The sequence below is a fragment of the Rattus rattus genome, chromosome 7, assembly GCF_011064425.1.
Source record: "Rattus rattus isolate New Zealand chromosome 7, Rrattus_CSIRO_v1, whole genome shotgun sequence".
Taxonomy (NCBI): Eukaryota; Metazoa; Chordata; class Mammalia; order Rodentia; family Muridae; genus Rattus; species Rattus rattus.
This window is the reverse complement of record NC_046160.1, coordinates 28,318,660-28,390,748: the sequence shown is the minus strand read 5'-3', so window position 1 is coordinate 28,390,748 and position 72,089 is coordinate 28,318,660. Positions and strand designations below refer to the sequence as shown.

General features: G+C 43.8%; 1 protein-coding gene and 1 pseudogene across 1 annotated transcript; both read right to left on the bottom strand.

The window, feature by feature from the left end:
* Positions 1–2,179: 2,179 nt before the first annotated feature.
* Positions 2,180–4,650, bottom strand: LOC116905607 (annotated as a pseudogene).
* Positions 4,651–11,995: 7,345 nt separating this feature from the next.
* Apob (apolipoprotein B) lies at positions 11,996–50,580 on the bottom strand. The gene is made up of 29 exons (XM_032909188.1): positions 50,393–50,580; positions 50,015–50,053; positions 48,892–49,007; positions 47,637–47,782; positions 45,483–45,636; positions 44,650–44,805; positions 43,228–43,352; positions 42,462–42,547; positions 40,743–40,962; positions 39,773–40,000; positions 39,414–39,534; positions 39,161–39,307; positions 38,206–38,417; positions 37,737–37,974; positions 37,105–37,281; positions 35,611–35,802; positions 33,706–33,873; positions 33,041–33,252; positions 30,093–30,275; positions 29,379–29,500; positions 27,547–27,757; positions 26,838–27,013; positions 26,526–26,713; positions 25,544–25,689; positions 23,637–24,010; positions 15,656–23,122; positions 15,007–15,121; positions 14,721–14,904; positions 11,996–13,831 (listed from the first exon to the last, which is right to left on the bottom strand). Exons 1-29 carry the CDS (start codon positions 50,472–50,474, stop codon positions 12,296–12,298), a joined length of 13,521 nt encoding a protein of 4,506 aa, XP_032765079.1. The 5' UTR covers positions 50,475–50,580; the 3' UTR covers positions 11,996–12,295.
* Positions 50,581–72,089: the final 21,509 nt, after the last annotated feature.

Below are 72,089 nucleotides of genomic sequence, written 5' to 3'. Positions count from 1 at the left end.
CTCAAAGGTGCTAGCTTTAGACAGTCAGGGAATGTGCTCGCTTCGGCAGCACATATACTAAAATTAGACAGTCAGGGAAGCATGGTATTATCAAACACCATGGACTTAAGCTTCTCAAGCAAACTGACAGTGGTTCTCAACTCGTGGGTTGTGACCCATTTGGGAGGTCAAACAATGCTTTCACAGGGGTTGAATATCCAGATATCCTGCATATCAGATATTTACAGTATGATTCATAACAGTAGCAAAATTATAGTTATGAAGTAGCAATAGAAATAATTGTATGGTTGGGGATCACTACAACACGAGGAACTGTATTAAAGGGTTGTAACATTTGGAGGAGGGTTGGGAACCACTGCTTAAAGACTTCAGAGAAAGGGGGAGTGGTGATAAAAACTCCAAGAGATGAATAAAACCAAAGTCCATACCTAGGTGTCACTTTAGGACAAAGGAAATAGAGGTTGCCAAGGCTGTGACCTGGGAAGGTAGGGACAAGGAAGGGCTGGTGGGGACAAGGATAGCTCTAGGACTTGGAGTTGGAAGAAAGGAAAGAAGGCTTTTTTCTTTTTTTTTAAACAACCACTACCAGCTTGGCTTCCTCACAGGGCAGAGATAAACTCTCCTTGGGACCAAGTTAGCCTCATAGAACTCCCCACTGCCCCAAACACACACTTGAGAGGAAACTATAAGCTGTAGCAATTTCATGGAATGGTTAATCATTTTTTTTTAACTAGGGGGGAATTCGTTAATTAGTACAAGAATCAATAGTAGTTCTAGCAATTGAAAAATAAGGCTCAATTTTTAAAAAAATAATTATTTTATTTATTTACATCCCAAATGTTGCCTCCTCCCTCCCAGAGTTCTTCACTCCATGACCCCTCCCCTTCATCTCTGAGAGGGTGCTCCCCACTTCACCCACTCCCAGGCATCCCCCTTCCCTGGGGCATCAAGTCTCTACAGGATTAGGCACACCCTCTTCCCCAGTGGTTAATCTTTCAGTGGTCAGACAGTACATACTGGAGCTGAGTGAAATATCTTGGAGGCATCCATAGAAGGAATTGATTGTTTCAGTAAAACCTGCAACCGTAAGCCCTAACTATCCAGTCAGGCAAAACACTGGAGACATCCAATAACATCCTAGAGGGAGCCCTGGGGATGGTCTGGTAGAGACACAGTTTGGCTTGTGTAGCAGCGTGAGTCAGGATGACAGAGATTAATGTAGTTGGGTGTGCAAGTGATCAGAGGTGGCGTAAGGACCAAAAGATGCTTTCTGGGAGTCCTGTAGGATTTTCCTCAAGGCACAGAAAGGAGCCAGTAAGGAAGTGTAAGACTTTAGAGAACACAGGAGAACTCAGGTCTGGCCAGATCATCCGGAACACATTATTATTCTTTGAGTCACCATTTTGCAAATGAAGTTCCCGAGGATCAAAAGGGTGACAAGGGTCTCCCAGGGCACTTCAGCTAATTAGGTGGCAAACTCAGAATTCACAGCCAAGTCTCCCTCTTAGGGGCGATCCACTTCTTGATCCATTGATCACACTGATCCCTGGATTGCTGTGAGTCCTCATCTGGATCTCTCAAAGTTTGAGGGTAACCTCCAGTCTCCCATGGAAGGCCTTACACATTTTCATTTTTTTTTTAAATTGGGGATCTGTTATCTTTTTATCTAATACCCTCTATTTTAATAGCTTCCTTTTTTTCCCCTCCCCATTAGAAGAAATGTAGAAATAAAGACGGGCAAAGAATGGCTTAGAAATTCAGTGCAGAAACACGGTCACATGGATACGATGGGACACAGACAAACCACTCAGGGAGGGCAGATTTTGAAAATGAGCTCAAAGTGCCAGAGGGAGGGACAGACGCCTGCAACCCCAGCTTCAAGGGCCTCACACCTCACCATTAGGTGAAAGTCAACTCTGATATGCAGGGACACAGGCTCCCTAGGCTGAAGGGTGAGGGGGACAGTGCTGTGTTCAGGTGAGAGCTCCCCACTGGTCTAGAACAAGACTTGCCTGCAGGGGTTTGAACTGTGTTAGGTTACCCAGGCTGGTATTCCTCACTGAGCCTCATGCTCCCGGAGACAGCAGGACCCAGAAGGGTAGAGAGGGATGGGTTTCACAGTTGTGCCATGACTGCCGGGAGGCTGCTGTCCAGCAGGAAGAGCTTTTCACCGAGCTCCATGTTCTGAAAGCTTGCATTGAACTCCCCTAAGGAATCTGTTGCCCTTCTGGATCTATACAGCACCCATCGGCAGTGTCCTAGTGAAACAGCGGCCCTCCCTCAGTAAACATTCAGCGTGGTGAAGGCTAGCACACTCAGAGCTTCAGGAAGCCGGGTTCGTGTCCTCGTCACTGTGCCCCAATAGGTTTTGGCGCTTTACCGGTTGCTGGTGAGCACCGCTCTCTGGGGAATTTGGGGGACGACATTGTAAACATGACTTCTTGGCCTGATGGTGGCAAGGCTTTGTGCTTGAGTGGCTTCCCACAGAGAGCACTGAGGTAGATTGGGGAGAGCCCCCCATGCCACCATCCAGGGGGCTTATGGGACTTGAGCTGCTGACGGAAGAGTAGCTTGAGGTCGTGATGTTCTTGCCTGGATCTCCCCTGTTGCAGGGAAGGGTCCAGGGAGCTGAGGCTGGAGGTGTCTGGGTGCCTGGTGCTGGGTGGATCTTGTCCTCTGGCCAAACCTCCTCATCACTGGACTCCTGGCAGCAGTGTTCTTCTGGGTTCAGGTAGACCACAGTGACATCAAGGAGTCCACCGGAAGCTGTAACACCCCTCTCCTTCTCACCTTCGCTCTCCTGGTCTCCCTCATAGCCAGAGCAGCAGTCCAGGCTCCAGTCCAGAAGGCTGCCTAGCAATGTCTCCTCCTAGTTCCATAGTTCTGCGGTGGGTGTGGTGACAAAGCTGCCCCATCCTCCTGAAGGCTGTTCTCTCACTTCCGTTTGTTTCTCCTCCTGGAGGGTGAGCTGAGGAAGGTGTGGATCTCCCCTGAGCTAGGGAAAGATGGGGACTCTGGTCTCTCCTGTTTCACTTTAATGTACTGCACAATTCAGCATAGCTCAGTACCTCTTCCTGGCTGATCTCCTCATAGCACTTTTCCTGAAACCGCTGTTTCACGGCCGTCAGAGAGACTTGTCTGTAGTCTTTGGCTGCATCATCATCGAAACACTTCTTATGAAGGCCCAAGACGCAGGGCGTGGGGTCACTGTAGGAGAACCCAGTGAGGTCCCACAGCTGAGTGGTCCAGGGCTGTGTCTGTCCATGCATCAGTCTGGCCAGGAGCAGGGCGGCAGAGGCCAGGCAGGCTGGGGCGTAGACAGACAGGCTGGTGTGCAGCAGGGTGAGCTCACAGAGGAAGCTGCACAGGTATTGGGTTCTGGGTGTGACAGGGACCAGTGTCAGCAGGACCTCTTTATAGTCAACCACCGTAGGGATCCGAATCTTCCCTTCCAGGGCGGAGATGATCTCCCTCTTCACGCGTACCAAGTCCTCGTACTTATATGTGTTGTCTGTAAGCCGCACAGCCTCTCTAATGGTCAGGATCTCTTTGCTGATGAACCGGGTACAGATGGCCATGCAGGCGATGCCCAGAAGCTGGAGTTTGTATCTGGGGACCAGTCTCCTCTGCAAGTACCGGCCTACACACTCCACTGTCAGGTGAAGACACAGGCTTGTGAAGTCCTTCATCATGGCAACTTCACCAACCAGCCGATTAGAATGTACCTCACGGTGTCACTGAGCCCCTTCTGCACAGAGAATATCTGCTGCTTGTTGATGGCCTGAGAGGCTTGGAAGAGCTGGCAGACCGACTCACTGAAGGCCGTCCCTTCTAGTCCAAGCTGGCTTCCACCTGCACGGGCTTTGGCCAAAGCCGGCTGTGCTTCCCAGCAGCCTTTGCCAGCGTAGTCCCTGAGTTTCCGGAAGCTGTGGAGTCATCGTTCAGGATCAGACATATCCACCTTTCTGTCACTTTCCCAAAGGAGGTATGAGCTGGCCAGGCATCCCTGATGAGCAGACTCTTCAAAAAGGTTATGAGCCTGCTTCCTTTTCTCTTCATCCCCAAAAAGATTTAGCACTCTTCCCAAGCACTGTAATATGGAAGCTTTATGACTTCTTTGTAATTGACACTCGGCCCTGAGGCTGTCATGGACCATGGCCTTGCAACAGCTTCCAGACACTGACCATGGTGGGCAGATGGAGAGATGAAGGGGTCTGAACCCATATTCAATCTCTCGTCCATGCTGAAGAAGCGAGAGGCCTTCAGACCATTCACTTCAGCGTGGGCCTCGTCTGACACAGACAAGCCTTCATTGTAGAGGCAGGCGATCCCCAACTTCACAGCAGCTTCAAATTTCCCCCCTTTCAGCAGCCCCTTCAAGAGCTTTAGGTTCTGTGGAGAAGGCCACAGCTCTGGGAAGCTGGCAGATGCCCACACATTGGCATGGTTGTCCACCAGGTACCTGAGGTGGGAGTGGACAGCTCGGACAGCAGGGACATTCCCAACAGAAAGCTATTTCAGGATATGAAAGAGTATGTCTTCTGGGAGACTCAAGATGGTTAAGTTCCTGGGTCTTCTTTTGATTCTTAGCTTAGTAGGGTAACAGAAACACTTGGCACACCTACCATGGATCACACCGCCGCTCCCCATCACCGAGCCACACATTTTCATTTTAAACCTGAAAGCCTAGGATAATGCCTGGCCCAGAAAATAGATTTGCTAAATGCAACCAAAGAAATGAAATAATTTCCCCTTGAAGTGGGGAGTTTGTCCGTCCAACAATCCAGGTGTCCCAGGGAAGAAAAGACAACATGAGGTAGTTTGTGATTAATGTACGCCAGGTACTTCAAGATTTTTCCTATTCTTTCTTTTGTATAAATTAGCCTATTCATTAATATAATTTAGCTAGTAGCATGATAACCACTCAAGGCACCCCCCCCTCAGTACCAAAATGAAGCCACAACAGATCTCCCATCCAGCTGTGTATCTTCCCTGTTCTTTCTCCTGTAACCCATCCTGAATCTTCAGTTTTTTGTTCTCTGGTTTTAAAAGTGGACTTTAAAAGTCTTTGGTTTTCATTGAGTTTTAACTTTATTCTGTCTTCTGAGACTTGCCATTTTACTCTGTATCATATTGGTACGACTTCTCTGCATCACTGTAATTGAACTTACACATCATTAATTTTGATCGTCGCCACTGGGACATGATCCATTTATCTTTATTCTGTGTACCAGAGTTGACATTTCTTATCTAATTCCATCTTCCCAAGAACTCTAACAAAAGAGAACCACCTTCATTTCCTGGGAAATCTATTTTGCAATCTATTAGCAAAAGTAAGTTAGATAATTCATGGATGAGGTGAAACTTGAATTTGTCATTTGATCTTTTTCCTGAGCAAGTGGGGGGTGTACTGCCTTTTTGGGTCTTTTTTTTTTCTTTTTTACTATATGCTCAGCATAGCTATGGGGTGGCACTGAGCCCTCCCTCCACAGATTCTTCTGTAAGCGTCTAATGCACCACACCAACATCCTAGTGATACAGCTCTGCTTAAGCCAATCTAGTACTCTGTGAGGACCTTGGTACCCTTCTAGATGGGTACCAAACTTAACTGGAGGAGAAAGGCATGAAGCAAAAAGGACCTTTGCGGGGGATGTTGTGGAATATTTGTGGATCTGGTTCTTCACAGAGCTACTCTCCCTTCAGGTCAGTGTCTGTTTTAGTGTCTCCACTCTGGTAGCTCCTGGGCTATTCTTGTTGTATAGCTGATGCCCCAAGTTGAAGCTCACAAAGATAGGGCCACAGGCCTGTAGCTCAGATGCCTGGTTATCCCCAAGGTTTGAATGGTTCCTATGATTCCTCTACTCTAACACTGAACTAGATAGTGCCAATGGGGACTGGACACAGGACCAGAGCTTAGTGCCCATTGCTTTGAGTCCAGTGAAGCTCCTCTCAGATCCAGGGAAGCAGGAACCAGTTTGGAGGATAAGAACAGGGCTCTCAGCCTAAGGAGACACATGTACCTGCCCCACCAATGTTTTATGAGGCTCTGGAATGTTATTTGTTGGTGACCACCCAGCCATCCCACCAACAAATGGAGAACCCCAAAGGGAGTTGTAGTGACCTCTTAATGTGAGACAGCCTACAAAGGGATGAGCTAAGAGGAAGGGTCTGTTTCTGCACATTTATCTCCGGTTATTAGACACTTTTAGAGGGAACATCTGTTTGTCCACTCTGGCTCCCATATTGTAGGCCCCACTTGAAGTCTGTTTTGGCCCCTTCCCTGACTGAATGGGGACTAAGTCATAAATCAGAACCAGAAGGGGGCCCTAGAATGGGTTGCGAGAGGGGCTTTTAGTCCTCTCACCAAGGAAGGTAGACTTGAGGTCTTCATCTGCTGAGTCTTCAAATGACAAGACAAAGAAAATGGAGATCACACAAAGGTACCTGGTGGGCTCAGTCCAAATGGATCCATTCAATACAGGGTCTACGCTGGGTACAATGCGATGGGCTTGAGCTGAGCCTGGGAGTCAAGTCAGCACATGGCTTGTGGTCATGCAAACAAAGCTCCGGGGACCTGGGCAGGGTGCCATTATTTGATTCCTCCTTTGATTTAAACCTTGGATGTTTGTTTTATAAGAGGAAAATCTGTGATTATAGGAGGACTTACCACATCACCTCACAGTATGTTCTCAGGAGATGTACAAGGTGAGTCACTTGCTGTACAATTGTCCAGTTAATTATACAATGAGAAAACACTGTGTTTTCTTGTTAATTTTCTAAAACTATGCATGATCAGCGTTAAGTTGTCCCCATTCTGTTGGCTGTTGTTCTCCAGCGTGCATCTCTATCTTATCCCAGTAGGAAATTTCCACTTGAGCACAGCAGTACAATTGGAACCTACTGTGTGCTCCCACAGGCACTGCATGGCTGTGACAGTCTCTGTCTGAGTCCGTCACCTGCTCCTGTAATCTTCCTCTCATCAACACTCTTTCTGGTTCTACTTCTACAGGTTACACAGGTTCAAAATGTCTTAACTCTGAGGTCTGCCTTGATTATCGCTGTGGCTTGAAGTAGCCCTAGAGTTCTTGTCCTGGATCTCCAAACTAACAGTATTATGTAAGGGTACAAACCTTATAAATAGATGAATCCTGTTATTAAGGGAGTTGGTTAATTATAAAAAGGGAATTCTACCCAATTTCCTTCACTCCTTTGTTCCTGGGTTCCCTCCTTCCTTCTTTCTCCTGCCTCTCTTGCTCTTTCCTTGACTCTGCTTTTCCTTCTGCCATGCCATGACAGTGCTGGCTAGTTTTTATGTCATTTTGAAACATGCTAGAGTCATCTGAGAAGAGGGGACCTTAATTGAGAAAGATCTTGCATAATATCTATTGAAGGCAAGAAAGTGATAGACTTTCTTAACTAGTAATAGATGTTGGAGGGTCCAGGTAGGTGTTGCCATCCCTGGGCTGGTGGTTCTGGGTTCTGTCATGGGAACTGCCTTGAATGCATTGGCACAGGACACAAACTGCTGAACAGAACACCAAATGGGACCTCATGAAACTGAAAAGCTTTTGCAAGGCTAAGGTCACAATCAACAGGGCAAAAGGGCAGCCTACAAAATGGGCAAAGATCTTCACCAACCCTACATCCAATAGATGACTAATATCCAAAATATATAAAGATTGAAGAAGTTAGCTATCAACGCTACACTCCACAGACCCAAAGAAGCTAAACAAGAAGGAAGGCCCAAGTGAGGAGGCTTGAATCTCACTTAGAAGGGGAAATAAAATAGTCATGGGAGGGAGGGACCTGAGTGGGAGAGGGGATGGGGAGTGGAATGGGGAGGTTCAGGATCAGGTGTGGGGAGAGACAAGGAGAGAGGGTCAGAGGGCCAGGAGAATGAATAGTAATCTGCAGCTGGTGGGGGTGGGGTGGGGACATCTCAGGGACATTCCAGAGACCTGGGAGCAGGGAAGCTCGCAGGAATCTATGGGGATGACCTTATCTGAGGCTCGCAGCAGTGGGGTTATGGAACTTGAAAAGTCTACCTCCTGTAGCCAGGCAGAAACTCCAGTGGAGTGATAGGGACATCAACCCAGCCACAAAACTTTTGGCCCAAAATTTATTCTATACACAAGGAATGCAGGGACAGGGGGATGGAGTAGAGACTGAGGGAATGACCAACCAATAACCATTCCAGCTTGAGATCCATCCCATGGGTGAGCACCTATTCCCGGCATTATTAATGATTTCTGCTATGCTTGCAGACAGGAGTCCTAGCATGACTGTCCTCTGAGAGGCTCCACCCAGCAGCTGACTGAGACAGATGCAGACACCCACAGCCCAACAGTGGATGGAGCTCAGAGACTCTTATGGAAGAGTTGAGGGAAGAATTGGGAGCCCTGCTTGATGCCCCAGTGTAGGGGAATGTCAGGGCGGGGAGGTGGGAGGAAGTAGGTGGGTGGGTGAGGGAGCACCCTCATGGAATCAGAGGGTGGGGGTGGGGGTTAGTGAGTTTCTGGAGGGGAAACTGGGAAAAGGGATAACATTTAAAATGTAAATAAAAAATCCAATAAAAAAATCTGCATTATAAGAAAGAAAAAAGAGTGCCCCAAAGGGGATAGGAACTCCACAGGAAGACCAATCGGCTCAACTAACCTGGACTCTTGGGGGCTCTCAGAGACTGAACCACCAACCAAGGAGCATATACAGGCTGGGCTGGTACACCTCTCACATAAATGCAGGAGACGTGCAGCCCAGTCTTTATGCGGGTTCTGTGCAAAAGGAGCAGGGGCTATCCCTTAAGCTGTTGCCTGTCTGTGGAATATGCTCCCCAAACTGAGCTGTCTTGTCTGGCCTCAGTGGGAGAGGATGAGCCTAGCTCTGCAGAGACTTGATGTGTCAGGAGAAGGGAGTATGAGTTGAGGGACTGTGTGAGGTGGGGACTGGGAGGGGGCAGCAATGTAACATGAATGTATATAAAGTGATAGGATGTAAAGTGAATGAATGAATAAGCAATAAAAATTATTAAAAACAGGGTACAGAGCTAAACAGAATTCTCAACAGAGGAATCTCCAATGGCCAAGAAGCACTTAATGGATTGTTCACCATCCTCAGTCGTCTGGGAAATGCAAATCAAAACAACTCTGAGATTTCATCTTCTACCTGTCAGGATGGCTAAGGTCAAAAGCCTCAAGTCACAGCACACGCTGGCAAGGATGTGGAACAAAGGGGAATGCTCCTCCATTGCTGGTGGGAATGCAAACCCGTACAACCGCTTTCAAAATCAATTTGGCACTTTCTCAGGGAAAACGGGAACAGTTATATCCTAGGACGCGCTATATCATTCTCTGGGCATACCCAAAAGATGCCCCACTATACCACAGGGCCACTTGCTCAAACTATGTTCATAGCAGCTTTAGTCACAGTAGCCAGAAACCTAGATGTCCCTCAACCAAAGAATGGATAAAGAAAATGTGGTTCATTTACACAATGAAATACTATTCAATTATTAAAAACAAAGACATAGATTTTGCAGGCAAATGGATGGAACTTGAGAATATTATCCTGAACGATATAATCCAGATCCCAAAGGATATGCATAGTTTGTACTCAATTTTAAGTGGATATTAGCCATAAAATACAGGTACCGTGCTACACCGCACAGACCCAAAGAAACTGGGTAATAAGGAGGGCCCAAGGGAAGATGTGTGAATCTCACTCAGAAGGGGAAACAAAATAGTCATCCAGAGGTGGATGGAGAGAGGACTGGATAAGAGAGGAAGTAGGGGATATCAATTAGGTGTGTGGGAAGGGGGATGTGGGAGAAGGCTGGGAGTGAGAATGGAAATTGGTGGGTGGCATCTCTGGGATGAGCTGGGGCCTGGGACTGGGGAAGCTATGGGAGTGATCGTAGCTGAGATTCCTACCAGCAGGGAATATAGAGACTGAAGTGGTCACCTCCTCTAGCCAGGCAGGACTTCCAGAGGAAGGAGGAGGACATCGACCCACCCACAAAACTTCAACCCCAAATGTGTCCTGCTTACAGGAAGTTCAGGAGTAAAGACGGAGCAGAGACTGACGCACCAGTCAACCAATGATTGCCCAGCTTGAGATCCGTCCCCTGGGAGATACCCAACCCCTGACACTGTTAATGATGCTCTCCTACGCTTGCAGACAGGAACCTAGCATGACTGTCCCTTGAAAGGCCTCACCCAGCAGCTGATGGAAACAGATGCAGAGACAAACATCAGGCCAAATTTGGGGGAGTCTTCTGGGTGAGTGGGGGATATAGTTGAGTGAGGTGGGTGGGTCAAGGACACCACTAGGAGACCTACAGCATCAACTAAGTTGGGCCCATGGGGGCTCACAGAGACTGAACCACCAACCAAGGACATGCAGGGGCTGGACTTTGGCCCCCCACACATTTGTAGAAGATGTGCAGCTTGGTCTTCATATGGGTCCCCTAACAGTTGGAGCAGGGGCTGTCTCAGTCTCTGTTCCCTGCCATTGGATCTCCTTCTCCTACCTCTCCTTCCTGCTGGGACTGAAGGTTCCAGGGTTGTGTGGTACCCAAGAAAGGTTTCCTCTTCTCTGAGGAGGAGAAGGGGTAATGGGGGGGTGGGATTTGCAAGGGTGGGAGTGGGAGGAGAGGAGCAAGGGGAATTGGAGAAAACAAGAAATCAGGCTGAGCAAGCCAGGAGCAGCCAGTAAGCATCACCCCTCCATGGCCTCTGGACTCCGGGCTCCTGCTCTGTTTGAATTATTAACCCAGTTGCCTTCAGCAATAGACTGTGATATGAAAATATAAACAAAATAAGCCCTTTCTTCTCAGATTGCTTTTGGTTATAGTATTTCATCATAGCAATAAGAACCCTGATTAAGACAATGACCTGATAGAAAAGCTCTCAGCAGATATTACTGGTGCCATGCATGTGTGTTTCCTGTCTTCCAGAACCATGAAAAACTGAGGTTCCTGCCCACCTCCCCAGTCCTGATCACTTACCCAGTCTTTCCCCTGCTCTTCAATCTCTCTCACCTTTCCTTCAATTTCTGACCCTGAACTCTAAGTCCGCTTTATTTCTCATCGCCTTTGCTTATGAACAACGAGTCACTTGATCCTTTCAGTTTCTGCATTCGCATCTGCCTTTACTAGAATCCTCCTCACCATTCACGACTTCTCACATCAATCTTTCAGAGGGACTCGGGCACAGCTTTACAGCCCAGGTCTATTCCATTGTAAGTCGTGCATATGTTACCACGCTGAGTTCTCTAAGCACTGGTCAAAATGTTTCACTGGATGCCCTTCTTCAACAGCGAGAGGTGAGATCACCTTTCACTCCAACGTTTGCACACTCTGAAGTCATGCCTTCCAATTTACTCCTCCTTTTACACTCCCTGTCCTCTTTGAATAGGGAGTCCAGTGTTCACACAACACTCCCACATATCCTTTCCCATTGCCCTCTCTTTGAACTGACCTTTCTCTTTTATTCATATCTCACTAAGGTCTATCCCAACCTTTCCCACAACAGCTTTCTGCTCCTTAACCCATTCTTTTTACAATCTCCACTACTATTTGCTGACACCCATCTAACTCCTCCTCCTCCTCCTCTTCCTCCTCCTCCTCCTCTTCCTCCTCCTCCTCTTCCTCCTCCTCCTCCTCCTCCACTTCAGCTAGATAGACAACATTAGTAGACAGATTATCTACTAATCTACCTCACTACTGAAGAAGATGTACTGAATGAATGATCCCCAGAGCAGGACCAATCTCTGTACCTCCTTTCTTTCTTTAACATAGCATACCTTAACCAATCACCTCATAACAATAGCCCTTTGGTTACACACAGCATTAAAATGGCAAAAGTTTCCCATACCTATTACTTTAAATAATTTTCATGAAGAATCCTATATAGATATTATCCCTATTTTTTTTTCTGAACCAGGGTTAGGAAAGCCAGATTGCTCGCGATCTAATATGTTACAATACAAATGAGCCAAGTTGAGGGGTATGCTACACAATAAGGAAGTATTTATTTGCTTTTCCCTCCCTCCTACTTTCCATCCCGAGTTTGTCAAGATAACTCAGATCTTGATTTTTCTCTAACTTGTAAAAATATGTCATCTTGAGTTTGGGCTGCTTCAGAATTCTTGGTCTTTGTGCCAGCTTGGTTGCAGGTGTAGTTTCTATGCGCTTCTTGCTCCTGCTGTTGGCTGCAGGCCTGGCTCAGGATGGTTTTTATAATAGTTGAAAAAGTCTCCTACTATGTGGAGGTTTAATTTGAATACATCAACGGACGAATCAGAAGGTGATAATCAGTTCTCCTTGAGCAAACCTTAGGTAGGGGCTCACATTATTGGCTGTGGCCCCCTGCAGCTTTTTCAGTAACTCAGCGATGTATCTGAGAAACACGTGGTAGTTTTGAATGGACAGGTCAATCAATCTTGTGGACTCAGCAACGAATTTTTCATAGTAGCCTGAGAGCTGGTCTGAAAAATCCTGCAGTTTGGAATGGAGCTGCCGGAGGTAATCAGACGTTATTTCTGCCACCGCAGTGGACCAGCTTTTTATTCTTTCCTTTACCACAATAGAAAGCTCTGCAACCTTTTCCCTCCCCTTTCCATTTATGTCAGCAAGCATGCTAAGATACTCTCTGATATCCCTGGACACAAATTGCTCAACCTGAGTTGACATTTTGGAAGCAAAATCAGCAGCTGTCACACTGTATTCAGAGTAGAAATCCCTCAGAGGAGCCAAAAGGGTCTTGATCAGGTCAACCATCTTTTCTTCTATTTCATAATATTTTACTGTCCAGCCAACCACGCTCGGATCAAAATACTCTTCACGAAAGGCCTTCATATACTGATGGACCTGCTGTAGCTTGTAGGACCCCTCTTGAAGTATGGATTGAACAAAGTCATTGAACTCACTGAAGACAGAGTATATGTTTTCTCTCAGGGATTTAAATGCAAATGGGATATGTGTTTTGAAGAACATGTTGATATGATCAGGGACACAAGTAGATTCATTGTTCTTTAGGCATTCAATTTTTTCTTCTATGATGTCTAAAAGTCTCTCCAAAGAGCTCTGAAAGTCACTTAGTATTGTTGTAAAATTGATATCCTGTTGGCCTAAGTTGGATAAAATGTTTAAGTCCTCCCTGAAAATCAATAGGACATCTTTTAGTTTACAAGGTGTTGGGGAAAAGGGACATTTAAATGTTATGTCATTGATTACTCTTGATTTCTCTACTTGGTCTTGAACATAGGAAAACAGGTGTCCTAACCCATTAAACAGCTGAGAGAGTAACTTCTTGGTTTCCCTCATGACTATAGTGTAGAGTTCGTCCACAGTATACGTTCCAGCATTCCCTGGGAACTGGACTGTATTGAACTTCAGGAAATGAATGACTGAGTCCATCAGCCATGTGACTGCCATGTGGTACTTCTGAGTAACACGTACTAGACTGCCTAACACCATTTTCTTGAGTTTCTCAGGGATGCTCTGGCTCTCCTGAGCCAACATCTTCTTATATAGACTCTGGTAGGTATCACGGGTTACCCTCTGGGCATTCACGTTCATCTCATCAACCATCCTTATGGCGTGTTCAGCATCATTCTGAAGACTTTTTCTTAGCTCTGAAGAAGCACCTCCCAGGTGGTACTTATTGACATAATCATAAATAGCCTCAGAAGCCTTGGGCACATTGCTTTTTAGGGAGTCTAGCAATCTGGAAGCTGCTGCTTCTTCCCAGTTGATTTTGATGTATGTTTTAGCATCAGACTCCCTGTCCCTCCACTCCATTTTGAGTATGCTGAGTTTATTATCTGGAGGGGACTAAAACGAGAAAAACAAAACAGTTGAGAAGAAAACACATTTTCAATGACTCTGATTATATAATATACTACGTTAAAACTTCATCGGCACTTAGAAGTAAAGATGAGGAGAGGATCATCCATATTCTGAAGGGGAATGTATCTTTTTCATGTTAGTTCATGGGAACTAACATGGTTTATGGGTTATGGTTAAACAGGCCCACTGTTGTTAATTTCTCTTTGTCATATGCTCCAGGAAGGATAAAAAAAAATATGTGTGGTATCTACTTAGTAGTGGTTAACACTAAGTCCTTCTTGAATGGAGAATGGGAAGGAGGAAGAGGAGGGAAGGAAGAGTTAGGAAAGAACATATTCTGGAATAAAGAAGAAGGGAAAGTCCAGCCAGTTATCACAACTTCAGCACTCGTTTGCCAAGGTTGTGACAGGCTTTAGGTTGATGCCTTTCCTTTTAGCAATGCCATCTTTGATTTGATCCCAGCAGAGGTTATAAATGACATGATATGTATTTGATGTGCCTCAATCAAACAATCTTATTATAGGGAAGAATTATGAAGCCTCAAAAATAAAATCTAGAAAGCACAATTAGAAAAAAAAGTCCATGTGGCAGTTTGTGCATGTCTTAGGATGATGAGGTATGGCCCTCCTCTTTGCCTGGGAAGTCATAAAATAATAGTGCTAATTGGGTATCGTGGGTGTGTCTAATAATTAAGCTGAGCAAGGATTGACTGTAATGTTTTCAGGACAGTAGTTTCTCAATGAAGACGTTTGGCTGGCTCACCACTTGCCTTTCATCTATTTTGAGCGAGCTCTCAGAGACTGTCTAGAATGAAATGCGTTGTCTCTGGAGCTCTACTTCCTTTTGAGCATGTGATACTCATGCTGGGACCCACCTGAGGGTGGAAGTAGACATTCAGCTTCACACTCTGGTCATCTGTGCTTGCATCCAGACCCACAGTGCCTATGGCTGGGGAGGCTGCTGAGGCAGACACGCTTGTCTTGTCTTCTTTGTAGTGCAGATGGAAGTCAGTCAGTGCTGGGCTGGTGATGTCCAGATGAGCCTCTCCCTCCAAGTCCCTGAAAGCAGAGAAGCAGAGGGGTCATAATGGAAGGGGTCCAGAGATGCCAATACCATAGCAAGTTTTGAAAGGACACCAAATGTCAGTAAAACTTTCATACCAAAGTCCTTCAAATATACCATCTTCGTTATACTTCACATTGAAGTCACAGTGTTGAAATGTTCCTTTGATTTTATAGATGAACTTATCATTTTCAATTCTGTGTGTTCCCACAACTGTATAGGAGAGAATTTATATGTCATTGGTACATCATTTTATGTGTGTATATGTGGTGAAAACTTGGATAGATATCTAAATCAAATACTTAACGTAAAAGTTTTAAACATACCATGTGCAATTCGTAGATTGTTTTAAAAATTTATCATCATCATCATCATCATCATCATCATCATAATCATCATCATTATTATTATTTTGTGGTAGTACCAGGGTTTGAACCCAGGACCTCATATATGCTAACAATGTTCTGTTCCACAGAGAAATACTCCAAATCCCTATGATTTTTTTCTTTTAAATAAATTGGTGGTATTATTGGTCTTTAAATTATAACAGAAAAAAACTATTTAAAAGAATGTCCTTCGATGTCAGTAGGTTTTCTAGTTTTAAGAATATATGGCGGTACATACAAGTTCTACATTTTGCCACAGATAACAATTGTGAATTTGATGTTAATTAAGTACACCATGATTTACTCAGAACTCAGTTGAAAACACATAGAATCCAGGAGAGGAGGAAGAACATTTCCTTACCTTTTAGAGCATACTCCAGAAACTGCAAGGTTGAACTGCACGTGGAATCCAGGAATGTTTCAACATGGTCTGCTTTGTTTTTCCAACCAGTGCTCCACGTGACATTATACAGGGGAGAGGCCATCCCAACACGTGCAGTCAGTTCTCCAAAGAAAGGAATAAAAATCCCAGCAGGTACAGAGAACTCAAGGGATGGGATCTCAATGGTTTGCTCTGGTAGGGTGATACTAGGCAGATCAACATCTGCAATTAGGTTGGTTAGCTTATTCAGATCAAAGACAGTGTTGCCAACTGGAAAGCTCTTTGGAAGTGTAAACTGGGACACAGTTAACTGAATTTCAGGTATAGTTGTCTCAAAGGTAGGGACAGAGGAGCCCTCTGGTTTAGAGTATCGTGTTAACAGATCAACCCCAGGGAATTTTACTTTGGGGAGCATTGTTATGTTGAGGGCAAATGGTGAAGTACTTAATTTCTTATAGATTTTGATTCCACTGATGTCATTTAGTTTCAGCCCTGGTATAATGAATCTATCAGCCAGTTCTTGCACAGGGAGTGAGAGGAGATAGCCATTGGGGTTTTTGGTATAGTGAAGAGAAGTCGAAGCTTGAAGATACTGGCGGTTTCCGTCTATCTGTAGGAGTTCCTGCAAGCTCTTGCCAAATGCCGGTAGAAAGAAATTTTCAAGGTCCCACAGCTGTCCTTCTAAGGATCCAGCAATGTCAAGGCGTACTTCTTCTTGGTCATTGGAGAAGTGTGCATTGTGCTGAAGAACCTGTGATTCAACTTGGACCTCACTTTTCCAGCTGACCTTCTGGTTCTTAGTGCTAGCTTTCAGGATCACTTCCTGGTCAAAGTGATGGAGATCAAAGAGGGGACTGGGTTGACTCACATGAACCTGTAGAAGGGTTGACATGGTCCATGGGGAGAGCTCTAGGGTGGCTCTGCATGTTTGTTTTCCTTTTGTGTCAAAGTAGCTGAATACTTGTAAATGGTTTATCATATTGTGTTCCCATGTGCCATAGATGCGTCGGAGAGTAGCTTCTCCAGCAAAATTTTCTCCTACTTCAAAGTTCCAGATCCCATCAAAATTAGAGGCTCCTTGTAACCTTACTGAAGACCGAGTACCCTTAGAATTCAGGTACGCATTCGCCTCATTGGCAACACTTCCTGAATATTCCTGTGAAAGGAACGAACCCTTGATATTTCCTTTGGTGAATGACTCAATGGAAAGGTAGGAAGTGAGACTTTCTAAGCTGAACTTGTGATCAACACCTCCTTTTGCTGTAGAGTGCAGCTTTGAGGAATTGAAGTCATAGTTTAGTTCAATGGAGGATGAGACAGTGGGCTTTGACTTGGTGTTTCCGTTAAGTTCCTGCTTGAAGTTCATTGTGAAAATGGGAGCGTGGAGGTTGGCAGTTGTTTTCACTGTTGCTTCCATGTTTTTCTTGGTTAAGCTAATGGTGCTGTCATGACTTCCCTTTAAAAATTTGTTAGTTAGAGAGACAGCGGTGGCTAACTTCAATACTTTTTTCCGCATCAGACGTGATGTACCCTCTAGTTTGTACTGCAGGGCATCCGTGACAAATGAAGAGGAAGAAAGAAAACGAGCAACGAGATCTGATTGATTATAAAGTCCAGCATTGGTATTCAGTGTGATGACACTTGATTTAAAAGAAAAGTCATAGGTGAAATTGCCCATGGCTGGAATATAAATATTGTCAATAGTGCTCAATTTCTTGAAATCTGGGAGGGAAAACTTGAATAGAGTCCTAGGGACATGGAAAACTGGCAACTGTAGAGACGGCAGCACTAACCTGTATGAAGGCACAATGACGTTAGGACCTGGAATTGTGACGCTTGGGGTGCGGATTGCTTTCGGGATCACATGGCTGGAAGCCAGTGTCTCTACAGCAAATGGAGACACTTCAATGTTGACAACTGGGATAGTGTATCCACGATTTTGAAAGGTCCTGGAAGGCTGATTGAGGGAATTTTCAGTTTTGTACTTATCAAACTTAATTTTTGTTTCATTATAGGATGAGGTAAGAAAATGTAATGCATTGTCTCTGACTTTCTCAAATTTTCTGTCCCAAGAATTGACATTGTTGAGCATAAACTCATAAAACATTTTCAGAGGAATAACAACGGAATGCTTGTCTCTGTTCTTTTTATATTGAGCCTTTATACTCAAGTCAAATGATTGCTTCGTTGTCTTCAAAAATTCTTTCAAGCCCGTTTCTTCCCATATGGAGAAATCCTTCAGTAAGGGAGTTGTGAACCTTGTGTAAGGTAGATTAATTTCAGGAATTGTTAAGGGTATGTTTAAGAAATCAAGGTTGGCATCTCCATTCATTCCTATACTGGTTTCCATGTTGTGTTCATTGTTTATAGCAGAAAAATTTTGATTGTATTTGTACTGATTGAATCTAGTACTCAATTGCCAGCTTGCTTGTTGGGCATGGGGGCTCAGAAACAGTGCATAGTTATTTAGGAAGTCTATTTTCCCAGTCAACTTTAGTGGAAAACTAACTTTCAAATTCCCTTCATTATTTGTGGATGCAGTAATCTCAAATGGTTGTGCCGAAAAGAAAAGAGAATTTTTCAACGTTCCAATAACTTTTCCATTTAAGTTGGCATTGTGCTCACCAGTCATTTCTGCCTTTGCATCCCCAAGCAGTGCCCGACCCTTGGCAGTTAGAATGCTGGAGCCCACGTGCTGAGATTCAACTTTTGACTCAACTTCAAACTTAGAATAGTTGAGGAAGCCAGATTCAGAAGTTAGTTTTTGGACAACCCTTAGGTGTTTGCCATTTATGTTATTGGAGAATCCAAATGAAGCAATGGGGCCATCCACAATGAAGCTAATTTTGGATGAATGTATGCCTTCATCTGAGAAGTTGGGACAGGCCCAGTTCCATGACCCTGTCCCTGAAGAAGTCCATGCCATATGTCCAGCTTCTAATAGTGTCTTGATTTCATTATTGAGAGAAGCCTTACTGGAGAAGTCCAGCCTGGGGACACTCAACTTGTGGAAGTACTTTGTTTGACTGTCAAGGGTGAATTGATTGTTTATCTTGACAACCATACCATTATTAAACTCTACTGTATTTTTCTCTGTGTGTAATCTTGCAACAGTGTCTGATTTTCCCTCAAGGGCTTTTCCAGAAAATAACATCTCACCCTCATGCTCCATTCTTACATGTTTACTGGAGAAGTTCATGGATTCCTTCAGTACCAGAGGATTAGGATTTAACTCCAGGAATTGAGCTTGTGCTTGAAAATCAAAATTGAGGGCTTCAAATTTGGACTCTCCTCTGGCAGTGACAGAAGCCACGATCTCTGCTTTGTTCTCTGAAGTAGTTACGTTCTGTATGTTGGCATTAGCATCTAATATAAAGAGGGGAGATTGGACTTTCAGGATGCCATGTAGTTTGCCGAAAGCAGGTATTTCAATTGTGCGTGAGAGGCGAGGAAGCTGGAATTCTGGTATGTGAAGATCAGGAACCTGTAAATCTTTGAGATTGACATTTGGGATTGCGAATTCTGGAATTGTGATTTCTGGTACATGGAAGTCTGGCAGAGAGAGTCTTGCAAGAGAAATGTTCACCATCTCCAGATCTCTCAAATACACTTCTGGAAGAGGCCACTGTAGCTCACTGCTCAGCATTTGGTCGATAGTTCGAATGATCTTTGCTTTTATTTCCAGCAAGTCAATTGTAAAGGAACGGACACGGAAGGTGTTGAGGAGAGTGAATTCTGGAGTGGAAAATCTCAATGGGATTTTTACATTCTTTAACATTTTGAAGTTTATCCAAATTGATGGAATCCTCAAATCTGTCAAGGGGACTATAAAGTCAGGAGTCTGAAAGTTAGCTTCTTGGAGAGCGTGGAGACTGACCTCAAATGCAGGCATGGTCCCCAGAAATGTTTGGATTTCAGGAACAATGAATCCTTCTTCCACCAGTACCTTCACACTCTCAGCCCACTTTTGGATGGAATATTGCTCTGCAAAGTCTGTTATGTTTTTAGCAGTCAGAGTCCACCAGTCAGAAATGTAGGTGACCACTGTGCTGTAAACTTGGCTTACCAGAGACAAGCAGCGCTCCAGTTCCCCCTGAATGTCCATTTGATAAATTCGGTCTCGTACATCTTCTAAAGCATCTTGGAATTGGGCTTTTATTTGAGCCAAACCATCCTGCAGCCAATCAACGACCACAGTTACTTTGGTGTCCTTGAGTTTTTCCAGGGAGTTGGAGACCGTGGTTTTGAAGTCTTCTACCCACAGTTTTAATGCTTCAATTTTCTGTGGGAGTTCGAGAGCTTGGATTTCAGCATTGATTCTCTGAGTCATCTCACGGATTTTGCTGTTGGTTTTGTCTACAAACTGGTGATAATCAAAGGCTTTCAACTTTTTCACCGACATGTCAATCAATCTATTTAGTTCTTCAATGATATTTTTGAAAGACACTGCTTTAATCCACTCGACAGTGTCATCAATAAAACCAACCAATTTCTCATAGTAGTCTTTTATGTCAATTTGCTGGAGCACATTACTTAGTTTCTGAAGAGGCTCACTCAGGCTGTATCTGTGGGCCAACTGTATTGATTTATCCATTAAAACCTGGATTTGTCGGTCTACTTCATATTTCTCAATTAACTCACGGACTATAACTCTAAAAGTATTGATTTTCTCAGTTACTTTAAAATCTTCAATAAGATTCATAACAAAGTATTTGACACGCTCAATAATGACACTTATTCTTTGGAATAGAATTGCAGTTCTCAGTTGATCTAAATGCATTGGGACATCAAGAGCTTCAATCTGTTGTTTTAACTCTGCAGCAAGCTGTTGAATGTCTATATTATGAATCTGTGTTCTGAGATGCTGTAGTTTTTCTTGTATCTGGATTCTGATTTGATATTTGGTATCCACATTTTGGATCCAAGACGCACCACTACTACTGATTTGGTTAAGATCAACATTTTCAACAAATAAATAGAGATTATGGATTGATTTTGCTAGATTTACACGGATATGATACTGTTCATCAAGCATTTTTAGCTTTTCAATGATTCTATCAATAATCTGAGCAATAGTTCTTTTTAAGTCCTGTGCATCATAATTATCTCTAATATACTGATCAAATTGTATCGCGTATGTCTCAAGTTGAGAGAGTTTTTCATTCAAGTTGATTTTGGCACTATCTAAGGCAATTAGTACATCATTATCTGTAATTCTGTAGTTGTCCATGAAAGAAGTTAATTTTTCCTTGGCACCAGCTACTTGTCTCTCCCAGTCAGATGCATTCAGATAATCATGAATCTGCTGAGGAAGCCTGCTCAGGGCCGCTCTATATTTCCTCACAAACTGATCAACACTGAGACGTTGTAATTCCCCCTTCATGGCTTCCAGTAGACTTATAATTCCTCTTCGATTTCTCTCCAAATAATCTGGCAGGCTTTGGAAGAATGGGAGACTGATAGTGTGGACATCTTGGTTCTTATCGTATTTCACTACAGCATCAATTGTGAATTCTCGGGGCTCGTCAAAGGCATCATTTATCTCCAAGCCATTAAGAACATTGACAGGCTCACTGTAGAAAAACGGCACTTTAATTGGAGAGTACAGCCCAGAGAGGTCAGCCCGTCCACTAAGCTCGACACCAATTTTGTCTTTAGTGTTGTAGGCTTCAAATTCCTGGCTGTAGACTTTGTCATTCAGGCTGGTCTTGAATTTCCAGCTGCTTGTCTGTTCAGCTGGAGTCAGCAAGGCACTGAGTGTGTGCTCAAGAGCTGTGCTGACGCTGTTCTTGTACAGGAGACTGTGGCTCGTGGATCCTTTGTAGTCATGAGAGAAGGTAAGTGCCAGAGGTTCTGCTTTCAACAGAAATTTACTATACATCTGCCCAGTGTGTTCTCCCCAGAGGGACATTTTCCCATCACCACTTGTATGCGTGTCGATGCCCAAGGTAAACGGTGCCAGAACAAAGCGGAAAACATTGTTAAAATGCAGTGGATCTGAACTGTAGCTGGTAGTGACATCAACGGAGGAAGCCAGCCCTTCGATGTCTGCATTTAGCCTATGGCTGAATTCCACACCCTGAACCGTAGCTACAGTGTCTGCTCTGTAACTTGCTACTACCAGGTCAGTATAAGAGATGGTATAGATGTGTTTCAGCTCATTATTTTGGTAGGTTCCCTTAAAGTTGCCACCCACATTCAGCTTCAGTGGTTCCAGCCGTAACCTTCCATTGTTGGTCAAAACTAGAGCATCATATTTCAGGTCATTGCTTAAAGTAGTTCCAAAAGAATAGGGCTGTAGCTGTAAGTTAAAATTCTGCTTATAAAACTTGTCTCCACTGTAAATATTGTCCATTTTTGAGAAAAAGTTCAGGGAGAGACCTGAAATTCTCAGACTGTGTGTGTGGTCGAGTTTCATTTCAGCGTAGGAGCCCATCATGTCATTGGATAGCTTCAGTCCTTCTCGGCTGAGTTTGAAGTTGAAGATATTTTTGCTGTCTGCACCCAGAATCATGGCCTGGTAAATGCTTCCCAGTGACACCTCTGTGAGGGCAGCTCTCCCATCAAGACTGAATTTTGCATGGTGTTCTTTGAAGCGGCCACTTGTTGACAATTTCATGGATGCCCCAGAGAGCCCAAGCTCCGTGTTCAACTCATTCTCCAGCAGCAGCGGGCTGTACTTTAAGTTGGTGGTTGCACTGGTAGATACTCCATCGCGTGCAATCTTTAGCGTTGACTTGTGAGCACCAGTATTAATTTTGTCGGTGCCCAAGATGTCAGCATTTAATTCTACACCCTGGGAAGTGAGGGATCCAGAAAGAAGGGTGACAAGCTTCAGGGACTTGTAGTTGGCCTGGTGTTCAGAACGCAGCAGTGCGCTTTGCTTAGAGAAGGTCATGTCCAGCTTGTTGGAAGCAGCAAAGTTCTCATACTGCCCACTGCTGTCGGATTTCAGAGTCAACTCATAGTTTTCATATTTTAGGGAAGCTGTGTTCTTGAATATGCCATCTTGCAGGTCAGAGGTGGAGGTGACAGACAGCATTCCATCCTGGTACATTCCCACTATCTGGTTGGTGCCCTGGAAGTAGGTGGAGTTAAATTTCATGTTGGATTCTCCGCTCATCTGGCCAGTCATAGCATCTCTCTCATAAGACAGGCCATATTCGCCTTGAGCATACAATGAAAATGCTCTGAACTGTCCGTCAACCTTGACGTCTTTGACATACAGATGTTGTTTCTTTTTTGAGTCCAGCTGAACTGTAGCAGACATCTGTGGTCCCAAGGCACTAGATGTTTCAAATGTTAATAAACCTTTGGAGACTGGGTTGTTTCCAAATTTTTCTACGTGGCTGACTTTGAATTTGGAATCTAGAAATTTATGATGTAGAGACCCATCACACGATAAAGTGAATGTGCTCTTGCTGTCGTATGTTGTTTCTCCAGATCCTAACAGAAAAAAAATCAAAGATATTGGTTAAATTAAGCAATAAATTTCCAGAACAACCTTTAAGTTGAAAGTCTTTCAGTAGGAACCTTATACATAGCTGGAGCAATTGTGTAATGGTGACATTTATATTATACCCACAAAATTTGATGTCAAAGGCATTCTTCCAGTTATCCTTGGTTGCTGCAGACTGCGTTGAGTTCCCTTATCAAATGCTTCTATTGCACCTCATATTGTATAGTATATACTATATCAGAGTGTTTATTAAGCCAAATTATAATTACTAGATATATGGCTGCTTTTATTATGGCCTAACAGATTATTACTTAATATATGCTTAATAAATATTTTTATTAGTTGAATGAATGAAATGACTTCCAAATAGCAAAACAAATAAATAAACCAAAAACAACAAAAAGCATCTATAGGAAAGCCCAAATCCTTTCCTCCTAGAGCTTCCCCATCAGAATGTGTAATACATTAGTCTTATGAACCCAGTACCTGAGCAGGCCTCACCTTGCACACTGTAGGAAAACAGGTCAACCACAGAGTCAGCCTTCATGCGGTACTGAGCCTGAAGGCTGAAGTGATCTCTGCTGGTGTTGCCACCAGTGTAGGAGACTGACCAGTTGTACAGGTTGCTGTAGACATTTGTGGAAAGGTCTAGAATGCCCAAGAGAGGCACTTGCAGCTGATGTGTCTTGGGGATTGTAAAAGTGGGAATCTGGACCTCTTGAGACGGCAGGTGGAACCCCACAGACTTGAAGTTGAGGGCTGGTGTCCTCACACTTTCTGGCACCTTGAGGTCTTTTGAAGACTTGCCACCCAAAGGCAAAGGAATGTCAATCTCTATTCTGTTCTTGTTTAGTGTGTATTTGACTCGGCCATCACTGAAATGAACCAAGACAGTGTCCCCACAGTCAGACATTAAGAACTCAACACCCTCTGACTCCTCTAGCAATATTACGTTTGCCCTACCCCCAAGCGCACTATGTTCTTTTCACCAGGATATTTCTCACACTTGGATCTCTTCCATTTTTTTAGAGCTCTTTCCTTTTCCCTTTACCTACTTAACCCTTCCAAAACCCTTCCAAGAGCCACCTTTAGATCATTATGGCCCCTTATGCTAGCCTTAAAGAGTGCATCCTAACTCTGTTTATACAGTTCTTTGTTGAGTCATTTGTTGGTGTCTGCAAGGTATCTTCCTGGAAGAAATGACAAAACCGTACCCAGTTTCTGTCTTCTTATTGTTTCTACTCTACTATTTTTTATACTTGCTAAGTATTTGGGAAGCCGAATAGAAGCACATCGACATATAAAAGAACAGAGATGTAAGAGTCAAAAGAACGGGTGATACAATGAATGGGATTGCTGGAGGGAGGATGGGGAGGGGGAACACCCATACAGAAGGGGAGGGGGAGGGGCTAGGGGGATGTTGTCCCAGAAATCAGGAAAGGGAATAATAATCGAAATGTAAATAAGAAATACTCAAGTTAATAAAGAAAAAAAAAAGAGCAGGTGATAGTTTTAGCTCCCACTAAATGTGGGATGTTAGGATTAGCCTCTCTGGGTCTTAGAGATGTTATCTGGATAGTAGCACCCTTTCTGCTGAATCCCAGAAATCATTTTAAGGTATCAAAGAAGATTTTCAATCTTTTCCATCTGACATGCTACCTGTTCTGACCCTCACATCCAGCAGATGGATGAATGATTACTACCAAAGTCCTGTTCTATTCCCACACATTGAAATTCCAGTAGTAAAGAATGCATTTTATCTTAAGCAATTTGGTCTGTTTGGAGCTTGGGAAGATTTCAGCCTTACCATAGTAATAAGGCATGTTCAATTGTGCTCCTTAGCTGCAACATACTGTGGGGCCACATGCCACAAGACTTTTTTTTTTCTAAATTGTGAGGACTATACCAAGATCATTGACTTAGAAAACATTGTCTTTTTATCTCATGCTCCACTATTTTTTCATGAAATAAAGTATTATGCACATTTTTGTTAACACAGAATTGGAGAGAGCATGTGCTTCTGAATTTCCTATTAGGATTAAGGTGTGTGACTAACAATCTCTTGAAATAAGTATCTTCATTCAATGCTCAATGACTGTTCTGACCCTCCATAGCAGAGTTTGAATGCCTTGCAAACTCAGGACTATTACAGATAAACCTGTACCATGCACGATTTTCAGAATCTTTAATCATTTTCTTAAGTTCTTCATACTGGACTGGTGCTCACACTGGGACCTCATTTTTAATGATGCAAAAACACCAGTGTTTACTCTGTAGCTGTTCATCGTCTCCAAGTGCTTAAATAACTCCTCTGAAAGTTTTCAACAAAAAAGACTAAATCTGGTTAGGTAAAACTTTCCCATTTCCTTGTCCAGTAAAAAGTTAATACTCTTTAGTTCCCCTCTTACGTTTTTAGGAAGAGGTTGTCTGGGATATGGAAGTCTGGCAATCCCACTTTTGGGAGGTTCAACTCTGAGAGGCCATTGAGGTGATCCTGTAGAGTTTGGGGGTACGGAAGACCCCTGGTTGCCATCTGAAGCCATGTGTTTGTTGCCTATAAGATGACAGGACAGTTTTAGAGCAAGAAATGGGTCTGGATGGATCTCCATGTAGAATTAGCATAAGCTGACAGTTCCTGCTTTCAGACCAATTTTCAAGCAGTAGCAGGGTGATACATTGAAAGTTAAAAATACACTACAGGAAAGTATGAATTTTAGTCTCTTATTTCCCTGTAATTATTTTTTTACTAGTTTATTTATATGTGTGTGTGTGTGTGTGTGTGTGTGTGTGTGGTCATGTGTCCATGTGCATGCATGTGGATGTGTTTAGAGGAGTTCATGGAACCAAAGGTCAACCTCAGGCATCCTTCCTTCCTTAACGATGTTTACCTAGCTTGTTATTTTGAGCTAAGTTCTCTCACTGGGATCTGATGCTCATCAGGACAGTGAGTCTCAGAGATTCATCTGTCTCTAACTACTTCATGGTGGGATCACAAGAGTATACCACTTGTCTGTCTTCTCATGAGAGTGATAGGGATCAAACACAGATATCCATGCTTGTTACAGCGAACACTTTACTGACTGAGCCATCCTCTTCTCCTTCCATCCCGTGTGTGTGTGTGTGTGTGTGTGTGTGTGTGTGTGTGTGTGTGTGTATGTATGTATAATGTAACATATTTAACCATCCTAACCAGTGTTTGGAAGTGTCTTTTAATACAAAAACCTCTTCTGCTTAGTGGCTTCCATTTGGGTATTTGTCCCATGCAGCTTAATGTGACTGGGAAAGTAGCCATTCAAGCTTTGGGTATGAATCTGTGAATACTTCTGCACCCAGATCAATTGGTGATTTAATTAGCATCTACAGTCACGTGTGCTGCATCATCATACTTACAACAATTAGTTTGGAACCCATGTGTCGGAAAGTCATATCTGTCTGAGGGACTCTGTGATCCAGGAGACCATTGGCATACTCATGCACCATTCTAGGATAACGGGAAAAATCCACAGGGAAATTGGAGGCCACCTTTTTGGTATCCACATTGGTGCCCGTGTTCCAATCAAATTCGATTTTCTCATTATCTGAAAATGCACATGCAACACGACTGTCAATGGTGTTAGATAAGTTCATGTCTATTGCTCTCAGCAGCTCCTCTTAAGCACACAGTGCTCTGGGAAGGGCTCACATGATGAAAGAGACACATACCATAACGCCATGCAACTCTCTTGGAAATTGTTGAGCCGTAAGCTGTAGCAGATGAGTCCATTTGGAAGAGCAGTTTGGTGGGGGACCAGTGGGTGTGAACCTCACTCCTGGCTTCTGCTTGCAAACGTGGTATGGAAACAACACCTTTGACTTTGCCATCTCCCTTTTTGTCATAACTATTGAAAAAGAATCAAGTTGGCATCAATGATTTTCTTGTCCATTCCAAGGATGTAGGTAATAGGATTTAATAATTAGAAGTTTCATTCATGAAAAACACACATACAAACCAATTAGAGATCTAACCATACATAGACCAAACCCATTAACTTATAAAGCCAATATTCAGAACAGAGTGTGGAGTTTGCAGAGAGGTAGATAAATTTTGTAAAAAACTATTTTCATCCTTCTCTGTAGCCTTGGACAAGCAATTAGACCACTCCAAGCTATCATGTATTTGTCAACAAATAGGGACATGGGACTGAAACAATTTTTAATTCATCTAGCAAATACTTGAGAGATAACAAATGCTTGTTGAATAATAGAAATGTTCAACCATATATGTGCAAATCGTAAAAATGTTGAGAACTATATTTTCAGGTAGACTGTATAGCACAGGTGTCCCTGGGGTGGGCAGATGTAAAGTTTGAAGAAGAAAGCGAAGAGCTTCCACGGCATCCAGCTCAGCTTGGTCTCCTAAACCTTTCCTTACCTCACGTGGCCCACGACAGAAACCTCAGTGATTTTCTTGTTCTGAATGTCCAGGATGAGTTTGTAAGTGTTTTTGTCCTTAGAAGATTCATCATTAACTCTGAGGATTGTTCCAAAGTTGACATCAAACCCCGGTATTAGGACTTCACTAGATAAGGTCCTGCTTCGCCGATTATATTTGAACATTGCAGTAGCTTCAGACTGCTGGACTCCTGAAAGAGTGTATGAGAGAGTTAAGAGATGTGTACTGTGAGGCTATGCAAAGAAAAAAGAGGCAGAGGAGTAAGCCACAAAATCCCAATTGTTGTGGATTTCAATGACACTGGTTAAGATTTTCCCATTGGCTATGTATTATCCATTAACTTAATTTTCAAATGTTTACTGGTGGCTTCTCATGAGCCGGGGACTGATCTTGGCATTGGTGTAACCAGCCCTTGTGTGGTTCATCTTCTAGTTGTTTAGTGGGGTCTGCGGTCAGGAAGCAAATCAGTTACCTGTGTTAGATGGCAGTAAATATCATAAAGACATGGGCTATGAGAACAAAAGGTAGAGAGGAACAGAAGAGGGGCTATTTCCTATATGATGGCCATAGAATGTCTTCCTGTTGTGGTATGTGGTATGGTAAGTGGTATATGGGCAAGGCCACAGTGGACTAATAAGCCATGCTGAGTTCTGGTTGGGGGTCAAGTGGGCAAAGACCTGAGGTGGGCAATGCTCAGATGTTCAGGGAATGCAAGCTCTCATTCTTAAAAATATAGCAAGACTATGATGACTTCTCACATCTCCGTCATTGCTTATGATTCTTGCCTTACTGCCTTCCCTTTCTATAGTCACTCATCACATTCTAGGCCTGTCTCTGCTGCCTTCTTTCCCCACTCCTGGTCTAATATCTTGGAAATTTACTCAAATTCAGACACCTTGTCTTCTTGACTGGATTACTGAAATCACTCACACATTAGAGTCTCAGTTCTGCCTCCTTCCCATCTTTCCTCAACACGTTCCAACCTCAGAGCATTTGCACAAACTGGTCCCTTAGCCTGCAACTCTTTTCCCTGTGTCTTTTCTCCTCTCCATCCTATCACATTTCCCTCTCTCTTTTTAAAATGAAGTTCGAGTGGGTGTCACATGCCTTTAATTTCAGCACTTGGGAGGCAGAGACAGGTGGATTTCTGAGTTTGAGGTCAGCATGGTCTATATATTGAGTTCCAGGACAGCCAGAGCTATACAGGGAAACCCTGTCTCACAAAACAAAAACAAAACAAAACAGAATACAACAAACAAACGAACAAATGAGTGAACATTTCATGTTACCTACCAGTAAAAATTCCCCTATCACTCTCTTCGCTGTTTCCACCATCCTCCTTTCTCCCTACCACATATACTATTCCATAGAGCAGAGGTTCTCAACCTGTACATCATGACCCCTTTGGATAGGGTTCACAATTCAGATATTTACGTTAGGATTCCTAGTAGTAGAAGAATTACAGTTATGGGGTAGCAGGAAAAATAATTTTATGATTGGGGGTCACCACAAAATTAGGAATTGTATTAAAGGGTTGTAAGCATTAGGAAGGTTGAGAACCATTGCACTAGAGCCTTCTATACTCTGTTTTCTCCCCTCACCACTGTTTTTGACATCTTGAGTGTTTGTTTGGTTGTTTACTATATCTTCCATGAAGGTAACAACTTCATTTCTAGCCTCAGTTCTAAGAAAGGCCTGACACTTACTGGGAACTCAGGAAATATTTGTTTAATGCATCATCACAAAGATGTCCCCTTTGTCTAGAACCCAAGACAAGGCAGAAATACAGCAGCCTCAGTTTGGATACCCACCTTCCGCTTGCACTAGGAACTTCAGTGTGTCAACCAAAGACTTGTCCTCTTTTAGGAGCTCATAGGTTGCACTGGCGGAATACTGCTCCACCTCTCCTGTGGGCTTCAACTCCAGCTCATACCTAGCGATGTCACATCACATTCAGTGCATAGTGTTAGCTCTTTTAAAGACGATAATAAGATCCCTCCAACAATCCAGCCTCACATACCACAAAAAGTACATGTATGATTTTTAACATTATTTCATGCTCTTAGCTAGTCATGATCCTGATGGTTCTATGTAATCCCCCCCAAAAGCCTTTGAGCAAGGAAAGCTCCTGGGATGCTTGGTGCTTTTTGATGAGTTGAAATGTGGATATGTGCCTGTCATGGTAACAGCAAGTATTGAGAATGGGGGAGGGGGATGAGGATGAACCCCAAAGCATTGTGATGTCTTTGAGCACACTGGTCAGCTTCACAAAGCTTATACAATAGTTCTAGAGACCCTGAAAAGGAATGGGCAGACTGGAATCTGCTGTGACTACCTCATCCAGTGCATGAAGAATATCAAGGAGGTACACAAAATGGTGTCCAAAGGACCACTGTTTGAAGTTCCCAAAAGATGATATGAGCGCTTAAGGTTGGTAACATGGACCTACAATCCTTGGCTTTTTTCTCTTTACCCCTCCAGGTAGCTGGTAATCAGATGCTGGATGAACACTGAGTATCTCTTACCGTGTGTCTCCTGTCAGTGGGTAGTAAGAGGCAGACTCTGTGGAGCTGGCATTGGAGTAAGCCCCTGTGGTACAGTAGTTCATGCCGGTGAAGAAAGGCTTGCAAGTTGACCAGGACTTCCTGTTCTCAATCAAAGGTGGGATCACTTCCGTTTTGGTGGTAGAGACCAGGTGCAGCGTGTTGCTGGTGAAGAATGAAAAGATGGAGTTGTCTTTGCGTCATTAAGATGCTTATGGCTGAATCCCACCATGCACATGTTCATCCTCTATCCCTCTCTTCAAACCAACCTCACATTTTTGGCTCACTGAGAAGCAGATATAAGTCCGAAGAGCATCAACCAAATGATTATAAGGACTCTCAGGTTTCAGCTGCGACACTGGCTTCTTTGCGTGCATTACCTTTCATCCCTCCACTGCAAGCATGGGATTCCCAGTTTACATGGGAAAGAGAAGCTTGGAGGGTAGGGGTCAGATGCAGGTGGACGAGTGGGAACTCCGCCTCTTTCGCATGTAAGGTTTCTTACGTTCTGAGTTCTTTCTACTAGCACAAAAATGCTCACGTGTTGTCACCTGTGCACTAAACACTGCACCTCTCTCCTTCCTTCTAAGCCCTCTTTTGTCTCCTCCACAATCAAGAGTTTTTCCTCCTTTCAGTGTTCTCTCCAAAGACCTTAATGCCTTACACTGACTCCCCCTCCTTATTTCCCTGTAAATATTTGCCAGTCTCTCCCTTGCTCTGCAATCCAATGGCACTCTGTGTGTGTGTGTGCGTGTGCGTGTGTGTGTGCGTGTGTGTTTGTGTGTGTGTTCTTTAAATATCTTTACCCCTTTACCCCTCAACAATCTCTTGCAATACATATCCAAACACTTAAAATTGTGGTTACTATGATTCTACCATGAATATATTGTTGTTCTACTAAATAAAACAACTTTTAAAGGATGCAAGGAACATAGATTATGGAAAACAACAATTAGCATTTTGTATCAGTTTAGCCTATAACTGGATCTCATTCCTAGATGATTCTTTAGAAGTATCCAAATGTAAATTATTCTACACACACACACACACACACACACACACACACACACACACACAGAGAGAGAGAGAGAGAGAGAGAGAGAGAGAGAGAGAGAGAGGAAGTGTTTTATAGAGATGCTCACTCATATCCAGATTGAGATACTAGAGTTTAACCTTTTTAAACTTTGTGACACTTTAGAGATGTACTTTAAAAATGAGAAAATAGAACCAATTCTACCCAAGCCCTAGTTTCTTCTTTGGAATATGGGCTTTTTACAAGGCCACCATCCCTGCTTTTGATGGTGTCTTAAGCCAAGCTTTCCTGATGGGCCAGTGACAATCTCTTTAGGGCATGTTTACCTTGCACCCCCTAGCACTGTTTCTTATTTAACACCCCCTCCATCTCACTTGTTTATATTACTTGTGCTCTGGCCCTAGTTTCTCTATTCTTGTCCTACACAAACCGTTGTTTGCTCTTGCTTTCCTGTGTCTATCTCTTTTAATTTTTTCTTTTTTAATTGGAGTTTTTATTTACATTTCAAATGTTACCTCCTTTCCCAGTTTCCTGTCCATAACCCTCCTATCCCATCCCCCCTCTGTCTGCTTCTATGAGGGTGTTCCCTCACCCACCCGCCCTTCCTGACTCCCTGCCCTGACATTCCCCTAGACTCCACCTGCACCTGGAGCTGACCCTGTGCTCTCTGTACCCAGATTCCGTGTCTATATCATTACTGGGCTCACATCCATAGGTCCATTTGCTGACTAGGTGGTTTAAGTGAGTGGTTTCAGAGTAGCAATCCACTATCTCACTCCAAGCTATAATTCTCTCCTCCTCCTCCTCCTCCTCCCCTTCCTCCTCCTCCTCCTCCTCCTCCTCCTCTTCCTCTTCCTCCTCCTCTCTCCCTTCTCTCTCTCCTCCTCTGTCTCTGTTTTCTATTTCAATGAAGGCCCCATCACTTACCTTTCTTCTTTCTCTTTAAACCATGACCTGTTAATTGTCAAACACTCACTTTTCTATTTCCTGACAATTCCTAGAGCTTCTTAACTTCTCTCTACTCCTAAATAGTCCTCTAATACAAGCCCCCATCTCCTTTCAACCCTAACTTCTAACAGATCTCCTTCTATTTTTCCCTTTTACCTTTTTTGCTCCCCAGAAACACTAGCTCATCTTAATTATACTCCTCAATTCCCTTGGCTTCAGAAGAGTCTACACTCTTTCCAGGGACTTAGGAGGCTAGTCATGGTCCAAGGTGGACTACCCTTTCCCACTATAGCTTCCTTATGCTTCCTGTGTACTTTACTAAGTCAACTTGTTTAACTCTTCCAGCCATTTTCTTCATCTTCGAGGCCATTATAGATACCTTACTCCTTGCATGGACACACATTCCTTTCTCCTTTGCTTGAGTCACCCTGACATAGCTTTCTGACTTCCAAAGGCTTCCTGATCGATGATTTCACATTATACTACTTTTTCTTTCAGCCAGCCGGTGACTCCTTACTGCTCTTCCTTTAAGTGCATGCCTTCCTTGTAGAGTTAAAATCTAGGTGATCAGGGTCCTTGTGAATATCTTTCAACAAGATTGATACAAACTAGGCAATTACATGTTATTTCTGAGTAAGGAAAGGAATGTGTTGAGGATACCATTCAAAGTAGAACTCTTAATGTGTAAGGCTGGATCCCATAATCATGGGACTATGCAATCAAACAGAATTCCATAACCACCTAACTACTGACTAACCAGCAGATGCTAACTAATGTAGAGAGGCACAAAAACCCTTAGTGAAATGTGCAAAGTAGAGGCAAAGGCAATCTTCTCCTGTTTCCTGGGAACCTGGGTTACTCAACTGTGGTCTAGCCTGTCTAAATCCTGTGCATCCACACCCAATTCTCTCTTTCAAACAGGCCAGATAGACCTCGGTGACAGAATTACCTGCCACTGAACAGCTTGACCGGCCTCTTCGGAGAAGGAATGATGACCTTCAGCTGCCCAGCCTTCAGGGCCACTCGAGCCTCCAGGCCTGACTCGTGGAAGAAGTTTGTATTCATCTGAACACCGCTCTTAGCGAAGTCTGGGATGATGATGCCCATATTTGTCACAAACTCCAAAGACACAGAGGGCTTTGCCACTAGCTCTGCCTGAATCTGGAAGTCAGAAAGGTGACTTGTTCAGTTTCATGCGGTGCCTCAGCACTCTAGCAGACAGCTCGACCTCTCTTTCTGAACCCTGGCAAATGTCTCTGCTAATTCTCGCCATAGGGACCACAAGTGTGCTTTTAGGAACAAAAGCTGAAACAGTTTTCCCAGAGTCAGGGTGCATTTGCTAGGCCTTGGAAGAGCGTGAAATAACTTTGTTCTCAGATGAAAAGGTAACCAGGGTCTTCATTCATCGAGAGAACAGCTAGCTCCTCTTTCCATTATGGCATCTCAAGTAGAGATGTTGAGAGTCGATATGTGCTGGTAGAATCCTAAGATTCCTCATACAAATTAGCAAGAAGACTGTAATCGTGATGCACCTGGCCTTGAAGTGAAGCATGTGTGCAAGGATCCCACCCTGAAGGAAAAGAAACAGTCATTGAATCGATGCATTAGTCTTACATTGGCTAACTCCAGTCTCACACCAGCCTTGATCCCAGGGGTGAAGACTCCAGATGAGGACACTTGCAGCTGTAGCCCTACTCCAGTGGGGAGCTCAAAGGCATTCTCCATGAAGATGTAGTGGAGAAACAAGTCATCCTTTGATCCTTCTCTGATGGCCTGTACAATCTGAAAATCCAACAGGAGACAACAATGAATGTGGGTGAGTTGTGTTAAATGTGGACTCCTAAGTGCCACACAGCCATGCCTCCTTATTTAGAAAGAAGGGAGCTAGTGCATTTTGATTATCTGGAGGACCCATTGAATGTAAGTTCATGGTTACTGGTGTCAACGCATAGGATATAATCAGTTTCTCTGGCTTGAATGTCACGTCACTTTAAACTGCTGATTTAGTGGTCCTAGCTGAACCTCATGGCTTTATGAACTTTAAGTTTGATGTATGACATTATTCTCCTCTTGTAAAAATTTGATTGCAAATGAGATTTTACCAGAAGCATATTATATTATGGTAAAATCAACTTTGGGAAAGTTGGTGACTATGAGACAATGTCTGTGTTAATATATATCAAATCTTGCTTTACTTTGTATAACATTTTCACAAAAGAACTTGAGACTTGAGTTCTTTTTCTTTCTTCCTTTCAAAGTGCCAGAAACAGAGCCCAGGCTTTTCAATGCTGGATGACTTCTGTGTCTCTAAGTTACTCCCCCCAACTCTTGAGAGCTCTGTTCTTAAAGCCAACATGATTGTTTATCTAATCATAGGAAACATATTTGTATGTTTCCCCCTTTTTTATGATAAACATATATAATATAAATATAACACAAATGTCAATAATGGGTTAAAGTTTGCTAAAAAACTTCATTACATAATTTTTGTATCATTTCAATGTTTGAGAAAGCTGCCAGCCTAGGTCGAGGAAGGTATGTGGAAAATTGTTTTCTAAAAGATCAAACTAACATGTTTGAAAGATACAACTATTATGATGGCTTTGTTTCCAAATGGTACCAGCTTTTTAGATAAAAAAATCATTATCATCTTCTCATCTTCTTAAGTAGAGTTTTGTGCATATATGGTGTGTGTGTGTGTGTGTGTGTGTGTGTGTGTACACGCGTGTGTGTGCACATGTGCGTCTGCACACATGCGCGTATATGCCCTCATGCATACAGATGCATTTAACTGTGAAGCCAGAATTTAATGCTGGGTATTTTGCTTTACCATTCTCTGTTATTTGGCAAGGTCTCTTACTGAAGCTTCCCTGTTTTGGCCAGGCTAGCTGACCAATGAGCTTCCAGAATCTTCCTGTCTCTTACAGCATTTGGACCATTATGGGAGTGGTTGTGCCTGGTTTTTACACGAGTGTTGACGATTTAACCTCAGGTCCTTATGCATACATAGCAGCTACTTTACCCACTGAGCCACTTCCACAGTCACTTTACCTTTTAAGACTGTGTGTACATGTATATGCATGTTTCCATGTATGTGGGTATCCATGTACATGCATGTGTGTATGTATCTGTGTATATACCACATCAATCTCCGATGTCATTCTTCAGGACACTATTCACCTTGGTTTTGGAGATGGGATCTCTCAGTTTCACTTGGAGCTTGCTAATTTGCCTAAGCCGATCTGCCATAAAGTCCCAGGGATCTGCCTAAATTATCTGAGTATGTCACCACCACATAGTTTAAAGTAGTTTCTGGGGTCTAAACCCAGGTCAGTCTTCTGATCCGGTTCAACTTTATTGATTGAGCCATGTACCCAGCCCTCAAAAACCCTTTACTAAAATTCAGGGTCAACTTGTATCTTGAAGGCTGTACAAAAACTTTCTCAGTTTTGTGAAGTTGGGGATCTAAGAAGAACCTGGCTAGTCAGTGAGCACTCAGACAAGACCTGGGTCACTTACCATCTGGGGCACTCCCCGAAAAGTTTGCACACTATTCAGCAGTAACTTTCCCAGGACTTGGAGGTCTTGGAGCCTGACAAAGCCAAGCTCATTCTTTAGGATGCGGAGATAGGCCCTGGCTTCAGGAATTTCTTTAGATTTCAGTTCTTTGATCAATTTGTCCACAATGGGCATGATTCCATTCACCATGTCCTAGGATTTTAGGAACAAAATATCTAATGAGATACCAGTTCTGCCCAACACTTACAGATTTCTCCGGCCAGTTGCCTGGCACATGAGTGCTCACACTCATGACTTCACTGAAAGCCATGATCAAAATACAGGACAGGCACAGGAATTGAGTCCCACCTTTTAGTGAAGAAGACTTTTTCTAAACAGAGATGAAGAATCACAAGGACTTCTCAGAGATAGGAGTGTTTCCAAAGCAGTGCTTGACTTGAAGGATAGTTAGAGGAACTCCTACTCTCCAGGATGCCAGGACCCCAAGGGATCCTAGAGTTAGGATATTTTTTTGTCCCCTGCCCCCTTGCTTAGCCTTCTATACCTTTACTAGGAATGAGTGATAGGAATTTCTTAAGAAATGGTGGCTATTATAGAAGTCAGACGGAAGTTTGAAAAACACAGGACCGCAGAACCACAATTAGGAGCAAACAAACAGCTCCAAGAACTGACATAAGGCATCAGGAAGAAGATCCAAAATGGATCAGCTTTAGGTGGAAGTCAGAAATCAGAAGTTAACCACAAGCTAACACTTGAAAGCAAGCTATGGTCCTACTTCTAAACCTTGAATATACATCTATGTTCCCTAGAATCTTGTTAAAATGGGATCTGATTTGGTAGAACTTTCTAACAAGTTGTTTTTTATGGTGTCAATCACACAGACTACACTCTGAGTTCAAACAATCAGAGCAATAAAAAACTCCAACCTAGTTTCCACTCCTTTAAGTAAGAGTACATTGTCAGCTTCAAAGTGGAGTTGGTTCTCATTGGCCAGTGCACTGATATGAGTGACAGTAGTGGAGAAGTTGGCAATAATTAGCCTAAAATTTATAATTGTCTCCTTACTGAACAATCAGTAATATCATGGACCATGTAACTTATTTCATTAAGTGATCATGTGAGATACGGATTGTTATTAGTACCTTGTTGATCTAGAAACAGATCAACTACATGTAATATCAGACAAATTTCCCAAGGGCACACACACAGCATGGAGACAGTAAAGTGTGAATCCAAACTCTTGTCTGATGTGACATACTCTTAATCATTCACTGGAGTGCCTCTAGTCAACCTTGTTCCCACTAAATTTCCAAGAGGCTGTTATCTGTAGAGGACACTGGTGCTTTCTTAGTTTTAAAAAGTGTCTCACAATAGCCACAGTGACCATTTCAGGTTGGTAGAACTTTCATGGCTTTTATGCATAGAGATGAATGTCTAGCAGTGAAACCCAAAGCTTCCCTAAGGGGGGGAAAATGACATTTAACACACACTTACCTGTTCATGTTTGTCATCCTTAGCGTAGCCAAAGTGGTCTACCAAGACCTTGGAGACACGATCTGGAACTTGACCATTGACCCAATACAAAGCCTTGTTGAAACTGTCTGGGAAGAGTCCTTGCTTACCAAAAAGGGCTTCCAGGGTTGGCTCAAAGCCCTTTCCTTCTAAACCAATCTGAGAAAGAAAACCAGGCAAAATACGCCATTAGGCTTACAGTTGTAGAGTGGCTCCTGTCTTTCTACCTCCTGCCACTTATGCTCATGTAACTAAATAAGCAGCAGATGAACATGCGAAACACTTGAAAGAAGTTGTTTACTTAAATCTCACTAGACTCTTGAAAGGTAGCACTCTTTTGGCTTTTCCTAGAAGTCACAGCCAAGGATCAGAGAGGATAAATAATTAAGGACTTAGAGTTGGGAGCAGATTCAGGGTTTGATGGGAAAGGAATCATGTACGTAACTCAGTGGAGAGCTCATGCATTTTCTAGGGTTTGGGTTCTCTAGGAACTGCTCTGAGACATCTTTGGCTCTACATAGTCGAAGGACTCATGCTTCAGATGACCCCTAGTGGAGAGAGATGGTTTTATACAGAATGGGCAAACTACACCGAGCTCCTTCAGTCACACATACCTCAAAGAGATCAAATGGAGAAATTCCAAAGACCGTGAGGGTTGTTTTCAGCATGCTTTCTTTGGGAAGATAACTGCTTGGATCAAATACAAGATTCCCTTCAATTTTGACTGAGACTGGGTCAATCAGTGGACTAGAAACAGATTTGGAAATTTGATAGTTTCGGGAAAATTTTCTGAAGTCCATGATTGTTGGAAGTTGAGAATTCACCAGAGCATTTTTGATCAGAGTTTTCAGACTAAATAAAAAAAAAGAATATACTTTGAGTCAGAACCCTATGTCACTTGTGTATTGTCATCTCATGCCCCAAGCAGATATGAAGATCATCGCAACTAAAATATCTGGACACTTATATGTCCCAAAACTTTGGTTCAAGGTCTGTGCACATCACTTTAAGTGTCCCTGAGGACAGGCAGTGCCCCAATGGGGTATTCTCAGTGGCTGATGGGGGAATATGACTCTCACTTACTCTTGGACATAAAGTTCTTCGGAGTTCAAGATGTTGGCAATGTGAGAAGCCACGAAGTTCTTCACCTGTTCACTCTGTTCCCATTGGAGAAGCTTGACAATTTTGTTAATATCTGATGAGGAAGGGTCCCTCATCAGCAAGAGATAGGCAGCCAGTCTCTTCTCCACTGGGGCAACATCATTCACAAACGTATCAAATAGGATCGTTCGGACCTGCAGCAGAAGAGAATATTGGGACCACTCTCTTTTGGTCAAGGCATAGAGTGTACTTGGTGGAGGCTGGCATATCTACCAGTGCATGTTTATGAGAAGTATAATTTCTTTCTAAGATGGTTGCAAATACTAATATCTAATCCTCTTCAGTGTCCCCTAGGATGACCAGCCCAAGGAATGGTCCCCAGAAGATTTGTATAGAATATGTACTGAGCTTAATTGCATTACAATACATATGTCATGACCAACTTATGACTTGCTTGTAGACCTGCACCTTAAGAATTTGTCTTACTGTAGATTAGTTCTAACTGTCTAATTATTAGACAATTAGATTATTGTCAAAATAAGATTATTTTAATAAAGAAAAAGATGGAAAATGATTAAGTTTGGACAAGATGGTTTCTAACATTTTGGAGTTTTTGCCACCTAAGTAAGATCAAATTCACCATTGAACTTGATTGGGTAGTACCAATGCTTTCCTAAGATGAGATGATGATCAGTAGATGACAATAGTAGCATGGCATGTAGCAAAAAAATGTGTTCTATCTCATGGATTGGCTACAAAGTAGTGTGTCTTTCATGTCCACTAGTCCTTGGGTGTCAATGGGTTTATTGAAACTGACAAACAGATGATGGTATTGGGGAACCCAGTTGGTGAAACAGACAATGGGTGGTCTTTACACTTACAGAACCTTGTTGATCAGCATCAACTTTCACTTTTAGAAACGCACAGTTTACTTTACCTCATCTCCCATCTCCATCTTCCTCAGGGCCTGGACAGCAGCTTTCTGAATCTGCAGAGATGGTTTTGTGCTTCTCACACAGTTGAGGACGGAGGACTTGAGTGCTGGCATCACTTCTTCCATGGTTCTGCCCATATTACCAATGACCTTCATTGAAAAAATAAAACAAGAGCTCATCACGGTACAGAAATAAGGGCTTTTCAGGATGGACATTTTTGAAATGATGTATATAATGCAAAATATGGAAAAATACCTTCAGAATCAAGAAGGTGTGGTCTTCATCCCCCATGCATTCATTATCAATCTGCTTCATCAGGTAACCAGCAATATCTTCCAGAACTGGGCTCCTTAAATGGTCCATAATAAGATAATAGCTACCAAGTTAAAAAAACAAAGAATTGTAAGGCAAAGTTAAACCTCTCTTAAAATCTAAACTCATGTTTACTGATTTTTATTTCAAGTTGTCTCTCTCAAAATGAGCTATACAAAAACAGGGGAGAAAGCACTGGGATTTGAAGGTGGGCAAAGTGCTAGCACGAAGCAGAGATTTGAGGCTTCCTTTGCTCTCAGGACAAGAGATGTAAGGTGAAGCAAGGCAAGGTGGAGTCTCACCTGTTAACCGCGTGGCTCAGTGCATACAGGGTGGCTCGGCTCTGCAGTTCCTTGGCAGTATTAAAGATCTCCTGCAGCCTCTGCACTGAGGGATTTGGGATCAGAGCCATCAGGTAGGTAACAATGTCTATCAGGAGGGGGTGAGCCTTCTCAGTTTTCAGCCACTGGAGGATGCGAATATAGCACTCCGGCTGTCCACACTGAATCAAGGCTTGTAAAGTGATGGGGCTGAGGAGAGAGAGAAAAGAGAGAGAGAGAGAGAGAGAGAGAGAGAGAGAGAGAGAGAGAGAGAGAGAGAGAGAGAGTTAGTTACACAGAGGATCTTCATGACAAATCCACTATCCTCAATTCCTGGCATATCTTCTGCCAGGAGAATACTTACACAACCTTTTTCACTACCCATAGCTAACTGCCTTTCACACTACAGCTCAGAGCCCAGTAATCATGATGACTTCCTCCATGATGTTGCCACCACAGAAACAATTAGACCCGAAGCCAATGAGGACTGTTGTCACTGTCCTTTCATTGTGACGTAGTCTGCACCAGCGTGGGCCATTCCTGGCCTCAGTGCTTCCTGTGAAGCATCTCAGTCTACAGAACAAGTATTATCTGTACAGCAAGTGGAGAAACGGTACTGTTTTGTTTAGCTCAGTTCTCTGCTAGCCTTAAAGGTTCAATGGAGGTTCTTATGGTGCTCATAATGGAATTAGGATTAGACGATACCCATAAAATGTGAGAGCTACACAATACTCTTGTATGCTAGCACACAGATACGTGTATGCCTTCAGTGTTATGTGTCTTGCCAACAGAACTCTAAGCAATTTAGATGATGGTTCTCCAAGCAGTAGCTATTAGCTAGTTAACTGGTTATGTGAGTTGACAATTAAATAGTTCCCAGGATTCTTGGGCTAAAGGTTCTGCAGCTCCCACAGTCGTTTGGGAATTTGATTTGCAACCTTAAAAGACCTACCTGGACACTTCGATCAGCTGTGGCAAGAGGGATGCGATCGCTTCACCACTGAGACCTCTCAGCTCAGTAACCAGTTTATGGAAGAGATTTGCTCTCTGAGCATTCTGCTCTGAGATGGACAATTTTTTCAGTTCTTGAAGGGTCTTCAAAACAGCATCAGCCTGCTTTGGGGGTGATGTGGACTTGGTGCTCTCGAAAGCCAGACCCACTTTGTTGAAACCTGGAAGAAGAGAGGTGTCAAGTTAGTTTTCCTTCTGTATGTAGCTCAATGTCTTTGTTGACTTTAAACTTGAAATGCCGTAGGTTTCAGCACAGGGAAAAAGAAAAGACAATGACATCAGACTCTGAGCTGCATATTTTCACTCACTCTTCATCACCCTTTTGAGGGGGAATGTTTTTCAACTTAAAGAGAGGAGAAGGGAAATAGGGCGAGCAACATAATTTGATTATTCTTCCAAAAATCTCATTTCTTTATGTGTATCTCTGTGTGGATTTGTGTGCATAAGTGCATGTTCCCACAAAGGGCAAAAGAGGATGTCAGATCCGTTGGTGTTGGAGTTTCAGGAACTTGTGAGCCACCCAGTGGGAGTTCTAGGAACTGAACTCAGGTCCCCTGGAAGAGCAGCATGTGCCCTTAACTGATGAGCCATCTCTCCAGTCCTATCACTTTGAGAACACCCAAGAACTCTCTAGGTGTGTGAGGTCAACCTGGGGTTGAATCCAAGCTTGCACGAATCTGGTATCAGATCATCCTGTGTTGCTCTGTTCCCGCCATGCAGCACCAAGGTTTAATTCAGTGGTCCTCACCTATCAGTTCTTCCACTAGGAGCATAAGGAGAGGGGATACTTTCCTATAGCCCCATTAGCTCATGGAAATGAGCTATTGTGTTGATTTTGACTAGACGTAGGTACTTATTCCAAGTACAACCTCATTAAGCCTTACTGTGTGTCATTTCCTTCTGTGGCAGTGGTTCTCAACCTTCTTAATGCTGTGACCCTATAACAGTTCCTCATGTTGTAGGGAACCTCAACCATAAAAATCATTTTCATTGCTACTTCATAACTACAATTTTGTTAGTTGTGAATCATAATATAAATAGCTGTGTTTCCTGAGGGTCTTAGGTGACTTCTGTGAAAGGCACATTTGACCCCAAAAGGGTAATAACCCACAGGTTGAGAACTACTGGTCTATGAGATAGACATATAAGCATGTGTCTCCACCCTCTGAACTCACAGGATCTACCAACCAAGAAAACAGTAAAATAATGCACAAGTCCAAGTGTTGACAGGCTGACATACAAAGCATTGCTCGCCTCGGGTTAGATTAAAATTCTCTAAAGTTTAGCTCTAAAGATCAATTCCTTAGATTACTGACTGGCCTGACTCTGCAGTTCCTTTTCTGCTGGCCCCCATCATCTGGAATGGATCTGAGCCACACAGATGTATGGTGTTGACAGAGTTACTAGAGTGATCACATTCAACTCAGTCTTTCAGTTTCTTACTCGTAAAACACCAGGCAGTTGGGTATTGTCTCCCTTCTCTTTGTTCCGCAATCCCTTGGCACCCTCTCACATGCTCTCTCTATAGTGGTAGTTCCACCACCAGCACACCAGAGTCCACATCACTTAACAGACTGCAGGCATTTAGCAGGGAAGAGCTGAGCCATGAATGACACCCTGTGGGTAGATTTCATGGTAGCCATGGGACATAAAGTCTTACCTCCTCTGAAGAAGCGACTGTTGGTCTTAGGTGTATCTTCAAGACTCAGTTTCTGTGTAACATGGGTCATGATTCCATACTTATTCCTAGTAACACAGGAAGCACATTGCATCATGGGTGGCCAGTTCTCGGGAGTATGCTATTCTTTTAAAGTTGAAAGGTCTCCATCTATTCTTCTATCCCCATTCTGCCCACCTTTCGAAGGATGTTGAATTCCATACATCTTGACCCTCCAATGGGTGGTGCCCACTATTTACTTCCTGCTCACGCTAATTATTCTTTAGTTTACTTTACACTAATTTAGAAGTTCCAGAGGGTTGGGACTGTAGCCCAGCCTCGAGACTCTTTTGTAGCTCTCACAGCACAGTCTCAAGGACATAGCAATTATCTAATGTGTGTTAATTGAATGTCAGTTTTTAACATGGATTTGGATATATAAATCTGTTGGAAAAGCCCAAATCTTTCATAAAGCTCTTTTTAACTAGGGCATCATGCAGTAAACAATTCATACATTTTTTTTCTGATTCTATAAGCCCTTAAAGTCTGAGTCTTCGATACCTTTTGTTGGTCTCAAATTGTTCTACATGCTTGAGACCTTTCTGGCAAATCCCCTGTGATCTTAAAAGCAGGACAGAGATGATATCCACTGCCTTGTACCTTCCCTACCCTCCTCTAAGGCCATCCTAGTCTGGAACTGGACACTCAGGAGGTGTACAGTTTCACAGTCCCATTAAATGGTGAGTATTGGAAGCAGCACGTGACCTACTTGTAGGAGAAAGGCAGGAAAAGATGCTGTTCATTACAGATGGCTTCAGACACATGCTTCCTCTTGGGCTCCAGAGTGTACTGGCAAGATTGGCTGCTGCTGATTAGAGTTGACAAGGGGCGGACCTGTGCACAGGATCAGAGGAAAGCATTTTGATCAGTCCCTGGGATTTCAAGCTGACTCTTTTGCCATAAGGCATTGTCTTCAAGGAAGTGAGGATAGAAGTCTGCAGCACTAGTGAACTCAGTGAAAGGAAGAGAACTCAACAATTGACATTAACGAAGGGGATATAAGAGGTACACTCAAGGATGCAACTCCGCTTCAGTGGAGTGTCCATCGTGTATAATGTGTACCTTGCATCCTGCATTATCTCCCATGCGCATCTACACCTCACAGCTTCCATTTATATAAACCTTTTAGTTTTTCTGCTTTCTTCCACATTTTCTATGACTCTGCCTAATGCAATAGGTGAATGGTAGTTGCTTGATCTTTCCTAGTCAGGCCTAGGGCTGCTTTTCTGCAACTTTTACCAACTATATAGTATGTCCCTTTCTAGTAGATGTACAAACTTTGTTGCTATGTTAGTCTGGAAGCACTTTGTGGGGAGGCTGCCCATGGTTCATCTAATTCCCTCTTTTTTTCTTCCTCCCTTCTGTCTTTCTCTCTCCTCAGTTCTACTTCTCATTCTCCTGTCTACCTTCTCCTCAGTAAGGATGAATACAGAGAAGATTCTAAAAAATGATGCCAAGCCAGTGCATTGGTCTTGTCTAACTCTGGTCCTCATGCTCACCAGACCACCTCTTTCTAGCTTTAAAGACAATGTCCAGTTAGACTGGCAAGGATGGCAGGAATTGTTCAATAGTTCATGTTAACTGAGACAACCTGTGACTCCTGTTCTGGGATGTGTTACAGGATTTGGGCAAACTCTGGGAACATGTACTATAGGACCCTGTGTGGCAGCACGTGGGAGCTGTGGAATAGGGGCTTAGGCAGGACCTAGAGGGCTTAGCTCTACTTGGGATGAAAGAACAGGAAGCTCAGATACATTCATGTTACTTCATGACCTGAAGGAAATGAAAGAACAGAGGCCTCATAAGTTCTGTAGAGGCCATTGTCTCAGGACAACCAACTCTTGTCCTAAGTGACAGAACCATGAGGGAAGAGAAGTGACAGGTATACCATCTCAAGTTTACACAGGAAAATGGTTACACAGGAGTCCAGAACCCAAAACCAGTCCAGGGATAATTTCTAATAGCCTTTCAGCCTTGTTAGTCCTTCTCATTTCTGATTTTCAGGATCTCATGAAGTCAAAGTAATGGATAAAGCTGGGCAGACTCTTCTCTGAGATTCCTACTAGCTAGAACATTCTAGAACTTTCCTGAGAAGGCTGTTGGTTATATGATGATGTGGTGTGAGACTCACCAGGCCTTTGATGAGAGCCAGAGGGCTGACACTTGTGCTGATGGGCTGGAAGCCATCACAATGCTGCAGGTTTCTCTCTGTGGACATTTCTGTCGCCACGGTCCCCTTTCTTGAATTCACTGTAACCTGAGTTGAGCAGTTTCCATAGACTGTATCCTGTGGGAGCCCAAGATTTGGTCAGGTACACTTAGTGTGGGAAAACACCACCAGGTGCTTGAGAGGGACTCAGAAAGACATCTGGGTATAGAGGCAGGAGGGATATGGATGGAGGGAATTTTCTTTGCTCCCAGGCAAGGGTAGCATTGCTGTGCTAAGCTAGCTGATATTGGGGGAGCAGACCCACGAGGGTTGGTTCTAAGGGGAGGGCCAGGCAGGATGAGTCTCTCTATTGTCCAAGCATAGTGGAATAGAGAGTTTAGAGCACAGCCAGAGCTCAGAAATGTTCTTGTGCTTGAAGTACATTGAATGCTCCCTGAGGTTGACTTGAAATACAATATATTCTAATTTTTCTAGTGTCTACAATACACAAGGTTTTCCTATGTTATGATATGGGCACAGGAAAAAAAATCCCAAACCGTAGCAAGTGGAGTAGTTAAAAGTCCCAGGAAAAGTTTTAAAATTAGACCAAACACCATCAAATTGTCGAAGACAGTCTATCCGTTAGCTCTGGGGACAGGGGGAACTATGATCCCCGGTAGTCATACCAATTTAGGGTTCCCCCAGGTAACTGCTATCCATCTCATCAACAGACTGTGTATCTAAGGTGAGGCTGGCCTCTGACATGTGAAGAGGATGTTGAAAAGGCCACTGTCATCAATTTCTAAGATTCCTACCTGGAACAAAACTTGTTTGTCCTCTTCTGTCTCTGGGGGAACCAGAAGAGCAGAGATGATGCCCCTCTTGATGTTCAGGATATAGTTAGGTTCGCCCAGGTCAGGGTAAAGAGCAACTCGTTTCCCTGCAGGAAAGGCCAGCTTGAGCTCGTACCTGTCCAGGAGAGAGGAGTCACATGTTCACAGAAAAGCCATTCTTCCACTGTGAGCCCACAGAGGGAGCCAGAGTTATAGGAAGCTCCTCAGAGTTTCTTTGCATGGGTTTTCTTTATACCTATGCTCCTCTTCCCCATACATTCCCCCAAAGTCTTCAAATGAGACTCCGTCTTTTTCTTTTTCTTTTCCTTGCTTTTTTTTTTTTAATTTTTGACTCGGCTCATCCCCCACCCCCATCTCTGTTCCCCATGTCTTCCTCCAGTCTCTCTCCTTCTGTGGACATCTCCTGTATCCTTCAATGTCAGCCCCTCTTCATATGAATCCATACAGACTCAGGAGGCTGCAAACACAGGGATTTTGCCACAGTTCACAGAAATGGCATTGCATTATGCGTACTTTCCTCATCTTTATTTTGTTTAATTATACTCTGGGAACATCTGAGTCACATGGTATAGCTCCATGAGAGTCTTTACTGAAATTTATACAGCATTTTGTTCTTTGGTTATACATGGTTCCTTAAACATTGTGTCATTTGAGAGCATTGACATTCTCTCTTCTTGGATTTCTTCTGTGGTCATGCAGATGCTATTGAAATAAACACCCATGTGCATCTATTTCATGCATGACCGCTTTTATTTAGATGGGCCAGAGTTCCAGAGATGAGAACTGTTATGTCAAAGTATAAATATTATCAGCTGGACTCAGTATTGACCCGTGACTTTCATTCCTACCCCTAGTGTATGAGAGTACACTCTGTTTCCCCATAGCAACGAGTACCATCTCAACTTTTGTAGCTCAATGGGTGTGGAGCGAGAAATCCTCTTGTAACAAATTATTTTCATTTCTCCACTATCAGTGGACCTGAGCTTCTCTCCATACAGTTGTCAGACGTCCGCTCACTTTGTGACCCAAGATGGGGGTTCGGGTTACCTTTGATCTGAGGGCTGCCTTCCCCTTGGGGATTGCTGGAGCTGCCAAGGGCCTGTTTGCACTTGCTCTGGTTAAGTTCACAGGGGAAGAAGATCAGGTCCATCTCCCATAGCTCTGAACCTTTTAGAATATTCTAGACACGGCAGTGTAAGCCTGGCAAGTCCTTGTGGTCAAGAAGAGGAGTCTCTTGTGTTTGTAGCTGAGAAAGGACTATGGTGAATGACTGCCACTCTCTCCTGCCACCACAGCTTTCTCCTCTCATCTATGTCTCTAATCAAGTCAGGTGTTTCGATGGAGGACGGGAACATTTTTGCCTATTTCTCAGGGAAGGGACTAGGTTTTGACATTTAGCAAATCTGAAAGTAGGCAAGGGAAGGTATCCCCTGCTACCATGTTAACATCCCTGCATCTGCCTGTATCCCACACACTCAAGGCTTCCTAACTAAGTGGTGTGACGCAAGGATGGTGTTGAAGATTGTACTGCACCGTCACTGATGTGTTGGGAGAGACGTCAGCTATCAATGGCAGCACTGATCTCCAGTGCACAGTGGCCGCATAGCAGTCATGGGCAGGGGACTGCTAAGGTCCCGCTTGTCCTTTATCCTGTGTTGAACAGAGGCCACAACCTCATAAACACGCAGGGGTCCACGCAGCATTTATGACCTCAGAGCAGCAACTGCTGCCTGATCCACCCTGAAGACGCCCCCAGGCATCATCCTCGTTCGATTCTATAAACAAGATCTCGCTTGTTTGAACAAACCACCTCAGCTTTATAGTCTCAAAAGTGCTTCAACCATGAGATCTGTTAGAAGAACAATTTAAATGATAATCAAGGGAACTTAAGTAGAGGAGAGTCAATAATACTTCCCTCTTTTAGATAGATGTGAGAACTTCACAGTATCCTGATCCAGGGTAGGCACTGAATGCCAATGTTAGCACTCGAAGGCACGCCTGACATGAGTGCACACACTCACGTCTCCTCGGACCCGTGCATGTGCACACGTGCCGAGGTCAACTCATGTAACCTTCACTAAGATCAGACGCTTAAAGACATAAACCTGTCCTTACCTGGACATGGCAGATGCAAACTCTTCAGAGTTCTTGGTTTTCTTCATCAAGGCTTTGCCCTCAGGGTTGAAGCCATACACCTCTTTAAGGGTACACTGGCTGGTCCTCATGATGAGAGTGCAGACTTGGGGGACCTCCAGCTCCACCTGAAAACGGAAAGTAATCATACCCTGAGGTTCTCCATCCAGAATAGGAGCTATCCCTGCAGCCCAGTTTCCAACCAGGACATCGAGGGAAAAGTATTTGGGAACCTGGCCATGGACTGTCCAGAACCGCATGCTCCAAACACATCGCCTGCATCCACATGCCTCTGTTTAGCTTTCTTCTCCCTATGTTGTTTCTTATGTCTGTCCCTATGTGCGGAAAGGAGAATGTCCTTGTGTCGGTTTTAAATGTACTCATTGGACACGTGAAGAATTCAGAGCGGTTGCTTAGCGGAAATGCAGAGTGGAGCGAGACTTAAGAAAACAAAATGATACAAACAAAAATAAGTAGCAAGCAGGGAAAGCGAATGTGTTCCTGACATTGTTTCCCCAAACTGTGAAAGCTTCACATGTGGGCGGAATCGAAACCGACCCTTGACTATTTTCCGGTACCACTTAGAGAACGTGACGGAGAAGCTCCATGTTTGTGCTGCCTGACCTAATGCAGCAGCGTGAGCCACCGGTGAGGCTGGCTACATTGAAATATGGCGGGTGAGCCTAAGAGTTGCATTGGCTCAACTTAAACAGACACAGGTGGCTAAGGCCCACTGCGTTCAACTGTACAGATCGACACTATGGCCCAAGAGGAAAGAGGGTAAATCTCTCCCCCACACAGACCTCAACAGCAGCCGTTGGCTGTGCTTCATGAGAATAGGCAAGAGTCTAACAAGTCTCTTGAGAAGTAGCATATCATTTGAACAAACCAGATTTTCTCATTATGGTTGACACCTTAAGGGCTGCATGCCCAGCATTCTCCGCGAGGACCACCCACTTTTCTGTACTCACTGGATTTCTCTCATGATCAGAGATGATCTCTACAGGCCAATCCTGCTGGCCGCCTAGACCATACCCTCCAATCATACTTTGGAAGCTAATGGGAGGAAAAAATTTGGCTGGAAATGTTTTTCCTGTGGAAGTCTTCTCATTCAGGTGTCTTATTGTAAGCAGAGGTTCCAGCATGTGCTGGGAATGGCTAGAAGGTTTTATGAGGGGCCCCTGGTGGAACAAGGCTGGCTTCGGGTGCCGGTTCCTCCAGCCCTTGCCCTCCGTACCTTGCAGTTAATCTTGGTGGCGCTTCTGGAGTCAGCAGTGCCCCGGACACCGCTGGAACTTTCAGCCTCATAGCTGTACACGTACTTCCGGAGGTGCTTGAATCGAGTTGCATCTTCTAAAGTGAAGAGAAAATAAGTCAGCCCTGAAGATGGAACACCTCTCCAAGGCAGCTGCTGCTGGGCAGAGTGGGACGGTGGCACAGGTGATAAAGGTCGCTGGGCACAAGTTACTTGTGCTTGACTTCGCGCTACGCGTAATTCATCTTTTATAGATTTAACATCGGCACTGTTTTGGCTGAGTCTGGTGTTTAAATCGTTTGGGATTCCTTAAGTAGATCGTCTAGAGTACACGAAACGGAGGGCCAAGCATCGATTTATGGAGCTGCAAAAATCCATGGGGAGGCCCTTTGAAAAATTAAGTTATGAAAGGGACAGAGCTGTGTTTTTTAGTTTGACTATTTAGAGCCTATGAAGTACCTGAGACAAAGTTAGTTGTTAAGGGTATCTGGTTGACTTTCAGACACCCCCCTCCCTAAGAAGAAACTTCTGGAAGATTCCATAGTCTATGGTAGTTGTGAGAAAAATAGCTGGTTAGGAACTCGGATGTAGTACTGCAATGTGACCACCAGATGGAGATGCTGCCCCATCAGAGGAGAGGCCAACCTTAGAGCTGCCGGGAGGAAGCTGGGTATTGCGGCAAAGCCTGATCCTCTGACCCCTAGAGTCCAGTAAATAGGAAGGGGTGGAGGGGTCTGGAGTTCTGCGCAAAGGTTAAAGTCGGCATTTCTTCATCCTTACATACTCTGAATCAATGATTAGTCAGTGATAAACAGGACAGTAATGTCTCTCGGCTGTGCCCACAGTCTCATCGCTACCCTACCTCGGGATAAAGTCTTGGAACAGACAAGAATACAAAGAGCAGAGATTTTTTTTTTTGCTGGAGGAGACTGGGTGCGCACAGGCTCCAAACCTTTGCTAGCAGGGATCTGAGCAGTGTCCTCTAATCTGAGCATGTGGATACTACGTGGAAGGAGAGTCCTTAGGAAAAGGTGCAGAGGAGAGGGGATGGAGAGGAGAGTCAGGGTGGGGGGTGACCAAGGTGGCCAGTGAAGAAATGACTTACTTGGACAGTTCAAGATGAAGTTTTCCAGGACTTCATCTTCTGTAAGAGAAAAGGAGAACCTTGGTTTTCTCGTGTTTTCCAGTGGGTCCCCAGGGCTGACAGGAGAGCCCCTCACAACCTTAATTATTTTAGGACTATTCAAAGCCTTCTTTCTAACTCTCCCATCTAGTGCCCTCACCCGGACCTGGAGGAGCTAGCGCTAGTTCTCATCACCCCATTCCCTAGGACCCCTACGGTTGTCTTCCCTCTCACCTAGCCCAGGCTACCTAACAGTCAGCCGCCACCAGTTTCTACTCCCTGATGTATCTGGTGGTCTGAAGCACGACCTAACTCTCTGTCCCCACGCCGGCTTTCTCCCAGGTTGTCACCCTAACTTACGAGCCCAGACGCTGGTGTCCAAGAACAGAAGCAGGAACAGCAGCAGTAGCGGTGCCCGCAGGGCAGGCCTCTGTGGGCCCATGGCCGATGGATGGGTAGGGTGGCTTCTTGGCTGTGGCCTGGCCACGGCACCGGCCTAGCCCCGCTGCTGGCTCTACAGGATCGTCAGAGGCTGCACTCAGGGAGGGACTTGATCTACAGCAGGCACTGAGAATGCCTGGCCACTTGAAAAGTGCTCCATTTATAGGAGGCGCTGGCTTAAGGAGAATTGCCAAAGGTCCAAAGGGCACGGCCCGGGGCTGTTTGCTTTTCCATACAAGCTTGTTTCTAGGTGGATAAGACGGGATCCGATGGGGGTCTCACTGCTGCTTCAGCCCCCGCCACCTGGGGCTTTTCCAGGAGCTTGTTTTTTTTTTCTCAGGGGGTCTCGGGCACAGGATAGTAGACTTAACATCCTGTAAGCCTGCCCTGGCTTTCTTTAGGAGACCACCAACCTAGGGACCATTTCGAGGTCTGTACCCTGCTCCTGCTGTGACTCTGGAGCCCTTTAGAAAATTGTTCTTAACATACTGGTGGAAGGTTCTTCTTCCTAAGTTCCTTCCCATTTTGGTGGACTTTGGTTTTTGGATAAACCAAGTCCGGTCCTGACTAATTTAATCAGTGCAGGTGGCTGTGAGGAGGGAAGAGAAAGGGGGAGAGGCCACCTGGGAAGTCTGGTGAGTGCTGGGTTTGGTGTTCAAGTCTGCCAGAAAACTAGTGAAGAGGGGGCCCCAGAGGAGAGCTCCCAGGGTCCACTGTGGGCAGTGTCAGTCATGGAAGGAAACTGGTGGGTGGAACTATGGTGGTCTGGAAAGGTGAACGAATGCCCGAGTTGGGCCTGTGGGGTCTAAGCACCTCCAATCTAGTGGTGGGGTAATCAGCCACATAGAGAGGAAGCTGTAGGCAAGCAGTTAAGGTAGGGTGTGGCAAACATTAATCTGTGTGGGTGTTTGGAGCCGTGGAGAGGTATTTGGGAAGGAATAGAAATAGGTCATAGTCAAGGGACAAAAGCCAGTACAGTATGTCAGCGCTCTCTCTCTCTCTCTCTCTCTCTCTCTCTCTCTCTCTCTCTCTCTCTCTCTCTCTCGTGTGTGTGTGTGTGTGTGTGTGTGTGTGTGTGTGTGTGTGTGTATGGGTTCACAGGCATGCACGTGTAGATGTGGACCAACCTATGTCTACATGCAAACAGAGGCCGTGAGCCAACTTTGAGTGTTTTTCATTATCACTCTTCACCTTAGCTTTTGAGACAGGGTCTCCCACTGAGCCTGGAACTTGCTGACTAGTTTGACTAGAACCAGCTGCGGCAAGCCTCTGGATTCTGTGTGCAAGTCCTCAGCCCTGCGGCTCCAAGAGTATGCTGTCTCTATCTTCATGCAGAGAGTGCTGTGCTCAAGTCCTCTTGGTCACAGGGCAAGCACTCTGTGTCCAGAACCCACAGTGTGCCAGTTGTACTTAATTCATGATATGGCCATATGTGACAAGCTTCTTGTAGAATCGTTCAAATGTTCTGATGAGTCTGACCGATGGTTCTAGAATGTCAGCATGGACTCATAACTGAGCATGCACAGCCCCTCCCCACCATGAGCATACACACCCTCCCATTTTCTCAGAAGAGACTCACCATCACGTTTAGTCATTCTCTGCACCTGACTCTTCCTATCTGTCCTCACTGAGGTGTTGTCTGTAGCCACAGAGTCCCCATGGGTGGCTAAACTCCCTTTAGTGGTTTGCTGCTTTGGGCTGTGCACGTCCATGTCCAAAGGTGGTCATTTTAGAGGTCTCACCTGAAGGCAAGCCAAGACCCACAGCACCAGAGGATAGGTAAAGTTTTTACTCTGAAGTCTCATTTCTCTGAGCATGGGGCTAACACTTTAGTTTGGGGAAATGGTTCTGCTTCTCCCACACATTTTTGCTCCAGGGGAACTGGGCAAGAATAGTTAGAAATCGAGAAATGAGAAGGAGAAGGGTTATAGTAAATGAACAAAGTCCAGACTCTCTCTGTTGCTGACAGAGGAAGCCCATGCCCTATTGTCAGCATCAATGGGGGATGTAATTTCTACAAAGTGGGTATGAAGGATGGATTCAATAACCTGAATTCAGAGAAGATGTTGAGATGCTTGGATGCTCATTACCATCTCTACAGGAAAAAGCCCGAGCCTCCGAAATACTGAGTTCAGCTTTTTCTCTCTTCTCTTGGTGGTCTTTAGAAAGTGTCCCCTAGGCTGGGGCTCAGCCCCTGTTCTTATCTGTAGATAGGGTCCAGTGCACAGGCACCGCACAGCAAATGTCACAGCGCTTAGCTGACAGAGGACACTCAGAAATGCTGAAAGGGCCACATGTCAGCTTTCCTTAAATTACAAAATCTGCCTAGGAGGTTGGCTAAAAGCCATCTGGAGGTATTCGTGACCACCACTCCGACCTTCATCCATCTCTCTTAAGCAGAGCTCTTCTCAGTTCACTGCACTGAACAACTTGGAAATTTCAAAGGTCGGTTTGCAGAGAGACTTCAAATAGAATGAAGAGCAAGAGACCCCAGAGTATAAGCAACTCATTGAGCAGAGAAAATCATGGTCCCTAGAGAGGCCACATGCTCTGTGGATATTTGGCTCAGGAAGAGGTGGGGCTGAATTCTAGCAGCTTTCACAGGAGGTTTGTAAGACATCGGCCTTCTAGGTCTCTGTGAGGTTGCAGGATTAATAGTATCTATTTTCTAGGAATTTCATTGAATATTAAGGGAGATGATATAAAACATAAACCATCTAACAAGATGTCTGGGAAATAAAAGGCATTTGGTAAAGGATAGTGGTTACCACCCCTTATGTGTATGTTACAGTGGACGTATGTTTGTTGGGTACCTGTCTGAACTCATAACCACAAGATAGGAGCAGAGGTTTACAGAACACAAATGGCGGCTCAAGGCCAAGGAAAAGGGTATGTGGGGAGGGCATCTGTGAGGGACTGTGTTCCTAACTCATCCTCCATTTGGCATCTCAGATTTCTGAGTGCTTAGTATCACTACTCTTCCGGAAGAAAATGGAGGACCTGCTAAAGCAAGCTGGCTGGTAGCTGTCACTGTCGTCATACACAGACTAATCTCGGCTAGTCCCTATGACTTATCAGCTCACGAACACAAAGTCCTGTTGGTTGGACAACCAATCGAATAATCACAGGGCTCTGGAGTTTTTATTAGAGAAGCCATATGACCAATGGAATTTCATGGAACCGGATCACATTAAATAGCACAGTTATAAACCCTGGAGCAGACTCTTCATTCTGATTTCTTTTGTGGGTGACCGTGTTCAGGGGATCACAGAGGCTTTTAAGGTCCCCACAGCCTGCTATGCTGAACACAGTGGGGTGTGGGTGCTGGAGTAGCTGCTCAGGCGTAATTTACTAGAATATAATAAATGAATCTATGCCATTTAGTTATGCCCCATTGCTTCCAGGGAATTTATGTACAGTGACCATGATGCTAAGTAAACATTTTCAGTGATATAAAATGAAGAAATACATTTTGATATAAATTATTCCCAGCCAGGCTGTTACAAAAACAATAGCAAGACTCCTGTGGTAAATAGGGACTGGCGCGGACAATGATTAATTAGGCCATCTCTTTTTCTGCTCATGACAGCATTATAATTGCAAATGATGCCTGGAAGCTAGGAAGTAAGTTTCAAGAATTATAGAGATTGTAGATGGAACCATGCCCAGCAATTCAGAACATGCTAATAACAAAGCACGCGTGACACACACAACACACATAGATATATGCATAGTAACAGACACACGCTCACATACCCATGCGTGTCAAGATAAAAGGGGAGCATTTGGTGAATGATTCAGGGGGGAAGGCTCTAATGGAGAGCAGTGTCAGCCAAATGGAGACTCTACAGGTGAATGATTATTAATCTCCCACGAGGAAGCCAAGCCAAACATTTTAATTCTGTTATTCTGCTACCCAAGAGATAAGGGCAGAATGTCAGCTGGCAGTTTTTTACTAGGGAGAAGGGTCAGAGGACAGCAAGAGTCAGTGTGTAGAGAGCTCCCCTGGGTAGGGGTTATCTCTCTCTTGACTTTAAACCATCCTTCCACTTCCTGTTTCCTGGTTCCTGAAAGGAGTCTTTCCTTGGGACCATTCCAGGTAGATTTCATGGCTTCCAGCCCTAATTTCTTCCCAGTCAGTTTCAGTATGGAACATAGGTCATGAAGGATCTTCACACACATGTGATAAATAGGGCCCAGTGCTGACAAGATTAACTGTATTTTAGCCTGTGACATTCTTTAATTTTTTTTCACTTGTTTGCATATAATCTTACATACTGGAGAAATAAGCTTGGCAGGCAAGGACCGTGGTGCACACATAAAAATCCTTTCCTTGGCTTCCACAAGCACTTCATGCCAGATGAGGAAGAGCGTGGCTAAGGGATAAACACCATTGTTGCATGTCCCACAGTCCTTAGGAGAGGTGTTTTTTTCTGCATGTTTTCATAAGTACCCTTCAACATGTGTTTTGTGTCTGGAGTTAGGATGTGTGGGATGAACTTGAAGCTTTGAGAGAAGAAGAATTGCAAGCATGGATTGTGGGGCAGCCTTTGAGACTGGTGTCAGTTTCTTTCTGTGATGGAAAGATGATCTCCAAAGCCCATTCTTTCTAAAACTGACTGTTGTGAATGCATAGGAAGTTGGGGAAGTAAGAAATAAACACGTAGATCATATTGTTTCTAAACTTTGTCATGGTTAGGAGCTCAGGCTGAGGATTCAGGATTCCTGAACATGATGGGTTTCTAAGAGACTCTTTAATTCTGAGATGATCATACTCATGCTGCCTACAAGGTAGAGGTTAGCAGATTTCTGAGGGAGGAGCAGACAATCTTTTCCAGGAACAAGACAACAGAACACATCAATCATAGCCTCTGTAATTTCTTCAAGTTTGGATTTAAGTTTCATCCCTGTCTTGACCTCATTCACTTTGGTGTTGTTAATTGCTTTTTATTAATAATTTAAAAATATTTGTGTGTGTGTGTGTGCGCGCGCGCGCGAGTGCGCATGAGTACGTGTGCACACATGCATGTGCCTGTGCATTGATGTGTGACAATGGATGTTTAGAGGAATGGGAACAAGTTTGAGAGTTGGTCCTTGCCTTCTACCTGGTTTGAGATGGGGTCTCCTCTTTTGATACTGTGCTGTGTACTTCAGGCTAGGTGTCCAATGAGCTTTTGAGGAATTCTTTATTCGCTATCTCCTGTACTGTTGGAAGAGTTCCCGGATTACACACATGCATCCCCATGCCTGGCTCCTTCTATGGATTCTGGAAATCTGTGCAGCAAGTACACACCCACTGAATCAACTACATCGCTCCATCTTTATTAAAAGAGATGACTTTCTATTTTCATAAGACTAAGGCCAGAAAGACACTGTGCTCAGAATGGTAAGATCTGTGCTAGGGAGAGATGGTTAGAGACACAAGTAAGCCTAGTTCATATTACCTCTGAGTCTCTGTCAGGTTTTTGGGAACAACCCCTTCCCCAAACACTGTCCCATGATGGCTTACAGGTGAGAAGCTCAAAATCCTGAGTCTAGGCCAAACTTGTACAGTGTGGTGTTAACACAACTGAACTGAAGAGGACTAGTGTATTCTACAGGTCCAGAATGGATAAAATTGAGCTGGGTCTTGAATACTGGGCCAGATTCGGGTCATTGGGTGAGTGGTGTTACTGAAGATGGCAGCAGGTTAGGAATATGTTCAAAGGGATCAATAGTCTGGGATGTTGCCAGCACACTGGGGTCCTTGAGGAAGGTGAGATCTGGAATGTAGAGGGAGCACAAAATGCCAGGCTTGGGCCAGGGCCAGGGCCAAGGCCAGGGCCAGGTCTGCCAGACTAATTGAAGTCATCACTTTCATTGCAGGTTACTATAACAGAACATAATGTACTTGACAGTGAGTGTGGCGTGTATGGCTTTAAAACTGTAGTTCACACAGAAGGCCAGGAGGCTCCTTGTTAAGAGCTGTGAAAGAAGGTGTGGCAACAGGAATTGGGAGCCCCAGAGGTAGAGATGATCATAGGCACCAACTGGTGACTAATTGTATCTCTTTAGAACAGAGAAACAGAGACAGTTAAGGTTTTTTTTTGTTTGTTTGTTTGTTTTGTTTTGTTTTGTTTTGCCATTGTTTTACACGGTTCACAAATATTTTTTTTTTCATGAAAATAACTGGACTGGGTTCACCTAGTTTACAATCTGGAATACTCTCCCTATGCTAATTGCCCTATGTTGACTTCATAAAATTGCTTAGAGATTGCTCTAAAAAGATGACTCTTTAATTAGTATCAGTATAGTTACTTATAATTTATTGCTTAATGAAAGTGAAAAAATGTAATTGACTTTCTGTGGGTTTGAATTTAGAATGAATGCTACTTCTTAGTTCATCACATAGAATCGCAAAGGTTTGGGGTCTTAAAGGGCCAGAGGTCCTTGAATAATTCCGCTTACAATATGCGTGCTCATCAGTCTTTAAATACCTGGGCGACATTTATAGGCTGCCTGACTGATGGAATTTGAAGAGGTTAAATAGCACTTGAGTCAGCTAGCGTTTAAGGGTTTGTAAAAGGGAAAGCACCCCAGTTTGTTTACATATGGCTGTGTGCATCCTCCGCTACCCTCATTCTCCATATACGTAAACCTATACATATCATACACGTGTGTGTGTGTGTGTGTGTGTGTGTGTGTGTGTGTGCCTGTGCCTGTGTGTGTGTGTGTGCCTGAAGTGGCCAGACGAAAGTGTGTGATCTCCTGGAGCTGGAATTGCAGGCAGTTGTGAGATGCCAGATGTAGGTACTAGGAACTGAAGTAGGGTCCTGTGTTAAAACAGCAAGTAGTCTTAATGTGGAGACATTCCTTCAGCCCCAAGAGAAGCACCTTTGAGTATTAAATGAGTAAGCATCTAAAAACATGCTCATTGGATCATCATCATCATCATCATCATCATCATCATCATCATCATTTTCTGAGACATGGTCTCACTATGGTCCTCCAACTTAAAATACTCCCGCATCAGCCTATTGGGTTTTGACATCTCTAATTGAATTCCTAGGGCATTTTATTGTTCAATTCTAAGAGATTTTTTTATGTGCTCCATCCAAGCCCCTTATCAGATGCAGAGCTTGTAAACATTTTCTCTCAATATGAACTGTCATTTAACTTGATTTGCCGTCCACACCTTTTAAATTTTGACGAAGCCCAATTTATTATTCTCAGTTCCTGCTTGTCCTGGCGGCTTCTCTGAAAGAGCCATTCCATTGTCTAAAACCAGGTCAAGCAAATCTGCTGTTGTGTTCCCTCCTGGTAAGCATATGGTTTTAAGCTTGTCACAAGAGTCTGTAATCCATTTTGAGTTAATTTTAGATAGAGGATTCCTTTTTAGCCATGTCTTTAGACATTTCTAGGTTCTGTGAGCTGGTGAGGGGTTCTGAAGCGCCTCTGTTGACTCCTTGCTCATAGGGTGTGACCTAGTCCCTAAGAGAATGACATCAACTCTGTTGCTCAATGAGCAGGATTGCTGATTATTAAGCTCTGCCCTACCCAGTGCTTCCCGAGGAGGTAGGAGCAGGCTGGCCCTGAGCTTATCTGTCCCTGCACGGACAGACCCAAGACCCCATCTTTTTAGGAGGAATGAAGAGACATCTAAGTGTCTGAAATGGAAATCACTAGCTCCTTTGGAGTCTAGAGAGCCCTGAGAATGACTCCCCCCCCTTTCTTTAGAAAGTGTATGTGGTTGAAGAAATAAGGCACAACAGTGGATCAACATCTCTTATGGAAAGCATTAGTAACGAAGGAGTAAGAGAAAGGGAGAGCAAGCACCTTGAGATGATTATCTTTTGGTGAATGGGAGGAATAAATCTTGGAGTGGGGTTGGGGGATGAAGCTTGGAGATGAATCCAGGAAACGAAGTGATCCTTCACAAAGGGGGCTGGGGGCTCCGCAGTGGGCAGCTGAGGAAAATACATCAGCATTGTGAATACTTGAAAAACCCCAATACTTACCAAGGGCCAAAATTTGCGATGGCTTCTTTTCCTACGTCATTTCGTTTACTTATGTTTTTCTTCATTTCTAGTAGCGGTACAAAGCTGTGGGTTTTCTTATGTAATATCCGTCCTCCCCCACCACTTCCCTCCACCTCCACTCTCCTGCTATTCCTCTTTCTCCCTGCAGTAATCCTCTCCCTGCTCTCTCTTTACATGTGTGTTTAAACCTAGATTATGTGTGTGAGAGAAAAACACCCCATAGTTTATCTTTTTTTGCTCTTGTTGCCTCCTCTCTCTTTAGGGCTCTTCATCTCCCTTCGTAGTTCCCTGCTCTACTCTGACATCCTATGTCAATGTGTAAATAAATGGACATTTAAGCCTAGGGTTTCCGTGTGAGAGAAAAATGTGGCATTTGTTTTTCTGAGTCTGACTTACTTCACTCGACACACTAACCACCGGTTCCATCAATTTCCCTGGACATGGCATTTTTTAATTACTTCATTAATCATTTCATTTTTTTTTCTTTATGGGTGAACAAAATTCTATTGCTCGCACAGACCGCACGTTCTTGTTCTGCTTATTGTCGTTGAGCATAAATGACCTCATTTAATAGTCAAATGGTAAAAACTATGAGATAGATATTGTTAACCATCATTCTTACAAGTAAGAAAGCCAAGGCAAAATACCTTATATGAAATCAAATTCTACTGTCTTAATTTACAAGCATAGGCACCTAGAAAAAGTAATTATCTGCATTTATGTATATCAAAGGAGCAGCAATAGTGTCTCAGCACTGTGGCTTACCTCTTCCCAGGGAAATGAACCATTGTCAGATTACAGGATCTAATTTGATTGCTTTGGTGTCCATTAATCCCTTTAATTCTAATAGCTGTGGGTTGTAAGTTACGTATTGTAGGTGAGGTACCTGGATCTCCCTGTTTTTAAAAGATATTTCAGCCTCTTAGGAGACAGCTATATTATATCAGGCTCCTGTCAGCATGTACTTTTTGGCATCAGCAATGGTGTCTGGGTTTGGTGGCTGTAGGTGTGGCAGTCTCTGGATGCCATTTCCTTCAGTCTCTGTTGCACACTTTGTCTTCATATTTCCTCCTGGGCCTGGCAAATACAGAGGTGGATTCTCGAAGCTAACCACGGGGTCCCCAATGGAGGAGTTAGAGAAAGGACTGAAGGAGCTGAAGGGGTTTGCAACCCCATAGGAAGAACAACAATATCAACCAAGCAGACCCCCCAGAGCTCCCAGGGACTAGACCACCAACCAAAGAGTACTCATGGAGCAACCTATGGCTCTAGCTGCATATGTAGCAGAGGATGGCCTTGTGGGGCATCTATGGGAGGAGAGGCCCTTGGTCCTGTGAAGGCTTGATACCCCAGTGTAGGGGAAAGCCAGGAACAGGAAGGCAGGGGGCAGTGGGTGGGTGGATGGGGGAACACCTTCAGGGAGGCAGGGGGCGGGGGAATGAGAGGGGGCTTCCAGAGGGGAAACCAGGAAAGGAGATAACATTTGAAATGTAAATAAAGAAGTCCAATAAAAAAGATATTTCAGGACCATCAGCCGTATAAATAGGTACACTAGAACTCAGACCCGGGTGTTCTGACTTCACAGCATAAGGCTCATAGTCTGCCATCTTGAATCTCAGTAAGGAGAGCCAAGATTCTTTATGACATTTGCTGGGAAAACAATAGGGAGGTTCTGAGTGTTAGCTGACTTGCAGTGAGGGCACCCAGGGAGATAATATGAAAACCTTGTGGTGGGCGCCCCACTGCTGACAAAGGCTGTAGGGCTTGAGGGTATTTCCTGGCCAATAGATTTCATAGTATCTACCTTTCTGATGAAATCCCTCAGGGGAGAAGCATGGAGGAGCAGAAACACCTGTGTTTGCTTTGATTTGTTCATAACATAAATGCGGTTTATCCTGAGGATTCTCCTCTGAAGGCCTTCATGGTTTTTTTTTTTTTCCCCAAGCAGGTAAACACAAAAGCTATGTGGCCAACTCACTTCTTTCTCCACAGATATCCATCTGGCATTTACTCAATACTGCTCAGAGCACTGTTACTCCTATTGGGTTAACATTCTGATGCGTGAGACACTGCTTCACACCCAGGAAAAAAAAAAACAGGGACTGAGTCAATATAAAATGAGATTTATATCTTCTTATCTGGACCAGGTCAGTTCTGTGGATTGGAGTCCATGGGGAGTGGCTAGAATCACTCTGTCACTTGCTGACCCTTTAGGCAAAGCTTAAGGGCAACTCTGTCACTTAATTTGGACAACTCTGATGACATGAAGCAGTAAATCAGGGCCATTGTTTTAAATCCGTATACTCTTTTGGACTCCACACTCTTTCTGCTTGGACGTCTCAGCTGCAAGTGGGGATGGATGCTAACATCCACGCAAGGGCTCTGTTCTCACTTCGTGTACAGCATCCCCGAGCCTCCTTGTTGTTGAAAGGCTGATGAGCTGTTTGTTACTTTACTCATCATCCAAGCTGAAGATCCCTTAAAAAGAGAGAGGCAGGGAGGTGGGAGACCCATAAAGCTTTGGCAGTTTCCAGGTTCATCTCATTGGTGAGCTGTCCCCATCATTTGGACCGACCAGTAACTGCTACTCTCTGGGTCCTGCTCTACCCTCCTGGTGGTCTCCTGTGAAGGGAGTGAGAGCATCCCATGTACATGCTCCTCCCCTCCCATCCTCTTTTATATTTGTCTTCTCAGGCCATCACTCTCCTGCCCCGGAGGCCAAGACTCCTCTCTGATAGTCACACTCTTTAACAGTGATCTGTCCTGTTCCCCCCCACCCCCCGCCCCCCGTCCCAGTGTCTTTCTCATCATCTCATTCAATGCCTATCTCTGAGTGATTTATTTTGAGTTGTTTTACGGGCTGTGATGCTGGCACATGTGGAATGCCCCTAGTTGATTCTTCACACAGCCTAGGCATTAGTCAGTTTGGGCTGTTGTGTGAATGTGCTGCAAACTGGGAGGTTCAAACAGCAGGTTCCTCCCCCCCCCCCAACTCTGGAGTCTAGAAGTCTGAGATGAAGGTGTCAGCATGCTTTTCCAAGCCTCCTCTCCCTGACTCGAAGATGCCATCGTCTTCCTGTCTATCTTCTGACCAAGTTCTTTCCCTGTGTGTGCCATTGCTCCCAACATCTCCTTACAAGGATGCTAATTCTTTTGGCTCAGGGCCCAGGCTAGTGACCTCTTTTAAATATTTAGAGGTACCACCCATGCTCTACTCTACTTGGGTTTGGCCTTAACAATTTATCTTCTCAGTTTTGGAGATTTGGCAGCATGAGAGCAGGATGCAACTCTCTTCCTTACTCACAGATGTCACCTTCTTGATGCCTTTTCACATGGCAAGAGACTAAGGGGGAGAGAGCTCTCTGGCATTTTTAAACCCATTTACTCCCCAAAGAAACATCTCTATATCACTTTGCCGGGGAGACTTTGTTATGTAAATCGGGGTACACCTCAGCCCACAATAACTTGAAAACAGACTTACAAACTCCTTAGGGTGGGCAGTAGCATTGACCTGCACTTCCTGTGTCTCCCAGGAACGGCTTTGGAAGGCTTCTCAAGGCCTTTCCAGTTCACTAAGAGACCAGGACTGTGTTCTGAATGATCTTGTGATCATTTCCCAAGCGTGGCCTCTCCCATCTCCACGTGCTTCCCCAGATGATCGTCAGCTGTGGTGAGTGTTTTGTGGAAGGACACCATTGGAAAATACTGTTGTGACATCTTGCTGGTCAGCACCATTCCTCCACCCCATGCAGTATTCATTCTCTGCGGAGGACAGACCTCGAAAACAACTGCCCGGAACCAAGATAGCTTGTTAGCCACTGCAAAATAACTCAGGAAGAGGCATGATAAGGCCTGTTGACTTTGCCCCAGAGAGGGATCAAAAAGCAGCTTCCCAGAGAGCTAAGGACTCTTCTGCACCTTCGACTCAGCAGTCTCTTAGCTCAAAAGAAAATGTAATAATGAGGCTTGTTATTTTCTATGTTGACTAAAAGAAATAATAAAAAGAGATAACACAGCCACAAATTTTCCTCTAATCGGGGTGGTGGTGGTGGTGGGGGATTAATGCTCCAGTGTTGTGAATGATTTGGCCGGCAAATAAGGAACATAAAAGTACCACTTTGTAAGAAAAGAAAAGACCCAAAAGCTATGAAATTAGAAAAGGTTCATTTATATGCAATGCCAGGCTTCTTCAAAGAAGTGTTAGAGGAAACGTTTTTTGGCTCTTTATATGTGATATCTTTAAAGTGACTCTGAGGATATCAAGCCAGCCTATGAACAAAAGGCATGTTAATAGAATATGATGTCAAAATAAAGTGAAAATGTTGTATTACTTCTCTGAGCACAGCACTAGTTTGATTCTATTACGGTTTCATTCATTTTGATTCATTTACTCCGTACGATTCCAATTCTTTTAAGTTTGTCGAGGTTTGTTTAGAGCCTAGAATATGGTTTCTGTTGGTGAGAGTTCCATGGGTAATAGAAAAAAAGAATGTGTTATGCTGAGAATTTTTCCAGTTTTCTAAAAGTACGAGTTTATTATTACTTGTGGATACTGTTGTTTTCATTTGTATCCTCGATGGCTTTCTTTTGCTTATGGGACAAGGGTGTTGCCATTCCTAAGTACAAATGAGTCTGGGTCTCAACACTAAGAAGGTTGGAAGCAAACCTTCTTCGTGTCAGCCAATCAGCGGACCGGTAACAGTATTGATGACTTCCAGTGTCCTGAGCCCTTTACTGGCTGCCGAGAGAGAGAGATGATAGGACATGGTAAAGGAAATCTGGATCTTCGATCGTATGTAGGACACATGTATGTATGATCATGTTGTACACATGTACATACGATCATGCTGATATGATCATGCTGACAGCCTTAGTATTTGTGACTTTCCTTTTAAGGATATTTGTTTGTGTTTGCTAATTTACCTAATTAACCACACTTGGTTCTATGTGGCAACCTAAAGCAGCTAGAAGGCAGGCATGGCTTCTAAATACTGCAGGGTGTGGGGAATGGCTTGCTCCCATAGACCAAAGTGATTCTTGGCAGACCAAGAAAATGCCATTTCCCAGAGCTACTGTGTCAGGCTTCAGCTGCCTTTATATCTCATTAAAATGCCCCTTATAAGGTCCAGATTCAATCTATGTAGGTATTGTCAATATAAGTTGATTATTAAAACTCCTATATCTCACGGCAAAGATTTCTTATGAACAAAAACAACTTAGTGAGAAATTCTAAAGATTGATTTCCAGGACTCTGAACCCATGAGCTCAAGTCTCCTAGAAACCCTAGAGCCGCATCCCAAGACAAAATCTTTATGTCCAATCAACAGTATAGACCAGTGGTTAAGATTCTGGCATCTACAGTTAGTCAGCCTGGGCTTGAACCTTTATCTGGAACTCTGATCTCCAGAGAGTTGCTTGATATCCTTATGGCTTAGTGTCCTCACTGTCAAACCAGAGTCACAGTCCTACCGTTTAAAGATATTCTTATTATTTGGATTAAACAAGGTAATAAAAGTTCACAGCATTACAGTAATAGTAGGTATGGCACAATATAACGTTGGCCAAACTTTTGCTATCACTATGTGTGTCAAAGCCATGCTTTTACCCTCTCATATGCTTACTAGAATTTTCCCAGCCCAGCCCTGAACAAAATGGGATTCCTCTGGAAATAGCAATACCTATTTATCTCTCCATCCGAGCTACTCATGACATCACCATCTTTATAAATGGTATAAATTATCGAACGTTGACCATCTCCTATCAGTCAATGTACAGTGAAAAAATGCCCTTGAAATAAAACCTGCACATCAGACAATTTCCCCCTTGTGCTGTGGATTATGAGCTGGATTTGTACTTTGAAGGACGAGCCCTACAACCCTGTCCACCCTCCAAGTCCTAATATTGTTCTTTCTTCATGTGATACCTCTGTCCTCCATTGTCCTGTAGAGCTAAAAAGATGAGGAGTAGCGGTGAAGGAATCTTTACATCTAAAAATTACACGAAAGGCTTCTAAAGGAAAGCTGCAATTATCTCAACTTAAACTAACGGAGCTGTTTCTTTATCCCCACGTGTGTAAACACACAGCATACATAGCCACAGGATAGCTTTGCTGTAACTCATTTGCTTCACCAGTACTTCTACCTTTGAAAAAACGGGCAAATGTCTGTGTTAGGAGCATCGGCTTATAATTGATAATTAAACTATGTATAAATACCAAAACTGCCTCTGAGCTATACAGCATTAATGGTCACAAAGCTCTATTCTGCCACCATAACAGAGGCAGGGGCAAAACATAGAGACAGACCGTGTACAACAAAACACAGAGTTCTTAAACATGAATAGATAGATGTTCGATCTCTCTCTAATAAAACTGCCATCAGTACTGTGAGTTACCACACGAAAGACCACCCAGGGGTTGGGAATGATACCCTTGGAAGAGGCAGCATGGGGAAGAGAGGAACGAACTCCTATTCTCTCATTTCTCAGGATCCTTCTGCACTTGTTTTCCCAGCCCCAGCTTCTGCTTCGAACGAGAAGTTTCTTTGAGAACCCCTCACAAAACGCAAGGTCATCTCGCATTTCTGTGCTTTCTATTTGTTCCTTATGGCTGTCGTTCATCTTGTCAGCACTTCTGTCGTGCGCCCTACCCTGCGCTCTGCATGTCCTATCCACATGGGAAAGACTCAGACGACTTGGTTGTCACTCTCATAAAAACCCAGAAAGCAGCAGAAAGTTACGAAGAAATGTGTAGAGTAAGCAGAAGAATGTGCTGAGCCCCGGCTTTTTTTCTCCCACTAATTCAGAATTTGTTTTATTCCCCACTATTTGGGCAAGCTGCCAACCAGTGGAGTCTGACAGTCCGAGGGAGGGGAGATGTTGCTTTTCTATGACTCTCTGGGTTTCTTTGGAATAAAGGAACAGTGAGATGATATTTGCTAAAGGTATCCACACTGGATCCCCAAGACCTCGTTCTACAACTTCCTGTTCTTTGGGTGGGGAGGATGCTGGGTTTCTCTAGTGTTCCAAGAACCAGCAGAGGAGTATCTGCGAGAGGAGACAGGAAGGAAGCCATTCTATATGGAAGGGGAACTCTGGTCAGTGATAAGCACACACACATGTGTACACATGCATGTATGCACACACAGACACAGACATACATGCACCCACATGTGTACACATGCATGCATGTGCACACAGATACAGACACACATGCACACACATGTGTACACATGCATGCACACACACACATACAGACTCGTACACACATGCACACATGTGTGAGGGTCACATGGCTTACTTCCATTCCTCTTTTCACATCTCCTGGCTTCTGATCTTTCCCAACTAGGCAGATATACTTTTCCCTATCTGCTTTCGCTAATTGCTAAGAAGAAGTCAGGGTCTCTAAGAGTGTTTCTTTCCCCCTCTGACTCTGTGCTTTGTACATTCCCAAACCCGTGACATGTTTCAGATAGCAGGCTAATTGTTCTGCCCGTGTTCTTACCCTCTTACGTTTTCACAGCTTCTTGTTCCACATGTCATGGCTGTCTCTTCTATCTCGAGACTGCTCTCTCAGCAACATGGCTGTTCCAATCTCAGAATTAGGTTTGGGTGTTCAGGTGCTTCAGGAATCACCTGGTCTTAAAATAGGCAAATTGCTTAACTTCTCAGAATCAGCTTCTCCATCTCCAAAAGGTCAACAAGAGATAATCTTGATACCGCCTGGACTTTGGGATTAGAGCGTGTGCTGTTTCCGAGCTTCAGGCCTTTTAGAAATACTTCTCTTTTCTATGCCTCTTTTCTTAGCTGCAAAATGGACATGATAATATTCTTTGCTTCATAAGAATTGCGAAGGTCAGATGAAGTACTACATGGCCTGGCGTGTCTTGCTCACTAGTTATTGCCTGGCACATGGCAGGTACTTAATACAATTTTAAATATTATCTTTCAGGGCGATTCCCAAGTTAACTGGAAAAACATATATAGAAAGCTCTAAAATAGCACATACAAAATGTGGTCGTTGTACATGAAGTCTCTCCACTGTATCTGCCATCTTAAAGAGGAACTTGGACCCTGGTCTCCACCCATCACTCCCTGTTCTCCTTGCTTTCCATGATATATGTCACACATGTCACTCTGTCCCGTCACTTCTATCTCTCTCTCAGTTCAGCACAGTCTGATGTGTCCCTTCTTTCTGCTCAAGAGCAGTAGTGACTTGTTAACATTGCTGAAGCTTATTGCATGAACCCAGTGGCAGCATCTCAATTATTTCCCCAACTAACCTAACTCCAGTTGGTTTTGCTTAATTGAAAGATCCCTCATCACTTCCTCATCACCAATCACCAGGGAAATGAAAACCAGAACCACGCTGACGACCTGAGAGATGGCTCGGTGAGTAAAAGTGTCTTGCTATGCAAGCCGGGCAATCTGAATCTGTGATCTCTGGAACCCGTGTAAAGGGATGGGGCATGGTGATGCACATCTGTAATCTTGGTTTCCTGCTGTGAGATGGGAAGCAGAGCTGGGAGATTCTGGAGTACAGTGCCCAGCAGCAGAAACAAGAAGAGACCCCACCTCGCAAGGTGGAAGGAGAAGCCAGATCCTGAAAGGTGTTCTGACTTCCACAAATGCATTGTACCTATGCACCACAATAAGCATCCTGCACTCCAGGCACATGCAAACACACACACAGCCATGCACATGAACATGGACATGCATGCATGTGTATACACGAAGCCACATCACCACATTGAGACACTGTCTCACCATAATAGAATGGTTATTATCAAAAAGACAGAAGTTGACAAATGCTGGGAAGGAAATAGAGGCAGAACCTTTATGCACCGTGGGTAGGGGTTGTAAGTTAGTGCAGTTACTAAGAGAGTACTACAGAGGTTCCTCAGAAACAAGGGATCCAGCAGACATTGTGGCTGTTGTCACTGGATACACTGTCCATGTCTCAAGCCCCTGTGTTCCTGCTGGCTCTCAGGTCATCTTGTTCCACTAGCTCTCCTCCTTGTGCAGAGGGTGTTTCTCAGTGTTTCATTCCTCCCGTTCTATCTCTTTTTGCTATGTCATGTTGTAACTCGTTAACTTACAGCGATATTCCAATGGCTCCATATTTATATTTTCAGCTTCGTTCCCTACCCAACCCCTGTTTTCTAGATAGTTGAATACAATAGCTGACCAGATACTTGGTGGAACACATTTCAAGCATCTTCAATTCCAAATGAACCTCTACCCCTTGTACCTCCCTGAGCTTACTAAGCGGGTACTTATCTTCCTCAGCTGGAAACCCAGCAGCTGCTGCGGTCCCCTCTCTCCCTTACTGATCCATCCCTATCAATGATTAAACCTGGAAAGCTGACTTTCCAAGTGCGTCCTTCACACATTCCTCTGCCTCCTCCATGGCTACCCAGCTAAACAAGTCTCCTGGACTGTTGCAACAGAGTCTCTGCTCTCTGGTTGCAGCAGACACAAAATCCCTCCTTGGTTTTCCTCGATGGTTCAAGCTGTCTCATGACTCCGAGTCCTTGTCGATGTCTACCTGCCCGGAATGTTCCCTTTCCATTGGTCTGACAAACAACCTTAAATTTCTCTGTAGAGCCTTCACCCCACCCCCACCCCCCGCAAATTTAACGGAGACTTCCAATGCTACCCATGTGTTTTGTCTATATTTTCTTAATCGGGACATCCAGTTTTTCTATAATCATTCGCTTTACTGTAATTGTTCATTTGGCCACTCATCCCCCTGCTACTCTGAACATTTGGAATGGCGGCTGCACACTTCCATTTTTTTTTGTTACTGCCTGCCAGGCACAGCAGAATGTTTGTGACTGGCACAATGTCCTGCAAACATTTCAAATGTGACATGCTGGACGTGTGAAGGAATTAATTAGTTGGCGAAGCCTTTTCTCTCTTTTGTCTTGCGAATGTGAGAAGAAACCACTCTCACCATCTTTTGTGACAAATATTTGATGCTTAATCATATCTTGATAATCAGTCTGCACCTGTCATTTGTGGTATTCTCCTCCCAAGCCTTGGCTGTCTGTTCACATGACAAGTTCACTCCTTTCCCCCTCTGAGGCCCGTTTCCATTGTTCCATGAAAAACTGTCATTTGGTTAAATCACGGCATCGATAGGAACGCTTCCTGAATGCACTGCGAGATTTCTTAAAATGGAGTTTCCTTTTATAAGACATGTAGTTTAAAGGATTAACTGAGATAAAAATGGAACCATTCTAATTCACGTTTTGAAAATTATTTATTCACAGATGTACTTGATAAATCTCAAAACACTGTTCTCTGATATGATACAGTCACCTGACTTTTGAGCATTTATCCAGAAGATTTGATTTCAGGGTCTCAGGGAGGCCCTCTCAGCACTTGTTCATTTCTGTATTCTACACAACAGTCAAGACATGGCAACAAAGCTCGTGTTCACACACATGGAAAGAGAAAGAGAACGTGACACTTGTGAACAATGGGATTCTGTCGGGCATTAAAAAGAAGCAAATTTTTACTATGCATTGATGTGGATGAATCATAAGGGAATTATGTTAAATGAAATGAGACAGTCAGTCATAGAAAGACAAATGCTTCAAAATTACTTTTAGAATGAGTTATTTAAAATAGTTGATGGAAGGAATGGTGGCTGTCAAGGGTTAAGGGAACAAGACATCACTCATCAACAGGCTAAAGTTTCAGTCAAGTATGGTGACTGGGTGTGAGAAACCCTCTGTTTGTACAATTTACAATAATGTGTTTCACACTTAGAAATTCAGCGTGTGGGAAAAATCTCATGTTGTGTGTTACTTCTGCAATCCGCTCCAACCTAGTGCACTTCAATGTTTAGTGAATATTTAAGGGAAAAAAAAATCTTCACACACCTTAGCATACAGTGGTCTTTTCTAGTTTCTGCTGACTGTTAGGCACAAGGGAATGTTCTTCCTTTGTATCATGAAGGATTCTTTCTAGCTCTGCTTTTTAAAAAATTGGGAGAAAATGTACAGAGTGTACTTTCATATTCTTTTATGATTCAGTAATAAGCTACAAGCTTCACATAATGAAATTCTTTGATATTTCTAAAAACGGAAGTAGTTTAGACTTAGAAATACAAAATCTTTGTTACAGGGACCACCTGCTCAGTTCCTCAGCAAAAGGATGGGCCAGGTAATAACAAGAAAACAGCTATCTGGAAGATGCCATGGAGATCACTTTAATCATTTTTTTCCATTATCATTTGAAGTACACCGCCACGCATTAAATGGGTATTTTTAAAATGTCATGTTATAGCCTCACTTGTCACAAAGATGACTGTATCAATTACCTTAGCAGCCAGTCAGAATTTATTTTGTGCAAATCTTACACAACTGTCCCCAGTCAGCATTACATAATTGAAGGCACGTGATGTGGTTAACTGTTAACTCTACTATTTATTACTCTATGAGTAATGACCTAGTTCTGATAAAGACGTTTATTAACTTAAATAATTGAGAATTTAATCAAAGACAGATTTTTTTACCTGTCTGATTACAACTTTTAGTGAATAAAATCATTCTGACAATATAAGTTATTCATAAGGTACATGCCACCATAAGTAGGACCGGAACACGCCCAGCTACTCAAATGTCTTTGCTTCTCAGATGAAGTACTATCATACAATGAAAAAGCGAAATTCTTTTCTTATATATACATTTTATTTTACTTGGAAACTATTACCTGTGGAATCAGACTGCAGTTCATCATCTGGTAAAACAACCAGACTTAAATTACATTTTCTTTATTTTACAATTTAGGGGACAATTCCTATATGTAAACTTTTTTTTTCTTTTAGTTCCTCAACATTAGGGACATTCTAAAATTAGAAAAGGACTTGCTTTCACCACCACAAAAGAATAAGAATAAAGTTTAGAGTTTTAGAGTTGCCTGGGTCCAGTAATTCGAACACACGCGCGCACACACACACACACACACACACACACACACACACACACACACACACCATGATCACATGAACAGTTAGCCAAGATGGCCTGTTGCATTGCAGTAAACCAACTCAAATAGTAACATTATGACGGGCTTGGGGAAGAGGTCCACATGGTCTTTGCTTTCTACATTTTCCATAGCAGCCTCAGAATCTACTGTGGGGGCATTCTTACATTCCTCCAGTGACAGGAGCAGCTGCTTAGCACCATAAATCGTGCTGCTGCCACAGTGGGAGTCGAGTTGGAGAAGCTGAAGGGATGTTGTGAGTTAGTTTTGGCCAAAGCAGCCTATTTGATATTTCTACAGAAACCAAGTCCTCATCAGAGCTGAGAGAATGTGATTGGTAGAAGCCGCTATCTGGATTCTTGTTTCAAATGTTAGATGTTGGGACAGACAACCCCATGGATGACAGTTTCTGCCAGTAAAAAGACTTCTACCCTTATTTTTACATCATATATATTTTGGAGCTGAGGACCGAACCCAGGGCCTTGTGCTTTCTAGGCAAGCGCTCTACCATTGAGATAAATCCCCAACCCCCACCCTTATTTTTAATCTAAGGCCTGAGACCACTTTTCTTACCATAAAAATAGACCATGAAAACCTTATTTTTCTCACTACTTATTTCTTGGATAATCTGATATGAACCAGAGTTTTCTTACAATACAAATCCAGAAATGCTCAGGAACTTTGAGTAGAGCTTTAAGAAGTTGTCAAACCCATGACGTCCACTTGTGAATGCTCACAGTTCCTGAGTGGAGATGTTTCCTGAGATGACTGCAGGAGGAAGCACACACTTCCATTATCACTCAACCATCCTACCACAGTGACTGGACTGTACAGTAGGTTTTCAGTTACGTTGGGAATGAGTGGCTATGTGGGTCCGGACTGTTTTCATCCACACAGACTCCATTGCACAAGTGGGAAACCTTCCAGATCTTTGCTGCTCTAGAATCTCCCATCTCGGGAGCCTTGATGTCCCCTGACAATGACATATTGTCTGTGCTCAGGACAGAAGGCTTCCGGGTTGACTGAGAGGGCTGGTGCAAGACCTCTATGACATCCTATGTACGGGACAACCACAACTTAACTGCAACAAGAAAGTCCTAAATGAGGTCACTGCTGATAGTGACCCTGCTTGGGCCCCTTGTGTTCATGAGAGTAAAAGGAAGATGTCAGACGTGACTCTTGGAGTTGGCACTGGGTCTCTGGAATGAGATCAAGACGTGCGTGCCGAGTCACAGGTTCAGATCGTTTATCTTGATAGGGAATCAGTGCAGGAAGTAACTTCAAATTTGTCTGTGTTCTAGCTTCGGAACCTTCAGGGTGAGGAGGTGTGTGTGTGTGTGTGTGTGTGTGTGTGTGTGTGTGTGTGTGTGTGTGTGTGTGTATGTTTGTGTTAGGGACTGATTTGCAGAGAAGGAGTTGTGAGTGTTTCCACGATCAGAGAGATGTCTTTAAGTACACTTTCCTGCATTGATTTATGACTTTTGCCCTAGGTTCAGATCCTCAGCAGTGTCCCAGAGCGTAACCTGAGGTGCATTGACAGTGAACCACACCAAGTCACGCAGGCAGGATGTGTCCCTGATAAGTCATCAGCGCGATACCCACCTACT

Bases quoted from the DNA above. Each gene is read 5' to 3' on its own strand.
- Apob (XM_032909188.1), bottom strand. From the start codon at position 50,474: ATGGGCCCACAGAGGCCTGCCCTGCGGGCACCGCTACTGCTGCTGTTC. The intron at 40,963-42,461 runs GTAAGACTTTAT...CTCTTCTTCCAG, and splicing joins CAGTCGCTTCTTCAGAGGAG to GTTTCAACAAAGTGGGTCTG. The intron at 24,011-25,543 runs GTAAGAGGGGAA...GGTTCATTTCAG, and splicing joins GACAACCTCTTCCTAAAAAC to TGATGGCCGAGTCAAATACA.